This window comes from Pistacia vera, unplaced genomic scaffold (genome assembly GCF_008641045.1).
Source record: "Pistacia vera cultivar Batoury unplaced genomic scaffold, PisVer_v2 Contig196, whole genome shotgun sequence".
NCBI classification, from domain to species: Eukaryota; Viridiplantae; Streptophyta; class Magnoliopsida; order Sapindales; family Anacardiaceae; genus Pistacia; species Pistacia vera.
Window position 1 is genome coordinate 447452 of NW_022195997.1, and position 72089 is coordinate 519540.

General features: G+C 36.8%; 8 protein-coding genes and 1 pseudogene across 8 annotated transcripts; 3 read left to right on the forward strand and 6 right to left on the reverse strand.

Moving 5' to 3' along the window:
* Window positions 1–18432: 18432 nt before the first annotated feature.
* On the forward strand, window positions 18433–20071 carry LOC116128002 (UDP-glycosyltransferase 88A1-like). Its single transcript, XM_031413672.1, has one exon. The coding sequence runs from the start codon at window positions 18516–18518 to the stop codon at window positions 19950–19952; it is 1437 nt and encodes a 478-aa protein (XP_031269532.1). The 5' UTR covers window positions 18433–18515; the 3' UTR covers window positions 19953–20071.
* A 2834-nt stretch (window positions 20072–22905) lies between these two features.
* LOC116127958 (UDP-glycosyltransferase 88A1-like) lies at window positions 22906–24443 on the forward strand. Its single transcript, XM_031413617.1, has one exon. The coding sequence runs from the start codon at window positions 23007–23009 to the stop codon at window positions 24441–24443; it is 1437 nt and encodes a 478-aa protein (XP_031269477.1). The 5' UTR covers window positions 22906–23006.
* Window positions 24444–26437: 1994 nt separating this feature from the next.
* Window positions 26438–28053, forward strand: LOC116127936 (UDP-glycosyltransferase 88A1-like). Its single transcript, XM_031413587.1, has one exon. It carries the CDS (start codon window positions 26539–26541, stop codon window positions 27964–27966), a length of 1428 nt encoding a protein of 475 aa, XP_031269447.1. The 5' UTR covers window positions 26438–26538; the 3' UTR covers window positions 27967–28053.
* Window positions 28054–29448: 1395 nt separating this feature from the next.
* On the reverse strand, window positions 29449–38219 carry LOC116127868 (BAHD acyltransferase BIA1-like). Its single transcript, XM_031413531.1, has 2 exons — window positions 36724–38219; window positions 29449–29681 (listed from the first exon to the last, which is right to left on the reverse strand). The coding sequence occupies exons 1-2, from the start codon at window positions 38030–38032 to the stop codon at window positions 29449–29451; spliced, it is 1542 nt and encodes a 513-aa protein (XP_031269391.1). The 5' UTR covers window positions 38033–38219.
* A 1023-nt stretch (window positions 38220–39242) lies between these two features.
* On the reverse strand, window positions 39243–40923 carry LOC116127990 (UDP-glycosyltransferase 88B1-like). Its single transcript, XM_031413653.1, has one exon. The coding sequence runs from the start codon at window positions 40819–40821 to the stop codon at window positions 39394–39396; it is 1428 nt and encodes a 475-aa protein (XP_031269513.1). The 5' UTR covers window positions 40822–40923; the 3' UTR covers window positions 39243–39393.
* Window positions 40924–45040: 4117 nt separating this feature from the next.
* On the reverse strand, window positions 45041–46599 carry LOC116128049 (annotated as a pseudogene).
* A 6909-nt stretch (window positions 46600–53508) lies between these two features.
* Window positions 53509–55389, reverse strand: LOC116128025 (ABC transporter G family member 4-like). Its single transcript, XM_031413698.1, has one exon. It carries the CDS (start codon window positions 55387–55389, stop codon window positions 53593–53595), a length of 1797 nt encoding a protein of 598 aa, XP_031269558.1. The 3' UTR covers window positions 53509–53592.
* A 2190-nt stretch (window positions 55390–57579) lies between these two features.
* On the reverse strand, window positions 57580–58611 carry LOC116127946 (protein SRC2 homolog). The gene has a single exon (XM_031413604.1). The coding sequence runs from the start codon at window positions 58538–58540 to the stop codon at window positions 57719–57721; it is 822 nt and encodes a 273-aa protein (XP_031269464.1). The 5' UTR covers window positions 58541–58611; the 3' UTR covers window positions 57580–57718.
* A 4293-nt stretch (window positions 58612–62904) lies between these two features.
* LOC116127836 (protein SRC2 homolog) lies at window positions 62905–63819 on the reverse strand. Its single transcript, XM_031413494.1, has one exon. It carries the CDS (start codon window positions 63817–63819, stop codon window positions 63004–63006), a length of 816 nt encoding a protein of 271 aa, XP_031269354.1. The 3' UTR covers window positions 62905–63003.
* Between the last annotated feature and the right edge of the window lie 8270 nt (window positions 63820–72089).

Consider the following 72089-nt stretch of genomic DNA (forward strand, 5'->3'; position numbering starts at 1 on the left):
TGGCTGACCTCTTAGTTCTAGTGGATCTCCTTAATATTGTACCATTATCTTCATGAGAAGCTTGTGGTTCAACTGGATGTTCAGAAGGTTCTGGTAATTTCTGAACTACTTGATCCACTAGAACATTGTCAGCAGCTTGTGGAACTTTAATGATTGGCTGCTCAACACCGGTTTGTACTTGAGGGGTGCTGTGAACTATGACTAATGTATCACTAGAGGTGGAAGGTCGAGAATCTGAATGATCATGTTCAGGAACATTATTTCTAATTTGATCACTCCCATTAATCAAGTCATACTCAAGAAACTTGGCGTTTCTTGATTCCACAATCCTAGTGTTGTGAGATGGACAATAAAATATGTTCCCCTTAGACCTTTTAGCATATCCAATGAAATACCCACTAATGGTCCTTGGGTCTAACTTCTTCTCTTGTGGATTATAGATTCTCACCTCAGACGGGCATCCCCAAATGCACATATGTCACAAACTCGGTTTTCAACCTTTCAATAATTCAAATGGCGTCTTTGGGATAACCTTGGTTGGAACTCGGTTTAATATATACACATTCGTCTTAAGTGTTTCAATCCATAAGGATTTAGGAAGATTGGAGTTGCTAAGCATACTCCTCACCATGTCCAATAATGTTCGATTTCTTCTTTCCGCTATATCATTTTGGTTCGGTGAACCAGGCATGGTATATTGGGCAACTATCCCATGTTCTTGAAGAAACTTAGCGAATGGACCAGGTGCTTATCCACTCTCAATGTATCTACCATAATACTCACCACCACATTTGATCTCACTATCTTAATTTGCTTTTCGCATTGTTTCTCTACTTCAGCCTTAAAGGTTTTAAAAACATCTAATTATTCGTTCTTGTTATGAAGTAAAGATACATATATCGTGAGTAATCATCAATAAAGGTGATAAAGTATCTCTGACCATGTGAGTCCATGTCTGGATATGTCTGAACTCCTATTGGAACCTTTCTTAGATTTGTTGGTCTGCTTTCCCTTAATGCAGTCCACACATGTTTCAAAATCAATGAAATCTAGAGTACTAAGTACATCATCATTCACTAATCTTTTAATTCTATCTATGGAGATAAGTCCTAATCTCTGATGCTATAACATAGAAGAGTCCTCGTTAATAATACATCGCTTAGACCTAGTGTGAACATGCATTGACTTATAAGTGATATTGTCTTGTAAATTAATACGATGAAGACCATCAGACAAATTACCATTTCTAACACAATCAGAATTATAAAATAAATTGAATGATGCGTTTGAAAAATTAAAGGAATATCCCAAAAGTACAAGTTTGGAAACTGAAACCAAGTTTTGTGAAAAACTTGGAACATAGAAGGTCCTATCTAATTCTAATAAAAAACCATTACTTAAAGTTAAAACATATGTTCCTATGGCCTCCACATGTGAGCCCATCTTGTTTCCAGATAAGATGCTTTGCTCACTTCCCACAAGTTTCCTTAGATTTTGCATACCTAGCAAAGAGTTTGCGATATGGATTGTAGATCCAAAGTCAGTCCACCATGTGTTAATATTAACATTAACCGTATTAGATTCATAACAAACAAATGAGGTTGGATTACCTTTATCCTAAAGCCATTTTTAAAATTTGGGGCAATCTTTCTTCATATGTCCCTTCTTTTTACAAAAGAAACATTTGGCCTCTTTCTTGATATCAGCTTGGGGTAGTGTTTTATCTTTTCCCTTCTGATTGGCTTAAGGTTTGCCTTTCTGGCACGTTTTTGCCAGCATGGCACTTTCACCAAGCTCCATCACAAGCTTCCATTCTTCCTAAACACACATGGTCATTAATTCATTGATTGACCATTTGTCCTTATGTGTGTTGTATGAGATTTTGAATGGCCCGTACTCTTGTGGAAGGGTGTTCAGGATATAGTGCACCAGGAAGGATTCAGACATCTCAACCTCGAGTTTCTTAAGTTGAGCCGCAATGTCTCTCATATTCATGACGTGCTCATGTACATCTTTCACGCTAGTGAGTCTAATGGATGAAAACCTCGTGCTTAGGGTGCTTTTTGGTGCCTTATTTAAAAGTGATGAATTGATCATCAATGACTTTCAGCAAGTCTCGAACCTTTTCATGCTGATCGACGGAACCACGTATACCAGCAGAATTTTAGTCTTCATGAACATCACGCTGAGGCGATTAGATCGCTTTCATCGTTCATAAAGCGTGATGTCTGCTGGAGTGCTGGTATTAGTGATAGTTGGTGGTTCATCTTTGCTAATAGCATAGTCAATATCCATCCATCCTAAATGAAGGAGAATTCTCTCCTTCCATACCTTATAGTTATTACCTTTCAATTCACGAATATCGCAACGAATATCAGAGAAATTAGCAGGTTGTGAAGCTGCATTAATTAAAATTGCTTATGTCAAAAACCTGAGGTCTAACTAAATAAATTTCATATTTTACCAATGCAAAACATGTAAGAACTGAATCTAATGACATAAAATTTGCCTGGGGACTAAAATTTTAATTCAAGTAGATTCATGTATAGCTTATGATAGAATTATCAAATTATGTTCTTAATTCATAATTAGTGGGTATATTATGAGAAAAATTTGATTTTCTATCCTAATCTTTATGATAAAACTATCAAATTATGTTCATTCTCCTAATTCCTGTGGGTAAATTAAGAAATATAATTTGATATTCTACCCTAATTAATTATATAAATATAACAAAATATCTCGTGGGATAAAATTGATTATATTAAGTATAATTAATTACAATTAATTTCTATAATTCTTTACGTGATCCTAAACAATCATAATATATAAATTTATGTAATGATTTCTTTCTACTAGTATACTTTAGAACATATACAATAAAAACATACATACTTAGCATATGAAAAATAGTTGGGCCCAAATTTTTCTTTACTTATAAAAAATAATTATTTACATAAAATAACAAATACAAAAACTTTAGCAATGGTGGACAGTAATGCCAATTCTCTCCGCTTGTCGACTTCTTTCTGACCGCTGCTTACCTATTTCCTGCAAAACATGGAAAAACAACGGGGTGAGCACAAAAATGCTCAGTAAGTAAATCCCTTATCTCTTCTCATTCTTTGGTTCTTTCCTTACTTAATTCTCTTCTTCTTTCTTTCTCTTTTCTTTCTCTGTTTCTAATTCTTACTGTTATTTCTTTCTTCCTAATTCTCGCTGTTCTTTCCTTCTCTCTGTTCTTTCTTTCTATTCTTTCTAACCATGATGGAATTCATGGTAATATACATGAATGATATGCATATGCAATAATGCCTAAAAATGCATTTTTCTTTCTTCTTTCTATTTCTTTTCTTTTCTTTCTTGTCTTGCTTGCTCAAGCTTCTCTTTTCTTTCTTGTTTTTCTTTTCTTTTCTTTTCTTTGCTTGTTCAAGCTTTCTCATTCTTTCTTATTCCTTCTTTTCTTATTCTTATTCTTATTCTTATTCTTTCTTTTCTTATTCTTTGCCGATCAGACTCGGTTGATGCATGGATTCAGAACCTTGGCCATGTCAGTGAGTACAGTCCTCATCTACATGCACTCTTGTGGACTGTACAAATTCTTTCTTTCTTCTTAGGCCCACTCAATTAAGGTGGCGTGCATGTAGGAATTCTTCTTGGTACAACCCTCATCCACATACACTCTTACGGGTCGTACAATTCTTCTTCTTCTTTTGCGACTCAATTAAGATGGTGTGCATGTAGGAATTCTTCTTGGTACAACCCTCATCCACATACACTCTTACGGGTCGTACAATTCTTCTTCTTCTTTTGCGACTCAATTAAGGTGGCATGTATGTGGGAATTTCTTCTTAGCACTCACGGTTCCCCATCACAACAACCTATTCTTTTCTCTTCTTTAACACTTTTTCTTTCTTTAATTCTTTAGTGCTTTTTCCTTCTTTCTCTTTATTCTTAGAGTGTTTTATTCTTAAAATTCTTTATTCTTTCTTAAGTACTACATATATACAAATATATGCATATGGATGGCTCATGCTTAGAATTCTTACTTAAATGCACTCATGAAATGCAAATATGCAATGTTGCATAAAATTAAGGTTTCTACTCATACTCATGCTTCTCTTAGGCATTTCATCAAACAATAAATATGCATGTACAAACTCTACTTTAACTATAATTCTATTTGTTTCTTAAACCATCCAAAATGAGAGTAAAACTCTCTTGTATCATCACAATCCCTATCACGGCAAAACACTCCCAAAACTTTCTTAAACTCTTCCAATTTCAACCAAACTTCAATCTATCATCATACAATCAAAAACACTTCTCATACTCAAATATATCCAACAACATGCATAAATAATCACCAATCTCATCTCAATTTCCCAACAATCATAACATATACATGCTTAAAGAAATCTCTACTCCATTGATTTCTTAAACTTTAACATGAGTTGGATTTTTGAGTTGGATTTACTTACCTTATACTTGAGTAGTCTCCACTAAAGCTCTCTACTCTTGTTGGACTCAAAGTTCCCCTTAACCCTAAGCATAAACTTAATAAGAATTCAACTTCTACACAAGTAAATCTTATATATAGAGCAAGAATTATTTCCTCTTGTTGCCTAGGATCAAAACCTTGTCAAAATCCACTCAAAAGCCCTCAAAAATCCTTGGAAAATTGAGTGAAAAGTTGAGAGAAAATGGGGAAGGAAAGTGACAGTGGAAGAAGAGAAATAAGGGGGTTTGTAAGACTAAACCCTTAATATCTTATTTTATAAACATACTTTCCTATTTTACCCTTACACTTTCTTAGAAATTTCATCTTTGTCCCTTAATCAATTACCATAACGCCCTCATTTTTATTACATTCTCCATAAAATTCTATCTCTTTGCACTCCCCACAATTTCAACTAATTTTGAGTGAAAAGACCATTTTACTCTTAATACAAGTTTAAGGCATTTTCTTCACATTCTCTCAAAATAACTTTAACCAAAATCAACTAAGGGCTATAAAAACATAAATTAAATTACATACCTCCGTGTGGGCGTTACATTTTATTTAACTAAAGATGTTGTGGCTAATCCCTAATTAATTAAAATTATATGGATCACAAGACATTATAAATTTAAGTTTTATGAGAATATTTCTCCAGCATAAGAAAATTCAATATAAGAATAAATTGCATAATTCAATCTATAATTAATATGTTATTATTATGCATAAACTATTGCATAATTTGCATAACATTTAATTTCATGCTTTTATCCATATATACTCATTCAAAAATTGTATGTATTAATTTAGAAAAGATATAATCAGTTCATGAAAAATAAATATGAGCATAATTAATTTAGGATTTTGCACAGTTTAATTTATCCAAAAATGCATATAATTAAACAAAAATTAATATAATATGCATAATTAAAATGAGCAAAATTAGACATACTATAAAAGGCCTTTTACCAATCAAATGACAAAAATGTTAAGTCTTTGAACTGTCAGATTTAATATATATTTTTTTTTTTATTAACAAGTAAACGACATGTCGTTTTCAAGACTTAAGGAAAACTGACATGTCATTAATCTTGGGCTCCAGTCGTCTTCAACCTTTGATCGGGTCTGAAACAGGATACCCGACCCGAAAAAGACCTAGTAGTCGAACCCGGGTGGAAATCCACCATTTAAACGCCAAAATGATTGTTTCAAAGCCCAGAAATGTTAGAAATCCAATTTCCTAATGATTTTTAACATTTAGTTGCATTGAAAAACAACTAAAAAACAAACTTTGATTTTGAAAAAAAATTTCAAATAGCCATGAACAGAGAGCTTTAAAATTTCTTTTGCAAAACATCAGGGCAGAGGTATTGTATGCTCTGATACCAAATGTTAGATAATCTTTGATCCTATATGCGAAATTAATAAACTAAAATGATCAAAATAAATAAAGGAGAAACAAGAAACTTACCTCCAGCCATTGATGCTCTCAATCACTCACTCACTGTTCTCTCTCGTGTTTTGGCTCTTTGAAGCTCTTAGAACACTCAATATGATGGTGTATTTTGTTTTTTTTTTTTTTTTTCTTTTGGTTGAGTGAGTGAACCTAGGGACCAAACTCTAAATTTATAGCCAAGCTCCCATCAAGCTTTAATGGCCAATCTTAATGGCTGCCATAACTCCAGTTATAATGGTTGCAAAACGGATGAAACTAAAGCATAACGTGGAACGTTTGAAAAACTGAAGCAACAAATGTGGACCATTAACGTTACATAAGTAATGTTGGTGAGCATAAGTTTTACAGCTTCTTATTACCCCAGTTGAGCATCCCGCTACTCTTAAGCTCAGTCCAACAGTGCCCCTCCAATAAGACGTTCTCGTTTTCAAGAATCTCAATAGGCGATGATGAGAGTTCATGACCGGCTTCCTTTTCGTCCATCTTCGTCTTTAGCTCTTCTTCAATGTTACTGTTAGAGTGTTAGTCAAATGGTCAAGTACTCAAGTGTGTGTGTATGGGGATGGGGCGAGAGAGATGAATGTGATTTCACTTATTTGTGTTGGTACATATATAGTACTTGTCAGGATAAATGCATCATTTTTGCGGTGTCTTTTAAATAACATATTTTGCTACCTCCTATAAAACGTTGAGAATAAAAGTGCAGAGAATAAAATCAAATCGCATTATAATAATTATGTTAAAACTAGGGGTGAGCATGAAAATAGGTTCTACCCGAAACCGGCGAGTACCCGGGGCCCCGGTTTCAAGTAAGAACTGAAACTGGTCCTCACAGGGTAGGTTTCGATTCTAAAAAATAGGAATCGGGACCCCTCGGTTCCGGTTCCTTCATTCCAGGAATTGGGAACCGAAACCGGAATCGAAACCTGGCATAGGGTACCCTGCTAGGAACCGGTAACAAGGTACCCTGCAAGCAACTAGTAGCAGTGTACCCTGCAAGCAACCGGGAAAAGAACTGGGGTTTATACATAACTAGTATACAACATTGGGGGGTTTTAATAAATTTTACCCCTAGACTATATACATAACTAGTGAACATTTTGGATTTTGGATTTTGGAAATGAAGAAGCTATGAATAATTTTAATACATAGTCTTACACTATATATTAAAAGTAAGACTATATATTAAAATTATTTGAACTATTGAAATTAATTAATAAGGAAAAAGTTATATTGTTAGAGAATATTTAAACAAATGGGGGTGTATTTGTAAATTTTACATTTTTTTGTCATTTTGTAAAGTTAAAGGGACCAATGTAATTGTCCAGGGTACCAGGAATCGGAACTAGAACTAGAACCGGAATCGGAATCGGAACCTATGATTATCTAGGGTACCCAGGACCGAAACCGGAACCGAAACTGGAACCGAAACCTGTGATTATCTAGGGTACTCGGAACCAGAATTGGAACCGAAACTGGAACCGAAACCTGTGAAACAAGTTCCATTTCTAGCAATTGAGGAACTAGAATTGGTCAGTTCCAGTTCTGGTTCCTAATTTCAAGAAACAACCGGTTCTGATTCTGATTCCTCAAAAAATCTCAGGGTACTCGGACCCAATCACCCTAGTTAAAACAGAATCAAAAGGATATTGATTTGGGCTAAACAGAACAGAAGACGTGCTTGTAGCGCAGGTGAGCAGACATAGAAATATTGTATTTCAGTTTGTGGGGCCCTGTGCCTATTGTCTAGCCTCTAGGATGAATGCCCAAGACCCAAAAAAAAACTTACGCATGACTTGAGAGCCCAAGACTGAGTGACTGTGATTTCCACTAGTCAGGAAGAAAACTTTGAAGACATAGGCAAAAGCCATGATGTGACTTTTTCCCCTATCTCTTTGCTGTAAATGTATTTCAGTTATCATAGATATTCAATCATATTATATTTCCAACTACGAACACTCCAACATAAGGTGCCTATCTTGCTTTCTGTTAATGCTTGATTTTGACACCAACAACTCGCACGTGTAAAGGGCTAAGTAGACTTAAAAATTACACGTGATATGAAAATGTATAACGAGAGAATAAACAAGAGACAATTTTTAAAATGGTTCGGATGCTCAAAAGTGAATCCTATGTCCACTATATTTGCATTGATGGATGATTATGGTTAGGTCATGTACAGCGAGCTGAGTTACAATCTATAGAGAATTTAAATACAGAGAGAGAAATAGTCTACTTTTGAAAACTAAAAAATGAGCGGATTCTGTAAATGAGAGAGGAGCCCTCTATTTTAAGTCAAGGGATTCAAGGTAATAATTATGATTTTGCAGTCGGGCAAGTGTGGTACAATTCCTAACCTGCTTCCCATTGGCTGACTGCATAGGAGATATTCTTAAATCGCGTAGGGCTTGGGCATGTGGACAATTCCTAGCCACTCACACGCCAAGCTTTCACCTGTTCCATTGACGACAACCTTACCTCTTTCATCCTTGCACGACGTGGTAGCGTCTGGACAACACAAAACCTTCCTAAACTCTGATTGGCCCTTGCTAGCGTGAGCTTACGTCAACCTTGATTTTTTAGGCATAATAGAAGCCCCCATTTTAAGGTTTAAGGATTGAACCTTGAGAACTTCATGATTATGCCGTGACCTGACTTATCCTAGGCCTAGTTAGTAAAAACGGGTATGGGAAAAAAATGGTACGGGAATTTTACGGGTATGATACGGCAAATGGTGAAAAATACGTTTGTAAAAATTTGGCCATAGAATTTGGATACGGGAAAAATATGGTACAGGTATATACGGGTTTAATACGATACATTGTTAATAATATGTTTTTAGAAATACGGTAATATTAATCCTGATTTTAGCACTTTTCATGGATCACCTTGTTAAAATCAATATAGTATTTCAAATACAAAGTATTCAATTAACTAATAATATTAGACCTAATAATATAACACAAATACACTATATATAATTGTATCTATGCAATCTGATTTCTCAATCTCCTCTCCTATTGGGCCATAAATTTGGTCAGGTTAAAGTTTTGCAAGTGTTATTAGGAGCTCGCCCACCTAAATTTTAACTCATTAAATAATGTATTTCCTACAACTTTAAATACTATTGTGAATATTAACCAATTCCATGTTTTCCCTTATATCGAAAATTGCCACCCCCAGACCACTTTCAATACTCATAAATTTTTTGAGCTACCCAGTATGAGTAAATTTGTTAACTCTTCCGCAATTGTGTGGCCCTATGTCAGAGTATGTCCCACTCCAGCCATCAAATTTGTTGACTAATTAATGACACTAGCACTTGGGAATTAAAAAAAAAAAATGGCGTCTTTGTCCCTTCTTAAATAATGCTTTTTTGTTTTAAAAAATTCGGCCAAATTATACGAATTATACACAAATTATTCGCAATTTATACGATTGCGATATAAAATTCGCGTATTATTTGGTTACGTTGATAAAATATGATAATTCGTGTATAATACGTGAATTATTATGCGAATTATAGACTGAGCGTATAATTCGCGTTTTATACGCGAATTTACTAACTAGGATCCTAGGTGACGCCTGATTGAGCTGTATGAGATAAGCAGTTAAGATAGTGTGAAACTAGTGGTTCAACCCGACCAGCGAGCTGTAAGGAGGTCGCAACATAGGTCTCTAAGAATAGCACAAGTGACCTAAGGCGGCCTTCTCCCACTGGTTCAGTGACCTGGGTCGAACCCTGCTCAGTGCTATACCAATATGCTTTGAACTTCATCCGTCGCTCGCGACCTGAAAATACTTAGCACATTTTTTTTTAAAACAAGGGATCACGTCGTCTTGAAATTGATACATGGAGAAGAGTGTTTTACTCAAATGACCTCTTCAGATGTTATCCGTTACGCTTGACAGCTAGTCTGATCAATAAAATAAACTTTATTCTGACATACGTGTCTCTTGTGCAATAAGTGCCAACCATGCGCATTAAATGTAAGCTATGCTAAAACGACATTCCCTTTCAGAGCATTAAATGCGAATGAGGGCCCATTTAAGGTGGAAGAGGTAACCGCGCCGACGCTTGGTTACTCCAATGGAGGGAAACGTTGATTGGTATCCACGAAGTGTGAAGGTTACTCTTCACATGGATTAACGACACGTGGTAGTAAACAATGGCAAGAAACGTATCCCGCCCAAGCATCGCTCACTAGGGAAACCAATCGTCGTCTTTCCCCCTATAAAACCCCAGGTTCGCCTCAAGTTTTATCACATAACTCAAATTCTCAGAGAGAAAAACAAAACTCTTGCACTCACGAAATCAGTCTGTTCTTCTTCTAGTTGATGCGCACTCTTCGTTATGACAGGAAGTTCGTCCCCAGCAGTCAAGAGGTAAGGAGGATTTTTCCTTCGTTTTCCTCTTTTATTTCTGTTAAAGCTTGACTTTACGGTAATTGTGGGTATGAACTGCCTAGTAAGCTTACACGATGCATGTTTCTGGACAGTGGTAACAAGAGAACTTTTTTCTTTATAAAAAGGGCACGGATTCTTGAGAATTCATTCTCAAGAGTTTTTAAGGTTTTTCTAGGGGTCAAAGAAGGTAAATTGGGGTTTCTTTTGCTCTTCCATGTCATTGTACAGGACATCGTATGGAGACTGAGTCATCTCTACATGTCGTGCCTTTTTCAGACTTTAGGAGTAATGGGCACTTCAGCAACTAGAGCAGCCAAGGGGACGAGCTCACAAGCGCCGAGCACCCCAGCAGATCCCGTGTAAGAGACATTATCAGTGGCCACCCGGGACGAGATACAGAAAGCAGTGGACTAGTTCGTGCTTAGTGTAGATGTCTACTAGCATAGGACGTACACAGCTCGGAATCTCCTAGAGGGAATGACTGCGATCTCCGAGGCGATCTTTAAGTGTAGGGTGTTGATACCTTTTCACCCCTTCAATAGATCGACCCTCAACCACTTCGAGGTCGCGCCATTACAATTGACGCCTAATGCGTATATGATAGCGGTTGCTATGTATATCGCATGTGGCGAAAATATTCTTGGTGAGTTGACAGCGCTGGAGCTCGCATGCGCTTACTATTTGAAGAAGAGCAAAGATAAAGACTCTTATTACCTCTTGAAGCAATCTTTGATCGAGGGATGAATATTTGGCTACCCCAGTAATGTCGGGGCTTATGAGACAAAAATTTTCTTTTTTGCATACGATGGTGTTTGCCAATTTAAAGAGCCAAGTAGGTTTTCCTTTCCTTCAATTTGTGAACTGTCCTTTTTTCTTAGCTCCTCTTCTACAGGTGAAATTAACAAACTTTCTGTCTCTTTGCAGAAAATAAGACGACCAGGTTGATGGCTTTAACATACTTTAATCGAATTGTGACATTCGGTCGTCTACTCGAGCAGAGTCGTGACCCAAGATTGCTCGTGACTACTGCCAACTTATGAAAATATGGTTTTTTCAATTCGGAAGCATCATTAGAACCCTAGCCCGTAAGTATCTTCACACTTAGAACCAAGCCAGCAAAGGTGACCCTGACGATATCCCCGTAGGAAGGATACATATTGGCACCGAAAGGCGAACATCCACAGAGTGACATGGAGAAGCTTCTCGGCCCGTGGCTGCTCGAGCTGCGAAGCAAAAAACCATGGGCCAGAAGACCAAGAAGAGGAAGCAGAACTGCTTGAATTCCTCATTGTTGAACTTCTTTCAATTATCAGAGATGAGTGTATGGGGAATCCCGTAGCGGCACACTATATTCTTGGAGACGAAGTCTTTGAACCTTCTTGGTAGTGATTGCGGCCAAAGGCTCAGCCTCGACCCATTAGGTGAAGTAATCCACCGCGACCACAACATACTTGACGCCCCCTTTTCCGGTTGGCATGGGCCCGATGAGATCAATTCCTCACATAGAGAATGGCCAGGGGCTAGTCATTGTTGTCAACTGGTGGGAAGGAGCTCGCGGCATGTTCGCGAAACCGTTGGCACTTGTCACATTTTTTCACAAAGTTGAAAGTGTCTTCATGAAGTAGAGGCCAATTATATCCCCAGCGGACAATTTTATTGGTGAGGGATCGTGCGACGGTGTGATTACCACAGACCCCTTCATGTATCTCCCTTATAATGTAGTCTGCTTTTTCGTCGGTTACACGTCAGAGGAGAGGGGCGCTAAACCTCACTTGTATAGCTGATCTCTGACGAGCGTGTAACGAGCAGCTCTGGTGCGCGGGATTTTTGCCTCAGTCTTGTCATCGAGCAGAGTCTCATCTCGAAGATACTGAATGATTAGAGTCATCCAGGAGGTAGATTCTGTTGTAGCTACGGTCTACTCAGGCGAGTTGATACTAGGAATCTCTATGTACCGAACTGGAATACTTTTCGGAACATCGGAGTTTAGCAATGAGGCTATCCTTGCCAAGGCGTCCGTGACAGAGTTACTGTCTCTCAGGATTTGCTTGATCGTGAAGCACTTAAAAGGCTCGAGTGCGGCTTTAACTTTCTTTATATAGTTGATCATGTTTTCTTCCTTGGCTTGATATTCTCCAAAAATCTTATTAACAACCAACTGGGAGTTGCTGTGAATGTTGATCGCATCTGGTCCATTTCCCTTGCCAGTCACAGACCAGCAAGCAGTGCTTCATATTCGGCCTCATTGTTCGTAGCTTGGAACCCAAATCGAATAATTTCATGAATGCGAGTCCCTTCGGGACTGAGGAGTAGAAGACCTGCCTTGGCTCTTTTTTTGTTCAAGGAACCATCGACATAGAGGCTCCAAGTCGATAAGTTCTGAACGGTTTCCTAGATGACTTCGATGGCTGACTGCTAGGATTCTCTATTTGGCTAGTACAAGAATTCTAAAATAAAATCGGCAACAACCTGCCCTTTGATTGTTGCCTTCGGTTTGTAATGTAGGTCGAACTGACTCAATTCCATTACCTATCTGAGTAACTTACCCAAAGCTTTCGGTTTTTGAAGAACTTGCTTAAGCGAGTAGTTGGTCAAAAATGGATTGTGTAGGCATGGAAATAAGGTCACAACTTCCTGGAGGCGATCAGCAAGGCATAAGCTAATCGCTCCATCTCTGGATACCACATCTCGACGTCCAGTATTCGCTTGCTCACATAATATACTGGCCACTGAACTTTGCCTTCTTCTCGAATGAGAGCTGTGTTGACCGCATACTGAGAGATGGACAGGTAGAGAAATGGAATTTCCTTGAGAAAAGGCTTGGATAGAATATGCGGCTTTCCGAGATGTTCTTTTATACTCTGAAAAGCCTGCTCACACTCTGGAGTCCACTCGAACTTCTTGTTGGCCCTAAGTATATTAAAGAATGGCAAGCAACGATCTGTTGCCCTCGATATGAAGTGACTGAGAGCCGCTATCCTGCCATTTAGGCTCTGAACTTGTTTTCCGTTGGTCGGACTTTACATATCAAGGAGAGCTTAGATCTTCTTGGGGTTGATTTCGATTCCCCTTTGGTTAACCTTATATCCTAGAAACTTTCTTAAGGATACTCCGAATGAGCACTTAAAAGGGTTGAGCTTTATCCTGTACTTTCAGAGCACGAACATCTCAATGAGATAAGCTATGTGATTTGAAGCGACATGTGACTTGACCAGCTTGTCATCAACATAAACTTCCATCGACTTTCTGATCTACTCGAAAAACATACGGTTAACCAGCCGCTGGTAGGTTACCCCATCATTTTTTAGGTCGAAGGGCATGACCTTGTAACAGTACAATCCTCAATCTGTAATGAAAGAGGTATGCTCTTTGTCAGGTGCGTACATCGGGATTTGATTGTACTCCAAGTAGGCGTTCATAAAGCTCAACAGCTTGTGCCCGCAGGTGGCATCAACGAGCTGGTTGATCCTTGGCAAAGGAAAACTGTCCTTTGGATAGGCTTTGTTGAGGTCGGTGAAGTTCACCACTTTCTGTTCGGCTTCTTTATCAAGATTGGATTGGCAACCCAACTCGGGTAACGCGTCTCTCAAATAAACCCATTTGAAATAAGCTTATCTACCTCACTTTTCAAGGCAGCATAGCGCTCCGACTCCATGGCTCTTCTGTTCTGGCGAACCGGCTTGACTGCATTGTCAATGTCGAGTGCATGACATATCACATTCGGCCTGATCCCGATCATATTAGCATGAGTCCATGCAAAAACATCGACATTCTCTCTAAGAAAGCTCGTCAAGCTTTTGGCGAGTTAGGGGTTGAGATTACTCTCGATTCCCAACACTCGAGTCGGCTCATTTTGATCGACTGATATCTCAGATAGATCCTCAACTGGCCCACTATGAGGGCACTCCTGGATGCGAGGATCCATGTTATCCTCTATTGACCGGGTTGTGGCTCGATCTTGCTAATCGCCATAGCCTACTTGGGGATGCCTATTAGCATTCCTTTCCCTTACACGCCATCTGCACTGCTCTTATGTAGTAGCTACGAGATTCGCGTTGAGATCCTTTTACTTCCCCAATCCCCTTCGGAGTGGGAAACTTTATTTTTCAGATGATAGATGGAGGTGACGGCCTTAAAACTTCATAGTAGAGGTCGTCCCAGAATGTCATTAAAGGCAGATAGACAGTCTACTACCAAGAACTCCGTTATCTTGGTCACTTCGTTGGTCTTACCCAAAATGACAGGGAGTGTGATCATTCCCCTAGGAATCAGATGATCCCTAGTAAAATTGTAGAGAGGGATAGAGGCACGCTTAAAGTCTGCCTCGTCCAATTACATTTTTTTGAAAGCTCGCTGAAACAGGATATTCACAGCGCTTTCATTGTCCACCAACATTATGTAGACTTTGCACTGACCTATTTCAAGCTCGATGACGAGTGCATCCTCGTGGGGATGATGCAATCACACCATGTCTTGCTCTGAGAAAGTAATCTCTTCTTCCCTACGAACCTTAGCGGGTCGCGGCGCTGTGCTCATCACACTCATAGGGTCATGACAAGCTTCCCGAGCATACCTTTCCAGGACACCTCCAAAATTCCCCGCGAGGTGTGGTCCTCCAAAAATGATCCCTATACAGTAGAGACCCTTATGACCACGGTGCTTCTTCCCTTGTTCCTCTTGATCTTTTTCCCGAATGGGAGTCAGACCATCAACATACTTCTGGAAGTGCCCCTGCTTGATGAGGTCTTCAATTGCTTGCTTGAGAGCTCGACACTCATTGGTGTGCTGCCCATTATCCTGATGATAGAGGCAATACTTTTTACTGTTCCTAGCTCTAGGGGAGGGGGGGGGGGGGGGTTCTTTATGGGCTCTGGCTCTCCGAGCAGGCTGGCTTCCATTGACTTATCTAGAATGGTCGACACTGAGGCATTCAAAAGAGTATATTGGCTTTTGTCGCGATGGGGAACTTGGGCGTAAGATTTTTTGGGCTCAAATCGCTGTTTCTTTCCTTTTTGCTGATCGTTATTAGCCCATCTACGATCAACCCTTCTATTATTCTCTCCCTAGTCAGGGGCACTGGTTGAGGGACTGGGGTCATGGCGATTAAAAGTGGCCACAGAATTTTTGATTCGAAAATACTTCTCAGTAAGGTCGTAGAAGCGAGTGTGGGAAACATCATCCTCGGATTGCAATTCTTTCCACAAGTCAGTCTGCGGGCGAACCCCCGCAATAATGAGAGTCCGAACAGACTCTTCGGGAGTGTGAGCCACTTTGTAGAGTTCCTTGTGGAATTTGTCTATGTAAGACTGAAGTGATTCATTCCTCTCATTCCGTATGTTGCTTAGATAGATCAACGACATTGAGAACTTCTTATTCGCGTAGAAGTGCCTTAAGAATGACGAGCTCATTTGTTGCCATAAGCTGATAGATCCTTTCGACGGGAAATGAGCAGCTAACACTGTTGGAGAAAAGGGAGATGCCTCGGCGACTTTTCCACGCTCATTCTGTTGAGCTTTAAGCTGATCTAAAGCTCGCTATAATTCTTAAATCTGAGGTAGTGGAGCTACCTAAGGATCACTTTTCGCAATGTGGGTTCGACCCTCACGGTTGCGATTGAGGAAAGCCGCAAATCGGGCTCTTCCTCAACTTGGTCGGAAGCTTCGGCTATCCTTGACACACGTTGGCTGGGGTTGTGTGAAGGCATTGAATGGCTCGAGGAGTTTTCCCGACCTCTACAGTGGTTAGAACTGACCTGCGAACGACAAGGGTTTCCTGCATGATGACGGTTGAGATCATTATTTCGGTGATATTGGGAATCTTCATGCCTTGCACTTTTGTGGGAGTGCCCATGCGAAGTGACATGGGATGGCTCATGCTGCGACATGTCGCCAAATCGCAATGCCACGGGTATTCTACCTGTTGCACGACCGGTGTTCGCTAGTCCCTCAAAGCCCTTCAACCCACTGTTCACCACTTGCTTTCCCTAACTTTTATACACTGTATGGTGCGCGGTATGGGCTTTCACCCTTTTCCGCGCTTTTGCGCGACCTGCAGGCGTCTTTGGTAGTGGCACCGCCTTGTTGAACTCTGGTGGTACGACTCGATCCAAACACTCTAACCTTTGGCTAACCGTTTGGAGAGTATTGTTGAACATCTTCAGGTAATCCATCACGGCTAGGTCGAGTTGTGAGCTCAAAGGAATATCTGTCATGGTACTCTGCTGGACTGGAGGCACTTCGTGAGAAGTGTCATCCTGTACCCGGGGGGGTCTCCTCATTGTCGAGGTTGGTTCGTTTAGTTTCAAAACCATGAGCCATTTGCTGATGGATAGGATCGATCGGTCAGAGATTCCTGATGAAGAGCGGATTCTAAATCAAGCCCTCTTTTTCTAGCGCCAAACTATTGATGTTTGATTTTGACACCAACGACTCAAACGTGTAAAGTGCTAAGCAGACTTAGAAATTATACGTGATATGGAAATGTGTAACGAGAGAATAAACAAAAGACAATTTTTAAAGTGGTTCGGATGCTCAAAAGCGAATCCTATGTCCACTATATTTGAGTTGATGGATAGTTACGGTCAGATCGCGTACAACGAGCTGAGTTACAATCTAGAGAGAATTTAAATACAGAGAGAGAGAGTCTGCTTTTGAAAACTAAAAATTGAGCGGATCCCGTAAATGAGAGAGGAGCCCTCTATTTATAGTCGAGGGATTCAAGGTAATAATCATGATTTTGCAATCGGGCAGGTGTGATACAATTCCTAACCTTCTTTCCATTGGCTGACTGCATAGGAGATATCCTTAAATCGCATAGGGCTTGGGCAGGTCGACAATTCCTAGCTACTCATAAGCCAAACTTTCACCTACCCCACTAACGACAGCCTTACCTCTTTCATCCCTACGCGACGTGGCAGTGTTTGGACGGCACAAAACCTTCATGAATTCTGATTGACCCTTGCTATCATGAGTTTACGTTAGCCCTGATTTTTTAGGCATAACACTTTCGTTTCTTGTAAAAGTCTTCACCAAAATTGTTTCACGCTTTCACTACAAAGAGTTGTTCATTTCCCCATCTTGAAACGGGCTTTAAATTGTTTCACGAACAAAGCTCATAACCAGTCAGTCATTCTGACACATGAATATATTTTTTCATCCACCACCCAACCCTGTCTCTCGAGATGTTATCGCTCAGGTTTGTGGACCTTATAATTCTGGCTTTGCAAATCGTGGTCTTCCTCTTTATTTTTTCCTTTTTCTCTAATTTAAAGACCAAGAGAATGAAAAGTTGTTTAAAATGAAGAGAACCGATTTGTATTTCTTGTTCAATTGAACAATTACTAAATACCATTGATTTGTCAAATTTAACAGCTTATTACTAATGGTCGGGTGCCAGCGTTAGTTTCGAGAACTGCAGGGAAAAAACATTTTTGAGTCAAACCTTAGAGGGGACAGTGTTATTAACCTGTTTTTAAATGAGGGAGAGACCACAAAATTTCAGTATTATATATTTATATGGCTATTAATTTTCTCAAGTATCTATTGTAATTTGGTACATACTATTTTTAACGAAATATCATTAATTTGTATAACAGTAAAACAATGCAAAAGTTTGAGACGAAATTTAGAAATTTGAAATATATGATGTTATTCTTTTCGTATCTGATATGACATTTGTTATGTTATTAGTCATACGTTAATAATATTGCTGGGTCTGCTCTTCTCTCTCAAATCATTTATCTGTGTGCTACCTCATAAGGCTTTTTGGACACCTAAAGCACATGTTCATATCAATAATTGATAGATAGAGACAGTTGTGATTGCTTTGTATGTGTTAATTGTTTAATGCATCTCCTTCTCTTGGTCAATTTGTACACGGCATTGCATTGTATTCAAGGTAGTGCACCACCGCCAATACTTTAATTAATGCTAAACCCATGACCAGGACTCTATAATATAAATAGTTTGTTTCAAGGTTGTGCACAGCCACTTATACTTTAATAATATCAAATCTTATTTCTTTAATTTGATAGTATTGATCGCGATTTTAAAATCCCAGTTTCGTTAAGAGTTTATTATTTTCAAAATCACGACTTTGGTTTGTAAGGAAGAGTGTCTTTGTCTCTGCGATTACACGCAACACAAAGGAAGATCAATGGAGTCCATAGTTCTGTACCCATCACCAGCCATTGGTCACGTTATCTCCATGGTTGAGTTAGCTAAGCTCACCCTCAATCACAAACCTTCACTCTCCATCCATATCATCATCTTCGATGCACCCTTCAACGCCGGCTCCACCGCCCATTATATCAATAAAGTTTCAGCTACCATTCCTTCCATTATCTTCCACCAGCTTCCCACCATTACCCTCCCTCCATTAATCATCTCCTCCTCTCCCCACCATGAAACCCTCATCTTTGAAGTCCTGCACCTCAATAACCCTAATCTTCACCAAGCCCTCATTTCTATCTCCACAAATTACACCATTTCTGCTTTTGTTGCAGACTTCTTCTCCGCTTGTGCTCTCTCTGTCACTCATAAACTCAATATTCCTGCTTACCTCTTCTTCACTTCTGGTGCTAGCGTTCTGTCTACTTTCCTTTACCTTCCCACGATTCACAAAAATATGACAAAAAATTTTAAAGATGTCGATACCATTCTTCAAATCCCTGGCGTGCCGCCCGTACCCGCCAAAGACATGCCTAAACCGTTACTTAAACGTGATGATAAGGCCTACCAGTTCTTTCTAGATTGCTCGATTAACTGGTCAAGATCAGCAGCAGGAATTATAGTCAACACTTTTGAATATCTTGAACAAAGAGCTCTCAAAGCAATATCAGGCGGACTATGCGTGCTGGATGGCTCCACACCATCTGTTTACTGCATCGGACCGTTGACCGCAGCTGATGACCGGAAAAGTGGCTCCCGTGGAGATGAAAATCATAAAAGGCCTGAGTGTTTGACGTGGCTCGACTCACAGCCAAGCCGAAGCGTAGTTTTTCTGTGTTTTGGTAGTTTGGGGTTATTCTCTATGGAACAGTTGAAGGAAATTGCTATTGGGTTAGAGAAAAGCGGACAAAGGTTCTTATGGGTGGTGAGGAATCCACCTCCTAAGAACGAAGCACTAGCCGTTAAGAAACAAACAGAGCCGGATTTAGATATGATACTTCCGGAAGGGTTCTTGGAAAGAACCAATGAGAGGGGATTTGTTCAGAAGTCCTGGGCACCACAGGTGGATATATTGAGTCATGACTCGGTGGGTGGGTTCGTGACTCACTGCGGGTGGAACTCGGTGCTTGAAGCAGTGATTGCTGGTGTACCAATGGTGGCATGGCCTCTGTATGCTGAGCAAAGATTGAATAGGATATTTCTGGTGGAGGAAATGAAAATCGCTTTACCAATGGTGGAGTCTGAAGACGGGTTTGTGAGTTTAGGTGAGGTGGAGAAGCGAGTCAGAGAGTTGATGGAGTCGGAGGAAGGCAACTCAGTGAGGAAACAAACCTTTGTAATGAAAAACAATGCAAAAGCAGCACTGAGTGAGGGGGGCTCCTCTATAGTTGCTTTGTCTAATTTGGTTAAGACAAGGAAATAATTATTTCTTAAGATCTAAATTAGTGTTTTTATGGGGTTACCATAATATGAGCGTTTATTGAATGGCTTTTTGATTATGAGAGTGTAAAATAAATCGGGATTCTGTGAGATAGTGTAAACTTTGTTCAAAGGGTGTCTGTAATAGATGGAAAATAATTATGTTAATTAATTTGCATAGCTTTGTTTGGGAGAAATTCTACAAAGATTTGTTAGCATTTGTTAGTCATGACTCACTGCGTGTGGAACTCTTTGGTTGAAGCAGTGCGTGCTGGCATGACCTCTGTGCGCTGATCAATGTTACCAATTAATTATCATGTGATCCTACTGCTCACTGGCGATCCTCGGGCAATTTACTTATTATTTTTTTCTATACCAAAAGGAGTATTGGATCTTTAGAGATGGTCCGGTAATGTTATATACGTGGGAAACTATAGTAGCCGATCTATATGAAGATGACCGATAATATGGCGAAAGACTTATTTTGCTCCAGACTTTTCTCTTATCCCACAAACACACCTGTTAAAAATATCTAAGAAAAACCTAATTTTAAGGTTAATAAAGAAGTTTAAAGGCCTAAAGGAAATAGAAGGGAAAATTTTACAAACTTCAAACTAAAAAATGTAGTAGTTGTCTGATAATGGCAAGAATATTGAAGAGACCCCTATTGTTTATTGAGTTTTTCAAAATTAATTTCACTAGTTTTTCTTAGATTTTTTAGGAGGTGTTTTTGTGGTATAATAGGGGAGCCTTACTAAAATAAGCCTTTTGCCATGTTGATCAGCTATCTTTATATAAGTCGGCTATCATAGTTTCCATAGCCATAGGCATAACCTTCTAAGACCATCTCTAAAGACCCAATACCCCTTTTGGTATAATATTGATCAGCCTCATATTTTAAATTTGATATTATATGTAACGTTGAAACTCAAAATAAATTTGAGAAAACTACCTTAGATTTTAGTAAAAACCGAATAGTCAATCACATGACACTTGTTAGATTAAGAGTTAAATAAAAATATTATTTTACTCTTGATCTATTATGAAATAATTATTAGAACTTATTTGGTTGTCAAAAGAGCTTAAATAAAGTTATAAGTACTTTAAAAAATTTCAAGATTGTTTGATTACATTTCAAAAGTGTTTATAAAATTTAAAATAAGTTATTTACAGTTTACGATAGAAGCCTAAATTTTGAGCTTTTTCGATAATCTCTTTCCGGCTTATTCGGAGTATTGAATTTTCAAAAATATTTCTATTCAATTTTATAAATTTGGCTTGACCTATTCTTGTATATTAAAGACTTTTTTTTTTTGGGAAATTAACATTAGAAAGCTCTTTTGTGTTTTCCATAATTTTTACAAAAAAACTCTACTCATATAAGTTTTATTCTAATAAGCTTTTCTTTTGTAAGCTCTACTTAAAAGAAGTCATACCAAATGAACTTTTAGAATTTGTTTGTTTCGATTTTTCAATTGGCCAAAAGAACTTGTTTAAAGTAAGAAACACTTTTGAAGTTCTAAAAGTTAGACATCCATGTTTTTACTGACGTTAAGAAATGTTCTTTAATTTTTTTATTATTAAAATTTGAATATGTTTTGGAAAAAAAAAAAAAATGAAATTTATAAAATTAATTTTGTCTTCAAATGTCTATTTAGGAATTTTTATCATCCTCCTGTGATTATGGAAAGCCCCAGGGAATCCAATATTACTACGCAACAACTAATTGTGGAAATATCTTGACGTTTTTGTTAATCTCGTTTTATTAATCTTTGGATATATAAACTTTGGAATAAGATATATTGTATCTTAGTCTGTTAGTCAATATAGTTGGTTAAAGAGGTGGACTGATATTTCTGAAAGTCGTAACGTAAAGAAACTCTTAAAATAAATGTCGGAACCAAATATTGTGATCCAATTAATTTTCAGAGATTGAACATATCTAACTTCCTATATTATTAAGAGGGCGTTTAGTTCAGGAATGTTAGATTACTAGGAATGTTAGATTACTAGGAAGATAGATTACCTTAGAAGATTATTGGGAATTTTTAAAAAAATGTGTTTGGTTAGTTGGTGGATATGTTATATGAATATGTTTGGTTATGGGGAATAAATTGGTAGGTATGTTATTTAAATTACTAAATTATCCCCCTTTTAAATATTAATATAAGATTATTTTTATTATTAATTTTTGAATAATTTCTTTTAACTCCCAATATTTCAGATTTAGCTAAAACACCTCCGCTTATATAAAATTTTAATTTATGACGAAATCACCCCCACCTCCTGCCGCCACCGCAAACCACAGCCGAAAATCTCCGAAAGCACCCGTGAGTACCTCACCGTGATGAAGAGGCTTCGATATGGCCGTTTTCGGCCATTTCGATGGTCGAAAACGGCAATATCAAGCCAGATCTGGCCGGAAATGGCCAGAATAGATCTGGCCATTTTCGGCCATATCGATGCCTCCCGGAGCCTCCCACCGAAACTCGTTCTTTTTTAGGGACTCTGGCAAGTTTTCGGTGGTGGTCCGTGGTAGTTGGCCGCTGTCGACGGTGGTGGTAGTGGTGGTGGTGGCTGAGTGACAGTGGTCTATAAATTGTTTTAAGTACAAGGATATTATTGTCCAAAATTTTAGTTAAATAAGGGTAAAATTAAAATAGGATATTAATGTAAATTTATTTTAAAATGAGGGTATTATTGTCTAAAATTTTCATTAATAAGGGATAAAATTGTAATAAAAAATGATAACCCTGGTAATCTCAGAATACCTAAGAAAATAGAGGTAATCAGATTAACTCTAATATTATCAATAATAGTTACTATTGGTATTTGAAGATTATCAGAATCTTATATTACTTAACAACTAAACGTAGTAATCAAGTAATATAAGATGACATTATCCCAATAATATGAGATTACCGCCAACCAAACGCGCCTAAAGGTAAATAAAAAAGAATAGTATTCCCTCGGGTACAGAATTCCACCGGACTTCTAAAGAGTACATATATAAGTGCGTGTCTTATCCTCTCTCGGAACACACACACCACAAAGCCCCATGGACGCCATTGTTCTGTATCCATCACCTGCAATTGGTCACCTTATCTCCATGGTTGAGTTAGCTAAGCTCATCCTCAATTATAAACCTTCACTTTTCATCCACATTATAATTTTTTGTCCACCCTACAACGCCGGCTTCACCGCCCCTTATATTAATAAAGTTTCAGCTACTGTTCCTTCCATTATCTTCCACCACCTCCCCACTATTACCCTCCCTCCATCAATTACCTCCTCCTGTCGCCACCATGAAACCCTCACCTTTGAAGTCCTCCTCCTCAATAACCCTAATCTTCTCCAAACCCTCCTTTCTATCTCCAACAATTACACCCTCTGTGCTTTTATCGCTGACTTTTTCTGCTACGCTTCACTATCAGTCACTGCTAAACTCAATATTCCTAGTTATGTATTCTTTACTTCTGGTGCTGGTTGTCTCTCTTTCTTCCTTTACATTCCTACGATTCACAGAAACACCAACAAAAGCCTTAAAGATATGGATAACCTTCTTCATATCCCAGGCGTTCCGCCCATGCCTCCCAAAGACATGCCAAAACCATTACTCGAACGTGATGATAAGGCCTATCAGTTCTGTTTAGAAGCCTCAATTCAGTTGCCAAAATCAGCAGGAATTATACTAAACACGTTCCAGTCTCTTGAACCAAGAGCTGTCAAAGCAATGACAGACGGGCTATCGGTGACGGACGGCCCCACTCCACCCCTCTACTGCATCGGACCATTAATCGTATCGGATAATCGGAGAGGTGGCGGCGGTGGTGATAGTGATAGTAAGCCCGAGTGTTTGGCGTGGCTCGACATACAGCCGAGCCAAAGTGTTTGTTTTTTGTGCTTTGGTAGCCTAGGATTGTTCTCTGTGGAGCAGTTGAAGGAAATTGCTATGGGGCTGGAGAGAAGTGGCCAAAGGTTCTTATGGGTGGTGAAAAATCCACCTTCTAAAGTCAAAAGCATGGCCATTCCGGAAGAATTGGACCCCGATTTGGATTCGATACTTCCAGAAGGGTTCTTGGATCGAACCAAGGAAAGGGGATTCGTTCTCAATTCCTGGGCTCCACAGGTGACCATTTTGAATCATGACTCGGTGGGTGGATTTGTGACTCACTGCGGGTGGAACTCGGTGCTTGAAGCAGTGAGTGCTGGTGTACCAATGGTGGCATGGCCTCTCTATGCTGAGCAAAGATACAATAGGATTTTGCTAGTGGAAGAAATCAAGATCGCTTTACCTATGGTGGAGTCTGAAAACGGGTTTGTGTGTTCAACTGAAGTTGAGAAGCGAATTAGAGAGTTGATGGACTCGGAGGAAGGTAACTCGGTTAGGAAACAAACGTTAGCAATGAAAAAAGAGGCAAAAGAAGCACTGAGTGACGGCGGCTCGTCTTCTGTTGCACTATCCAAATTTGTTGAGTCATGGAAGATAAAATGAGTTGAGTTGAGTCTCACCAGGTTCACAACTCAGTATTGTAATATTGGGTTTTTATTAGAGTAATGCTAGTCTTACGCCTCTTTCTTACGCCTCTTTCTTACTCATTTCTTTTACTCACTTATGTGGTAGGTGGGTATAAAAATAAAGAAAAATGAGTAAAATGGGAGATTAATATGAGTGAGTAAGTGAAGCAAGTAAGGTTAGTATTATTCTTTTTATTATTAATCTTATCATTTTGTTCAATTATTTTTGGTAATTAATAACAAAAATTTTAAGTAAAATTGGCAATCTATCATTGTAGATTTTTATTTTTATTTTTTTGGTAATGATCAAGTTGTTCAACCAAACGGATCTCAATTAATCTTTCAAATCTTGATATCAGTTGTTAATAGCTCTAATGATTACTTTATTAGAAACTGAAGATTGGTGGTGGATTTGGTTTTCTTGGTATTCAATAATTGGCCCCAACATTATTGAAAAAAAGGGCAAGAGACAATTATCTTTTCGTATAAACAAAGTGGATGGAGTCTTACGTTATTGTTATGAATGATTACCAAAAAGCAAATTAAGTGGAAATTAAGCAATTAAATATTGGTCTAGTTATCTTATATTTAAGTGATTATACGTGTAAGGAGTGAGTCACTTTCCCTATATGAATATTTATTAGGTAGATGTCTTGACGTTTGATAGATGAGTCCAATAATAAAGTCCTCTGTTTAAATAATTGAGAGCATTAAAAGAAGCCACCCATCATAGATATGACCCATACGGCCATACTACTATTAGGGTAATTGGACCGAATTTGAAGGGCTATTTAAACCTCATTAAAGATTTAAAGTTCGTAGTTTTAGTTAATATATTAAATCTCGACAGTATTCTTATTTTCATCTAGAAGAAGCGTCATTCAATGAGTTTGTGTAGTTTGGTGATCTCACAAGTGATGTGTAAAATTGAGTAGTAAAACTTCATTAAGTTCGGGAATTTGGGGTTTTCTATATAACAAGTTAACTTCAAATGTCTTTGATCAAAAGCTCTGTCAGTAATTTTTAGAATATTAACTATCTCTGGATGATTAAATGATTTGATAGGGACTTTTGTATATATTACTCAAGAGGTTTTGAGTTCAAGTCTATCTTTAGTTACTAATAAAGGTAGTCACTAGAGTTCTTACCCGACTAATAATTTCAGAATCTCGAGAATTAATTGATGTGTACGTAAGATGGCTCGGACACCCATAATCATAATATATATATATATATATAAGTAAATAAATTAAGGCAATCAAATTCAAAAACCAAATCAAATAGGCGAAATTTGTGTTATAATAAAGTTGTTTCTTAGAGAACAGTAGAGGTCATCAACAAACAATAAAATGAAAGCCAAAATAAGAAAAGAAATGAAGATTTAAGTCACCATCAATGATAGAAAGTAGCCCGAGTGAGGCAGGTCCTGTTTTGTTGCCTTGTCCTATTATATATGTTCAGGCAAGGAAATAAACCTCGTATTGCATCAATATTTAAAGAATCATGAATGTTCCCAGCTGAGATTATCAGCAACAGTAAACAAGGAATGCGATCACATAAATAAGTGGCAGATGAGAATAAGATGAGTATTTCACATGGTCAGCATGTGTATTTGGACAACTCATTGCGCTTAGTGATTCTTTAGTCCAAACTTTAATATTAAAAAAATACGATAGTCTAATAAACAAACCTCGATGTTTTTGTTGAGCTCATTTCAATAATCATTGAACACATCAAGGTATATGAATATGACATCATTGCATACACAAGATTTCGAATAATAAATCCTATTATTGTAAACTTGATGCTGATATTAAATTTCACATGGTTAACGTTGGGCCTCGGTTAACACCAATTGGGTTAGCGTACATGTACAACTCATGGGAACGAGCTTGGGTCTAGAGGGTCAAAGGTTCGTGTATGCCAAGAACTACGTAAGACTTGCAAAAGGGAAGAAATGTTGGTCATTTGTGGTGTTTGCTGGTGCTCAAGTAGCCCTGCTACGATATATATATATATATACCCAAGTGTCTGATCATCTCTTCCTCAGAACACACACATCGCCAAGCTTCATGGACGCCATTGTTATGTACCCATCACCAGCAATTGGTCACTTAATCTCCATGGTTGAGTTAGCTAAACTCATCCTCAATCATCGGCCTTCACTTTCCATTCACATCATCGTTTTTGATCCACCTTACGACGCCGGCTCCACCGCCCCTTATATTAATAAAGTTTATGCTACAATTCCTTCCATAATCTTCCACCATCTCCCCACTATTACCCTCCTTCCATCAATCATCTCCTCTTGTCAAATCCCTGAAACCCTTACCTTTGAAGTCCTCCTCCTTAATAATCCTAATCTTCACCAAGCCCTCGTTTCTATCTCCAACAATTACACCATCTTTGCTTTCATCGCCGACTTTTTCTGCTACGCTGCTCAATCTGTCACTGCTAAATTCAATTTCCCTACTTATGAATTCTTCACTTCTGGTGCTGGTTGTCTCTCTCTCATGCTTTGCTTTCCCACGATTCACAAAAACACCACCAAAAGTTTTAAAGATATGGATAACCTTCTTCATATTCCTGGCGTCCCGCCCATGCCAGCCAAAGACATGCCACAACCATTCCTTGAACGTGATGATAACGTCTATCAGTACTTTTTAGATGCCACAATTCAGTTGCCAAGATCAGCCGGAATTATAGTGAACACTTTCGAGTCTCTTGAACCAAGAGCTGTAAAAGCAATGACAGACGGGCTAGGTGCGCCGGACGGTCCCCTTCCACCGCTTCCACCCCTCTACTGCATCGGACCATTAATTGCATCGGATAATCGGGGAGGTAGCAGCCATGGTGGCGGTGGTGGTGATAGTGATAGTAAGCCAGAGTATTTGGCGTGGCTCGACACGCAGCCGATCCAAAGTGTTGTTTTTTTGTGCTTTGGTAGCTTAGGACGGTTCTCTGCAGAACAGTTGAAAGAAATTGCTGTGGGGTTGGAGAGAAGTGGCCAAAGGTTTTTATGGGTGGTGAAGAATCCACCTCAATTAGACACGGACTTAGATTCGATATTTCCAGAAGGGTTCTTGGATCGAACTAGGGAAAGGGGGTTCGTTCTCAAGTCCTGGGCTCCACAAGTGGAAATTTTGAATCATGACTCGGTGGGTGGGTTCGTGACTCACTGCGGGTGGAACTCGGTGCTTGAAGCAGTGTGTGCTGGTGTTCCAATGTTGGCATGGCCTCTCTATGCTGAGCAAAGATGTAATAGGATATTACTGGTGCAAGAATTAAAAATCGCTTTACCAATGGTGGAGTCTGAGAATGGGTTTGTGAGTTCAACTGAAGTGGACAAGCGAGTTAGAGAGTTTATGAACTCGGAGGAAGGTGACTCCGTTAGGAGACAAACCAAGGCCATGAAAAATGAAGCAAAAGCAGCATTGAATAAGGGTGGATTCTCGTGTGTTGCGTTATTCAAATTGTTTGAGTCATGGAAGCTAAAATGAGTTGATTCTGACTCGGTACATAACGTATTCTGTAACGCTGATTTATAGTTTGAAATTCTATCGTTTCAGAATTTTAATTTGTTAATATTTTGGATGATTGAATTGTGTTGATTCTGTTAGGTTATTTTCTTTTGATTCCTTTATAGTAACATAATTTTTACCAAAATTGACCATCTTTTATGTAGAACTCTTGTTCAAATGAACCAGTTTTAAGAAAAAAAAATCATTTATTGGTATGAATTACATACCAAATTAAGCAATTAAATCTTCATCTAGATATCTTATATGGGGAGTGACCATATCATAGGTCATATATATATATATATATATAACTGATTTTAAATTTAAAAATAAACTTTCACCTAATTATTTTTGTCATATTATGAAAAATATTGTATATATAATATTATTTTTAGAATAAACCGACAACGAGATAATACTATATCATGGTGGTTGGTCCAAATATCAATGACTAACTAAATACGAGATAAAGAAATGAAAGGTGAAGTAAAATATGTAATTCAATGAGCTCACAACTTTGTAAGATTATTAAATCAAAACAATATAACTTTCACCCAAAAAAGAAAAAGCAAATTAACCTTAACACAATCAATATAGTATAAAATTAATATGATATATATGTACAGATGTGGGTGATATCACAATCTTGGCAGATATAACATACATGAATAAGCATAACAAATATGTGCTTAAAATTTCAATACTAATGCTTCCTATAATTTTGGGAGACTCTTGAGGTAGTTCATTGGTTATATCTCTTTATGAGTAAAGATTTCCTTAATATTTCCTGAATATTATGTAATCTCTTTAACTTTGTCAATTTTATAATAGCCATAATATTTTTGATATTTTATAATTATAATCTTCCAATTATATTGGTATATTATAATTAACATAATTACAAAATTTCGTAGATCGTATCTCGCCTATATAAAATCTATGAATTGAAATCCATTTTTCAATTAAACATGGTATAAAGCCTCTCTTTGACCTAAAACTTTGCTCATTCTAGAGCAACTGTCAGAAAATTCGCTGGCGAGTATCTATTCCCCCAGAAAACGACACCAACCGAACAACCTAAAACATCATTGCCATTTCCATCTCAATACCACCAGATTATCCCATCTGAAAAATCAACTCCAGCTAACTATCCAAGTCATCCAACCAATTCCAAAACCTCAACCACCAATTTGGCCGCTACCAAACCATACTCAGAAAAATCCAAAGCTCCAAACAAAGTTAGCAACAAGCCAACCAAAGAAAAAAAAAAAATCCCAATCAACATCAACCCAAAATCCCAAACAACTTCACATTGCCAGGCAACCCACTACCAATCTACCCAAGCAACTCACATCACCAAGTATCCCATAAAACCCAATTCTTCAAACAAACTTCCCAAAACCAAAGCCATCACCATCCAAAATCCTGAAGCCAAACACCAACGATCTAAAGCTGACAACATCAATCTGTAGCCGTTCCGTACCTTCGAAGATCAATTGCCACCGAGAAGAGAACCAAAGTTCCACACCGACAGAGCTGACACTGCGAACCAAGATCGACGCCACCGTTCCTTCCAAACAAATCGTGGAAATCCTCTTGTCGCTCAAATCCATCACTCAGTCGAAAAGCCGCCGCAAATCCCCAATCTGCTGGAGTGAACCACGCCGGCTGTCCAGTGCCAAGAAGAGACGCCCCTGTTTAAGGAAAAGAAAAAAAGGGGAAGTTTATGTTTAACAGTTAAAAAAAAAAAAAAAAAAAAAACAGTGAGTGTTTGTTCCAAAACCCGATTGTGTTTCAAAAGGTTTAGTTTAGTTTAGTTTTATTTTTTGCTTTATCTCTTAAAAAAAAAAGGTCGAAGAAAAAAAAAAGGAAAAAGAGTAAAAAAAATCAAAGAAAAAAAAGTCAAAATCAAAGTAAAAAAAAGGTCAAGTGAAAAAAAAAAAAAAGATGTGTGGAGAAACTCTACGGAAGAATATGGTTCTAAATTATATTGACACTTCGACAATGATAGCTCAAAGTGACAGTCAGCATGTGCTGATGAAATCTAGCAAGCCCAACAATTTCATCTAGCAAACCCAATAATAACAAGAAGAGAAGTTATATTGATGCTGTTGTGGAAAAGAAAGAAGATGTTAAACAGTCTTCATCATTTGTAGCTATTGTTAGAAATGATTGTAAGTCTTTGTATATGTGTATATATGTTTCTAATAGTGCATGGATAATTGATTTTGGTGCTATCGATCAAATGACATTTGATTCTAAGCATGTTTTTAACCTTAAAACATCCTCATAAAAATTTGTTTCTATTGTCAATGGTAAGTCCACCCGGGTCATTGGGAAGGGATCATTAACCCTTAAAAACACTTTACACTTATATTTTGTGTTAGTTGTTCCATTCTTGAGTTATAACTTGTTGTTAGTCTCCAAAATAACCAAAGTCTTATCGTGTGTGGTGATTTTTTGGCCTGAATTTTGTGAATTTAAAAACATTCAAACAAAGCAGACGATTTGTTATGGTATTAGACAGGGGCAGTTGTATTACTTGGATTTAGAGTCACAAAGTTCTGTCAGGTTCCAGCAGGATTTGACTGTAGATTACTCTAAAAGGGATAAATAGAAATATGATATCTGGTTATGGCATCGGTGCCTCAGACATGCTTCGGTTGGTTACTTAAAGAAACTTTTTTCAAGTTTGTTTGAAAAAAATGATATCGGTAACTTCAGCTATGATGTTTGTGAACTATTAAAAAGTCATCGAAGTCCCATTCCCATTAACATTAAACAAAAGTCCAAGTCCTTTTATGTTTATACATTCAGATGTCTTGGGGTCATCACAAGTTACTACTTTAGGTGGATCCCGTTGGTTTGTTACTTTTATTGATGACTATACAAGGATGACTTAAGTATGTCTAATGAAATCTAAAAGGGAGATTAATTTGCTCTTTCAGGGATTTCATAAAATGGTTCATATGCAGTATAATGCACAGGTCCAAGTCCTCCGAAATGACAATAGAGGAGAATATCAAAATTTGGCTCTTAAACAATACTTGGCAACACATGGCATCATTCATCAGACTACTTGTCTCAACACACCCCAACAAAATGGAGTTGCTGAGTGAAAAAATCGGCATTTATTGGAGGTCGTTTGTGCCTCATTAATAGAAGCTCACATGTTGTTATCTTTTTGGGAAGAAGCACTTACTTCTGTAGCTTACCTAATCAATCGAGTAATTCTACTTCTATTGGGTTCTAGACACCTTTTCAGGCCCTTGGTAAAGTAGTGAATGCTCCAACGGTCCCCAACTTACCACCTCATGTTTTTGGTTGTATCGCCTTTGTTCACCTTCATAAACATCAACACAACAAGTTGTCCCCTCGTGTATTGAAATATGTTTTCGTTGGGTATGGTGTTCATCAAAAGAGGTATCATTGTTATCATCCTCCAACTCAATAAACGTTTGTGATGATGAATGTTGTTTTCCATGAAGAATTGATGTATTTTTCTTCTGAGTCTGAACTTCAGGAAGAGTATTGTCAAAAAGAAATTCAGACTCTTGACTATGTTGTTCAGGATATGGGAGACTATGAGTCAGAAACTAGACCTCTTGATCGACAAGAAGATGAAGTATGACATGAATCATGATAAGATTTTCAGCATGTTGTCATTGATAAGATTTTCAACTTAGTCCGAGATTGAGTCTGCGACTTGGCCTTTAAGTATGACATTCATCCTCAGCTTAGAGCCATCTGGCACCTGCTAGACTGATTTTGCTTGGTTTGTTTTTTCTAGAGCATGTGTGCTCCTTAATAGAGGTGGAAAAGCAACCTGCCCGGCTCGACCCGCGGTGGGTTGCTTTTAGCGGCGGGTCGGTCCTGACTCGCCCAGCAACATTGGCAGGCCGGGTTAGGCCCGCTAATGTTGGGGAATTGGCTGGCCCAACCCGGACCACCAACCCTAACCCGCCGGGTTAGGCTGCGGGTTGGGCCGGGTTAACCCTCTTTTTTATTTTTTATTTTTTTTTATTTTGTTTAAGTTTAAATGTTTAATTAACTTTTCAAATGAATAATTAACAATTTATAAATGAATAAATGTAATTGCTTTTAGTTAATTGTTAATTTCTTTTCAAATATCAATAATTAAATTAAATTAAATTTTTTTTTGTTAACATTCCAAATATTAATTCAATTTTAATACATTAAAATTGTAATATAATAATAGTTAAATTTATTCTTTATTAAAAAATAAAATAGAAATTACAATAATTATTGCCTCGTTAAAAACCTCACAAAGAAAAACCCAATAGGACAAAAACTTGTAATGAAAAAAGAGTGCAATAATTGACAATTAATTTACAAGTTACAATTTACAAAACAACTAATTTTGAGGTTCACTAGGACCTCCCTCACCGTATCATCTATATTACAAAATTGAAATGATTCTATTAAAGTATCGTCGACAACCCGTAATGACCTTGATGGCGCGACCGTTCCCAATCTCGAAGACATGTGGGACTTCAATCATTTTTTGTGAAAGTTTAGTCCTCTTTTCATTAAAATTCTTCCACTTGCACTAAATGTTTGTTCGGATGAGACGGTTAGACAGGACAGCGAAAACACCAAGGCAATACTTGATAATACCGGAAAAATACATTTTCTGGCTCTCCAATAGTCTAAAGATCATGTTGGCTCTCTGTTGTGGATCTACTGGTAATATTCAGGGTTGTCAAATATTGTTGAAGCTCATTACTCTGTGACTGCATGGAAGACAGACTTAGTTGTTGTTGTTGGTGGGCTTTTGAAGAGAAGGTTATGCTTCGGATTCGGGTCCTCTTCGGCCTATTCAGTGCACCCCAAGAGTAGAAGTCTTCATTTGTTTCTCTGATGTAGCTTCCCTGAATGTTTCGCCTCTTTGCGGGTTCCCATACCTGTTTTCATATTGGAAATATACTTCGAAAAGTGTATTTTACCTCTCCTATTTGATTGACATATCTTCGGTTTGTAAATTTTCACATAAATTGTCAAAACCATTTTCTAAACCTACTAATTTAATTCTAGGATAATATAACACCTAAACAATAAAGAAAATGAATGGGTTTCCATATTTTTTAAAAAAAATTTCTATTGCCTTTATTGGTGCATTTAAAATTACATTGTCTTTGTTTTTTATAAATAACGGAAATTTTATAATTGTATGTATTACCAATGGACTAATATGATAATACACACCAGAAAGTTTGAAAGTGGATTGGTAAAAAGTTTTAAGAAAAAATGAATACTTTGCTATTTGCCAATCATTTTCTACCAATAATGAGGACCTTATTATTTGCTACAAAATAACTAATTATATTAGCATAAGGTAAACATGAATCAAACATTAAAAGTACTATTCCATCTAGCAGGCATGTCTAATGCAAAAGTTCTAGGAGACATATTTAATTTTATACAAACGTCTTGAAATTCAGCATTTCTTTTATTACTACTAGTAATCCAAGTTCACATCTCTAATTCTATTAATATTTTCTTTAGTTGTTTTCATACCACTTTTCACAATTAAATTAATAACATGACATGCACAACGTTGGTGAAAAAACTTCAAATTGTTATATAAAGGATAATTACTTTGAAAATAATCTATAGCTTTATTATTAGAACTTGTATTATCTAAGATTAAACTTACACTTTACTAACAATATCATAATCTTCTAAACTTCAAACAATTTTATTATAGATTTCTAAACCACTATGATCCACATCCATTAATCTAAATCCTAATAAAGATTTATTTAATTTAAATTCATTATCAAAATAATGACTAGTCACACAAATATAATCTTGTTTAGCTCTACCACTCCAAATATCGGCAGTTAGAGCCACACTAATATGACAAGTATGAAATTTATTTTTTAATTCTAATTTCATTTTTTTAAACAATTTTATTAAATCATTTCTAGTTGCAGTTTTAGAATAACTTTTAAATCCTGGAAAAAATGAATTTTGAACAAATCTTTCAAAATATTTATCTTCAGCCATATTAATAGGTTGATCAGTTGCAGCAATATATAAAGCTAACTGTTCCCTATATACATCAGAATTATAACGCCAATTAGTACCCATATTAGTTATTTGAGTTTGATTGCTTTCTCTATTTCCATGTTGATTAATATGTTTATTAGCATGCATTTTTAAAGTACTAGTACCATTACCTGAATCAACTTTATAAATATTTCCACAGTATTTGCATCTCGCTTTCTTGACTTGAACGCCATTTTTTATCTTGTAAAACTTGTCGAAATGCGCCCAAACGTATGATGTGTGTCTGTCTTCGCTTTCGACGGCAGTTGATGATCCCGCCTCAGCTTGAGATAAAGTTGGACGAGCACGACGATTACGAGGACGACTTCTAGAACCACCGGGAGCTGTTGGAATCGGGGGCATATTTTGAGGTGTATCGGATTCTGAGAATGGGAAAGCGGGACTATTTAAATCTCCTCCTACATTTATGTTAGTAAAATCAGCAGGACTAGGACTAGGATAGTAGTTTCCTTCATCATTGTAATTGATGGGAGAGAAATATCTATCCATTGTAGTTGAAAAAAACAATTGATGTAGAAGAAATAAAAATTAAAGAAAGAGAACTAGAATATGGAATTTGGAATTTGGAAAATTGGAAATATGAATTAAAAATTGCAAAAACTAATAAAAATTAAAATACGAGCAAATTGATAACAAAGAGATTAAAAGAATAAATGAATAATTGAGAGATTAGAGATTAGAGAATATGAGAGAATTTGAGTTGTGAGAAAAATGTGAAAGTTTAAGGCCAATTTCTAGAAAAAAAATGGGAAAGAAAAATGATGAAAAAGACCCCTCCAACAGCTATAAAGCGGCTATATTTCAAGGGTAAAGGGGTAATTTGGAAAAAAAAAAGTAATTAATTTTTTTTTTTTTTGGGCCAACCCGCCGGGTTGGCTGTTGCTAAACAGTCAAACAGCCAATCCGCTGAGTTGACAACAGCTAACCCGGCGGGTTGGCGGGTCTCTTTTAAAAGAGACAAAACAACAACCCGCCGGGTTGCGGGTTGCCATTTTGCAACCCGGCCCGCCCGGGGGTTGCTACCGGGTTGGGTTCAACTCGGACTGCCATATTGGAGGTCCGGGTTCAACCCGCTTCATTGCGGGCTGGGTTAGGGTTGACCTATCTAACTCGGCCCATTTGTTCCACCTTTACTCCTTAGGGCGCCTGTGCCCCTGCCTCTTTTATATAGAGCCTACACACTCCCTTAGAGCGCTTGTATTGTGTCCCCTCTCTCTTTTGTATAGAGCTTGCATGCTCCTTTTTTTGAGCGGTTGTGCCCATCTTTTTGTCTTGCATGTCGAAAAAGATAGGCACATCCATTTTGGTTAGTTTTGACATTCTCTTGGGGTATGCCCCTCTTATTTTGTATATTTTTTCTTTCTTTTTATACATATTTACCATTTTCAAGAAAAAGAAAAACCTAGCTCCGTAGTTGATTATCTCTCTAGTTCAATTTTATATTGGATGTCAAGGATTATTTCTAAGTAGTAACATATTTTTATCTTAATAAAAGAAATTAATCCATGAAATTGATGTATTGTTGACCAGTTGATATTTGGTAGGTTTTTGCACCATTTAAAATATTTAAAATAATTAAAAAGAGAAAAGTTAAAGAATTTATTAAAATAAAAAATCTCGTGATTTGTATTTAGGCCATTTGAAATAAAGTAATCAATCATATTTGTATTTTTGTAAACAAATGGAGGTGTATTGTATTTGTAATTTGCAAAGGTGTCTTGTCATCTTTTAAACTAATAGGGACCATCTTGTCATTGTCTGGGGTACCTGGAATAGAATACCAATTCCACCTATTTAGGAACTGAAACTGACTGATTCCGGTTTTGATTCCATGTTTCACGAACCAGTCAGTTCCGATTCCTCTAAAAGATACCCGGACCGATCATCCCTACTATTGACACCCTATTAATGGACTAAATAAACCCCGACTTTTTTAAGATACCCACTTCAAAGTTTAAAACTAATTTTTATTTTCTCATGGCATCCCATAGAGTTCATATTTATTTTTTTATATATTTTAAAAGAGTCAGCATTTCATTCCATTTACTTATGGTATATATCATCGTTATATCTAAAATAAAAGTTTAGATAATTAAATTGAAAGTTTAAGAAAATTAAAACTAAAAAAGATCCTCATAAATAATCCCAAGAACATAATGTAATTAAGCAACACAAAAAATAATATATATATTGATTAAAATAGCTATTATGATTTTTGAAAAACAAAATAACAATAAATTTAAATGTCAACCAATTAAAAACTTATAATTTTGTATTGCATATTCTTTGTTCTAAGAATTATTTGAAAAGCACATATATATACACAAAAGAATGTATAATATAAATAGATAATATCCATTTCAAAATCAAGGATATATTTCTGTAATATTGTTCTAAGAATTATTTGAATAGCACATATATGTATATATATATATGCAAAAGAATGTATAATATAAATAGATAATATCCATTTCAAAATCAAGGATATATTTCTGTAATATTGTTACAGACCTCAAAGCAAAAGATCAAAACATGAATCAGATGTGAAAAAATAAAATAAAATAAAATAAAATTACTAATCCATGTCAAGATCAACCAATAGCCGGAAAGAAATTGCTAATTTTTTCTTTCCTAATTAAAGACGTGAAACCAACCCTAGGTGACTCGGTGCTTCCAAGACACTTGGATTAAAATCTGCAAATGCAAGTAACTCTGGGTCACGTTCAAATAATGCCATGTCTTCTTCGCACAAAGTCACAAACGCTTCTAATCCTAGGCCATCTCTCGTGGACACGAACATAACTAAGTTATGCATATAATTAGGAATACTCACCCATATTGGTGTTCCCCATCCATAATCTGATTCGTATACCTGAAATCTACTCAGGTCTGAGAACATATAGAAATCTATATCTTCGTTTTCGACCGCGTTACATAACTCTTCAGGTTTCGTTAAACTCTTATTCGTTAGAAGAATTTTCAGACCATTTTTACAAAATTCTTCCTTACCTTTCCTTAATTTCGAAACCAAGTCCGGTAAATCTAGCTTCTTCTCTTTCGTCTCAGCTGGAAAGTCCCCTATAATATTACCTGCAGCGTAATCTGGCAATGGCGGCACAACCATCTTTCGTAAATTCATGGAGTGTACTGTTGAAGATACCCTTGGAAATCCTCGGTTCGACCTAGCGGCAGTGGTTACACATTTCCAAATGAGTGCTGTCACAGATTCTACACGGGTTGGTTTGGGGACGTTTGCACTAGAAGCTTTAGCCCTAAGCACAGCAATCTTTGATTCGTAAAGAGCAAACCTCTTGGTTACATAATTAGAACCAATCACATCCATGTAAGGAGCCAATGAATCATCTGGTGGGAAAAGGCCAGAAGTTGCAATGAATTTAGGAATCACTGCCTTATTAGACCCGAGAGAATTTGCAGCCCAGCTAGTGATGAACATGCCTGTTGTATTTCCATCTCCGATTTTGTGTGACAGGCAATATCCAAGTGCAACTCCGCCACATTTGAAAAATGTTGCTTGAACAAGAAGTAGTGGACCCGTGCCTGCTTTTGGAGATTCAATCTCAATCGGAAGGAATTTTCTTAGCAGCTTTTGATCAGGTTGATGAAGAATATCAGATAAATAACAATTGGCATAAGCTTCAATGTATACAACTCCATTGTCATTACATTCCACCAATTTATGGTCTTTAATTATCCCGGCATATGGATAAAAGCTCGAGAGAGTTTGCGATAATGAAGTCTTTAAACGTTGAGATTTTTTTGCAGCATTGGCGTCACCATTCCCCGTGTAGAAAAGAACTACAGCTGTATATTCCACAGGAACAATTTGATCAAGAAGGGAGAGGTTAAAGTTTCTTAGATGATCGGGAGTTGGAGAAGATGGTTTGATGATTTCTGTGGTGCCCATTATCTCCACCTCCAATGACTTACTCATGTTAATTAATCAATAGCTCTAGCCTTCTTTTGATTTGCAATGGTTCGGCCTTGTCAATAAGACCGGCCGAATATAAATCTTTGTTTGTAAAATCTGTTGGGACAAAGTGTGTATATATACATGATTTAAATTTGGGGCAACCCTTATAAATAGAGAGTTCTTAATTTCATCGGTTATTATCCTTATAAAAATTTGGACCTCTATCTCTCTTTGTAAAGAATTTGTTATTGAAAGCTAAAAATTAATCAAATTCTTTAATAATCTTAATTTGTTTACTAATTTTCACAAATTTTTAAATAAAGATTTTGCAAATAAAATTTAGACCTCATACGTCATAACTCTAAAAATAAACGCATAGAGAAAATACAAAATCAGTATAAGATTAAAATTTTTGATTGAATAGAAAAGTATTATTAAAAATTAATATTTTGTAAAATAAAATAATTGTAAATAAATTACGAAACATGAATAAATTAAAAGAGAGAGAGAAAGGTTTTTATATAAAGGATAATACTATGCGTACTAACGGATTTTACTAATCAATATACTAACCTAAAATATAATACATATATCATATATATATATATAGTATGAATACTATATATAATTTTAACAAATATTAGTATACTGGTTAGTAAAATCAGTATCCAAAATATTATTATTGTATAAAATAACACTGAAGTAGTGTTGACTTTTTAAAACAAAACAAGAAACAAAAACGAGTTCGTATATTGTTTGATCAAAAACTGATCATTTATGGTTAGCGCTAGAAACAAACAAGATTTCATTATTGTGATGGGATTGTGATATACCGTTCCCATTAATGTTTTTAAAATTATGTTCGATGAAGGATCTTAAAGCAGTGGTAGTGGTGGTGGGTTCGGATTTGACAGCATAAATGGAAGAGAACCTGGGTGGAGTTGGTATTACTTTTTAGAGTTTCAATTTCATTTGCTAGTGAACAACCGCTAAAAGTGGTGATGCATGATGATAATGAATTAGACGACTATGGAGCAGTTTATTAATAGAAACAGCTCAACTAATTTTCGCCCACCTTAACCAGGCCACATTGACCACTACAAATCAAGATTGACGGGGGTCCTTTCTATTGACCTACTGGTTTACGACAGTTCAGTCTGGTCATATCTGTCTTTGACTGTTAGCTCAGTCGATAAAAGCAAATGGAATAAACTATTAGATGAAAAATGCGTAACGAAAAAGTTTATTTCCTCAAATTAATAATTTATTTAATTTCTTTTCATCTTCCTCGGAATATCAAGTACATGTTATCCAGAATGAACCGATGGAATTTTCTGCTTTAAATGGAACTCAATCCAAGTGGGTACCACCACCAAGTTAACTCACTTATCATTGTTTAAATGACTCACCAACTTGGCTAAGGCGACACGAGATGACCCACCCTCCCTCGTGGCCGCCGCAGCTCCCTCTTTCATTGCTTTAACCTGCTGTCGCACCGCTTTACCATTATCCGACTCCATTAACTCAATGACTCGTTTCTCCAACTCGGTTGCACTCACCAATCCCTCCTCTGACGCATTCACTGGCAATGCTACCTTCATTTCCTCCACCAAGAACGTTTTATTCATCTTCTGCTCCGCATATAAAGGCCAAGCCAACATTGGCACGCTAGAATATACCGCTTCAAGAACTGAGTTCCAACCACAGTGAGTGACGAACCCGCCAACGGAGTTGTGACTCAGTACAGCCACCTGTGGGGCCCATGATTGCACCACGTATCCTCTATCTTTTGTCCTCTCCAAGAACCCTTCCGGCAAGAATGACTCTATACTTGGATCAGTTTCTGCTAACCTGCGCACTGTCTCATCGTTCGGTGGTGGAGTACGCACCACCCACAAAAATCTAACTCCACTTCTCTCTAGCCCATTTGCAATTTCTTTTAACTGTTCTGTATAAAACACCCCCATGCTTCCAAAACATAAAAACACTACGCTTTGACTCGGTTTAGAGTCGAGCCAACTCAGGCACTCGTGTTTTTCTTTACTACCTTCCTTCTTTTCACTCACCACTGGGCCTATGAAATGCACGGGTGGCATGGAGTCGCCTGGTGCACATTCTCCATTCGCTAGTGCTCTGCAAGCCCTTTCTTCAAGCAATTCAAACGAGTTTACGAGAAGCCCTGAAGATTTTGTCATGTTGAGGGCAGTGTCCACCAAGCACTGATACACATAAGTCGTACGATCAAACATGGATTCTGGCATGTCTTTTGCTCGAACGGACGGTGAGCCAGGGACATTTAATTTCATGTCTTCTAGGTCTTTCAAGTTCTTGGTTAAGCTTCTATGAATCTTGGGGTAGTAAATAAAATAAGAAAGGTTGTTTGCTCCAGAGGTGAAGTAATAGTAGGTTGGGATATTGAGACTTGACGAGACTTGAAATGCAGCGTTGCAAAAGAAATCAATAATAAATGCTTTGACTTCTGAGCGCTTGGAAATGGCCAAGAGGGTTTCAAGGAGATTAGGGTTATTGAGTTGACCAAGCTTGTAAACTAGGGTTGGGAAATCCTTTGCAATAGACAAAGCATTTTGAGGGAGAGCGACCGGTGGGAGATGGTAGAAGGTGATGGAGGGTATAGCTTTGGAGACGGCGGCTATATAGTCGTGAGTTGCAGCGGTTTCGAATGGAGCAGTGGGGATAATAACAGAGATTGAGAAAGAAGGATGGTTGGAAAGTATGAGTTTTCCTACCTCAACCATGGAGACTAGGTGACCACTTCCTGGACATGGATATAGAACAATAGCGCCCTCCATATCGTTGTAGTTTTTGAGTTGAAACTTGAAACAAAGGGATCAATTACAAGTAATCCCCTATTTCAAGAACAATACTACTCTGTTTATGTTGTGCACGTAATTCTTCCTCAACTCTGCTTACCCTTAAATAGAGTTTGTTGGACTTTCAAAAGCTTGTCTTATGTTTATGTTACGTAGTCAAATATTTTATAATATTATTATAAAGTATGTGTTCATTTTTTTCTGTGAAATCGATACACATTAAATAAAGATGATGCGGGCGGGCAGCTCGTTGAAGGGTTGATAACCATTTTTTTTATTTTTATTTTTTATTTTTGTGAAAGCCTCGGGTTCCTCTATATCCGAAGGTATAAGGATAATCCTGACTGGGTTGATGACATTCTAATACTTGAGAAATACGTTCATTTTTTGAGAAATGGGTGCATTGTAAATATGAAATATAAATACGTATAAAAAGGGATTTGTAGTAAAGCTTCTCATCAAAGTCCTTCAGTTGAGCGGTGGCATGGTACAGGTGCATTGTTAGGTGAAAGAAGAAGAAAAATTATAATTGCCTTTGAACTAGACATAACGTGGGTCCTGCTTCTAGTTCATTTATAATATGTCCAAGTAACTTCTAGAATGAGTTTTGTTAATTTTGTAGAAACGTATAATCTCTGACTATTAGATAACAAGATGACAACAAACCTTTAACCTATATATTTTTTGCTAGTAGTTGAAGCCATAACGTGGTTTGTTGTTGAAAATAATTTCTTCAATCAGAATCAATCTTACTCCCTTTCTTCTAGAACCTGGAATCGTCAGCGTGAAGGTAGGATTTTGGTACATCTTATTTAGTTTATGATTTATAAATGTTATATCAATGTATTAATTGAACCATAGATTATAATAAAACCCGTGAATGCAAGGTGTATTTGATTGTTGAAAAACGAAAACTGTAAGAGAATCTTTATTTCAATGTTGTCAGCCTTGATTGAAGAGCTCCGTGCATTTTAAAAGTGCACTATTTTTTAGGTTTTCAATATATAGAGATTTCAAATCATGAAAAATAATAATTAATAATTCCTTACACGTTTTCAAAACACAAATTTTCACATGAATCAATATTCAAAGCTAAATGCAATGGAAATCCCACAACAATCGGAAAAACGGAGATCAACCTTAACGTAGCAAAGGAAGAATGGCAATTCAAGAATGAAGACAAGATTGATATTTGGTTAAATGCATTTTCAATCCTTAATCCTGTAACCATCATTTGATTACCTCAAAGCATTCTTTTAAAGTCGCAATGGAATCATAATCAGTGGCGGCGGAGCCACATGCAGGCCACCCCACCCTTGCAAGGGGCTCCCTTAATTATTAAAGTGCTAAAAATTCTTTTCACACTAATGAAGAATTATGATTACAGCAAACATTAATCATTTCAGTATGATTAGAGATATATATATATATATATATACATATATATATATATATATATATATATTATAGAATATATATATATATATATATATATATGTGCTTGCTTGCTGTTAGGGTCAAAAATCATATTGGGCTTGACGAGGTCCAATAACGAAATAAACATGTCACGGTTCAAGGTCTCAACCCAATCTCGATTGGGTCTACGCTTAAAATCACCTTGCGACTTACCCACTCTATGAGTTGGGTTATCCTATAAATTAAGCTAAACTGGGTTTCAGCCCATTAGCCTGCAACAGTCATAAATAGGAAATCAGAATCCCATTCTATTTCCTCTTCTACTAAGATTTCAAATCTTACTCAAACTATTAAACTTGATCTGATAAGGTTAAGAAATCATATCTTTTTTATGATAGGGATTATCTCCCAAAAGAGGACTTAATGTCCTACTAGGATTTCAACCCCTTGGGTTCACTATAAAAACAGAGGCTCGCCCTCTCATTAGGGGGCAGTCTCCCATAGTCAATCTACACTACTCAAAACCATCTATTTGCTCCTAAGTTCTTGCTCCCAAGAACCCGACGCCTCCGCCATAGTCCTTGCCTCCGACAAGACTCCTGGTAATTCTTCTTCTCCTTAATTCTTATTAAATCTCTTTCAGTCTTGCTGACTTGAGCATCGGAGTGCCTACGGCAAACACCACCTCGGTGTTTTCCGAAAGCTTCACACTTGCCCTTTCATGTGTGCAGATCTAACGGATTGTCAGTGACCTCAACCTCACGGGATCACACCCTATTTTCATAACGGTAGATTTTTTGCATCTACACTTGCTTTGATATTTGCTTCAGTAGGTTTGGATTTTGAATAAGTTATTAGATTTTAAATTATTACATGTTTTGGCCACTCCAGAAGTAATATCGTTGCTCCGCCCTTATCTTAATCAAAAGTTATATATTAATGAAGGCTTAAGAGAATGATCAATTATTGTTGATTAGTTAATTAGGTTTTTCCTATTTCTTAATTTTTTATTTTTTTTAAATGCTCCATATTTGTCAATTGGGTCCAATTGTAATTCATTTATTTTCAATAATTGATCTAGGTTAAATGCATTGTCAATCAACTCTGTCCTGTAACCATCATGCATTGTCAAACATTGCTCTTTGCAAGATTGGTCAGCAGCATGTGGGTGACTGTGTTTCGGTATAAGCAACTTCACTGGAGAGCTATGGTGTATACAATTCTCCTAGCACAGTGGTGGTGAATGGGTGAATGCTTATGATTTGGAAAGGAATAAAGCCATTATTTACTCCTCAACAAATGGACACGCTAGCTTTACTCATCCTGGCAAGTGGCACCTACATTCAATGGTTTGCTCGTAGTAATTTATTTATTGATTCAAGCATCCATTATGAACTTGCTGCTGCACAGTATCTTGGAGATGGTGTTGTTACTAAGCCTTGTTGGCTGCAGTTTATTAGAGAATTGGGTCTAAAGATTGTTTAAGATTTATATAACCAAGCTAGATAAGATAATGTAATATTTTACCCATGAGACTTGGGTATTCGGTTGAAAGCATCTTTAATAAGCTCCACGTATAACTGTGTGGGAAGGAAGGTCCTACTGTTCCCAAGAAAAATAACTATTGGGTGGGCGACGAAAGAGGCTAGCTTCATGGCAGACTGCAGTTGGAAGAATTTGAAAGTCAAGCCTGTAATATTTGTATGACTTATAGAGAAATTCAAGATAAGTAGGGTAGAATTGCATTTGAAGCAAAAGATCTTATCAATACGATGAAGGGTTGTGCGGAATATGTATCCTGATCGAGTCATGTCTGCCCAAATTGGCGGCCCTAGGGTTTCAACCAAGAAGAAGAAAACCAGATCTCAAGGGCCTGCCTGCAGAATTTCAAAATTGCAGGGGATTGCGTTACAGGTTTCAAACCTATGGGGCTCACTAATCGAACACTAGGTCTTTTTTGTGATTTTCCCAGTTCATAAAAGTCACTAGGTAATAAGGATCCCTTTGTTTTGTTATTTTGGATAGGATTTTGAGAATAACATTGGGTAATTGAATAGGATGAGCATTACAAGGTAAAACTTAAAAATTCACAAAAAAAACCTCTTAGGTTTGCTAATTTAACTAAACACTACAATATATAAAATTTTTATAAAATGAGAAAAATACCCCCACTCATCCACAGTGTCAGATTCCGACCACCACCGCAGGAATCTGGCCAGAAAATGGCGTTACGATGCAGACCTGTCGGATCTGGTCAACCGTGCGTCAATATGGCATTTTCTGACCAGATCCACCATTGATCTGGTCGAAAAAGGCCAGATCTACGGCTAGATTTGGTCTTAGACGGCCGCAAAAGGCCAGATTTGGTCGTTGTTGACCGTCAACGACGGCCATTTCTTTGGTTGTTGCTGATGGCCAAATCCAATGTGGATCTGATCGAAAAAGGCCAGATCGACGAATTAATGACCATTGTTTTTGTTAATTTTTAAACTTTTTTTCTAAGAGGTGTTTAATTAAATTAATAAACTGAAAGGGTTTAAGAGTAATTAAAAAAATAGAATAGTATTTCTCAAATAATAAAATAAATAAGTATTCTGAGAATAGGATTATGAATATGAATAGGAATAACAAAACAAAGGTAGCCAAGATTATTTAATAGTTAATACTATTCATTTGACTTAAATTATGAAAATCAGAAAATATAAGATTTAAGAAGATGAAAAATAGTAAAATACATTAAAGAAAAAGTTTTTATTTATTTACTATTATTATTTTCCTCATCTTCCTCACCATATCAACTGCATGCTAGCCAGGAAATAATTAATACCTCACAAATGAATTAATGCTAATTTTAGCATTAAAATGGAAGTATTCCCACCAGTAATTTCCTCATCCTTGTTTAAATGACTCGGCCAACTTGGCTAAGGCGACATGAGATGTCCCACCCTCTGTCATGGCCGCCGCAGCTCCGTCTCTCATTGCCTTAACCTGCTGTCGCACCGGTCGACCCTTATCAGGGTCCAGCAATTCAGTCACTCGTTTCTCTAACTCGGTTGCACCCACCAGCCCCTCCTCTGAAGCGTTCACCGGCAAAGCTACCTTCATTTCCTCCACCAAGAATGTTTTGTTCATCTTTTGCTCTGCATAGAGGGGCCACGCCAACATTGGCACCCCAGCGCACACTGCTTCAAGAACTGAGTTCCAACCACAGTGAGTGACGAACCCGCCCACTGAGTTATGACTCAGTACAGCCACCTGTGGGGCCCATGTTTTCATCACGTATCCTCTATCTTTTGTCCTCTCCAAGAACCCTTCCGGCAAGAATGACTATGCCCGGATCAGCTACTGCTAACTTGCGCAGTGTCTCATCGTTCCGTGGTGGATTACGCACCACCCACAAAAACCTAACTCCACTTCTCTCTAACCCAATTGCAATTTCTTTTAACTGTTTTGTATAGAACATCCCGAGGCTTCCAAAACATAAAAACACTACGCTTTGACTCGGTTGAGAGTCGAGCCAACTCAGGCACTGGTGTTTTTCTTTACTACCTTCACTCTTTTCACTCACCACTGGGCCTATACAATATACAGGTGGCATGGTCACGCCTGGTGCACATTCTCCATTCACTAGAGCTCTGTAAGACCTTTCTTCCAATAATTCAAACGAGTTTACGATAAGCCCTGCACATTTTGTCATGTTGATGGCAGTGTCCATGAAGCACTGATACACAGTAGCCTCATGGTCAAGCATGGCTTCTGGCATGTCTTTTGCAGGGAAGGACGGCGAGCCTGGGACATGTAATTTCATGTCATCCATCTCTTTCAAGCTCTTTGTAGTGCTTTTATGAATAGTGGGGAAGTAAACAAAAACAGCAAGGCCGTTTGTGCCAGAGGTGAAGTAATAGTAGGTTGGGATATTGAGACTTGACGAGACTTGGAATGAAGCGTTGCAAAAGAAATCGATTATAAAGGCTTTGAGTTTTGAGTGCTTGGAGAGTTGCAAGAGGGTTTGGTGGAGACTAGTGTTATTGAGTGTAGCAAGCTGGTACATAAGGGCAGGGAAATCCTTTGGAGAAGAGAAAGCATTTTGAGGGAGAGCGACGGGTGGGAGGTGGTGGAAGCTGATGGAGGGTGTGGCCGTGGAGACGACGGCTATATAGTCGTCAGTGACGGCGGTTTCGAATGGTGCAGTGGGGATAATGATGAAGATTGAGAAACAAGGGTAGTTGGACAGAATGAGTTTGCCTAGCTCAACCATGGTCACTAGGTGACCCCTTCCAGGAGAGGGATATAGAACAATGGCGTCCTCCATTTAGATTTAGATTTTGAGTTGAAACTTGAAACTATTTGTGGGGATCAATCACAAGTGCTGCTGAATTTCAAGAACAATCCTCTAGTACTGTATATAGTACGCTAATTAATTGAGTGATGGGGGTCAGTTATTATGGTGGAAGAATTGACACACGAACCCATCAAGATCAAAGCTTTAATTATCAGAATTATGTAGTTTGTTATCATATAATAACTGGGTTAATATCGTTGTACTGTTCTTGTGTTAAAGATTAATAAACGATGATAGGAATATGAGATCCTAAATTCTCTTAAAAAATTTCTTAGAAACAACACAATTATGATCCACTTAGCTGTCTCTGTATCCAATGAGAAGCAGAAACTTCTCTCTTAATTGATGAGAAGAAGACTGGTGTAGGACTCAGAACCACAAACTGACGATATAGCCATACAGGCTTGGGGTTGGTTCGTTCAACTCATTAATGTTTCTTTTCATGGGTTTCCCTCGTGAAATGGCCCCAAAATTTGCTGTCTCATTAATGCCGCTTTTGTTTTCGTAATCATATGTCAGTCTAAAACTTTTTATTTTTATTTATTTTTATTATTATTTTTTTATAGAAATATAATATTAACAAAAAGGTATATTATTTTAAAAATGATTGAGAATGTTATATTAAATTTATTTGATTAAATTAAAATAAATTGGTCATATATTATATTGGTATATTTGGTTAAGTGAAATAAAATGGTAGATATATTATATAGATTCCTGAATTGTCATTCTTTGTAATATTATTATTTGGATTATTTCTTATCCCTTATATTTGAGATTTTGCTAAAACACTCTAATCATAATAAAAATTTAAATTATAATAAAAACACCTTCACTCACCCAAACCACTGTCGCCCATCGGTCGTGGCATGAATGGTCGGCTATACGCGGATCTAGCCGTTTAAGGCTAGATCTGGGGACGTAGCCAAAAATGAAATGTAGGGCAGTCAAAGTTGAAAGGACAATACAATTTTAATTAAAATAAGTACAAGTTTTGTATTTATAAAATTCTCATTAACTAATAAATTTATAATTGTTCTTAATAAGTTTTCATCTTTTGAAAATACTATATAATGACTTCATTATCAATATTATCAAATACATCTTTCCCTATATAGACAATTAAGCTATCATTCAACCATTGAACACTCATTTTATTTCGCAAACGATTCTTCACAAAAATTCATTTTTGATAATGGTCTCTCTACACTAGCAGTGGCAACGGGTGAAATCAATGCTAATTTCGTCAACAAATAAACTAATAAAAATACTTTAACAAAAAATAAATTAAAGTAATATAAATGAATTGAAATAGATCTTAATGTAATATTTAAAAAAAAAAAAAATAGATCTTACATTTTATACATTGACTAAAATTAAATTGATATGTGTAAAAAAATCTATTCAAATTACCAAATATTTGTATAATTAAATCCACATTTTCATAACACTTATAAAACAATTAAATTTAACTCCCATTTGAATCAAACATTTTTTTTATAACAAATATTAAAACAATGTAGTCCCAAGAAACCCATCTTCTCCGCTTAAAAAAGAAAAAACAAAAAAAAAACACAAAATCAACCAATTACATGACAAATTGAATAAAAAACAAGCTTATCGGCTTGATAGGTGAGAGAAAACTATATTTGTGTGGATAAAGAATTAGATATTTAAGAAAAAATTTGAAACTTAAGTTGTTGAATTAGTTATGGGCAATAGAGAAAGAACAAGTCTGGGAGGTAGGAAAAGAGAAGTTTAGTTTTGACAACCCAAAAGAAAAAAAGAGATTTTAACTTATTTTATGAATTGAATTTTTTTGTAATTTATTTTTCANTCATGGGTTTCCCTCGTGAAATGGCCCCAAAATTTGTTGTGTCATTAATGCAGCTTTTGTTTTCGTAATCATATGTCAGTCTACAACCCTTTTTTTTTTTTTTTTTTAATTATTATTATTATTTTTATGACAATGTAATATTAATAAAAAAATATATTATCTTAAAAATTATTAAAAATATTATATTAAATGTATTTAATTAGATTAAAATAAATTAGTGATATGTTATATTGATATGCTTGGTTAAGAGAAATAAAATGGTAGATATATTATATAGATTACTGAATTGTTATTCTTTATAATATTATTATTATTTTATTATTTGGATTATTTTTTATCCCCTTATATTTGAGATTTTGCTAGAACACCCTAATCACAGTAAAAGTTTAAATTGTAATAAAAACACTTCTACCCACCCAAACCACTGTCGCCCATTGGTCATGGTATGAATGGCCGGCTATATGTTGATCTAGCCATTTACGGTAAGATTTGGGGACATAACAAAAAATGAAATGTAGGGCGGTCAAAGTTAGAAGGACAATACAATTTTAAATTAAAATAAGTACAAGTTTTATATTTATAAAATTCTCATTAACTAATACATTTATAATTGTTCTTAATGAGTTTTCATCTTTTGAAAATACTATATAATGACTTCATTATCAATACTATCAAATACATCTTTCTCTATATAGATAACTAAGCTATCATTCAACCATTGAACACTCATTTTATTTCACAAACGATTCTTCACAAAAATTCATTTTTGATAATGGTCTCTCTACACTAGCAGTGGCAACGAGCGAAATCAATGCTAATTTCATCAACAAATAAACTAATGAAAATACTTTAACAAAAAAATAAATTAAAGTAATATAAATGAATTGAAATAGATCTTACTGTAATGTTTTTTTTTTAAAAATAGATCTTACATTTTATACATTGACTAAAATTGAATTGATATGTGTAAAAAAATCTATTCAAATTACCAAATATTTGTGCAATTAAATCCACATTTTCATAACACTTGTAAAACAATTAAAGTTAACTTCCATTTGAATCAAACATTTTTTTATAACAAATATTAAAATAGGTAAAACAATGTAGTCCCAAGAAACCCATCTTCTCCACTAAAAGAAAAAAAAAAAAACAAAATTGGCCAATTACATGACAAATTGAACAAAAAATGAGCTTATCGGCTTGATAGGTGAGAGAAAACTACATTTGTGTGGATAAAGAATTAGATATTTAAGAAAAAATTTGAAACCTCAGTTGTTGAATTAGTTATGGGCAATAGAGAAAGAACAAGTCTGGGAGGTAGAGAAAGAGGAGTTTAGTTTTGACAACCCAAAAGAAAAAATGAGAGTTTAACTTATTTTATGAATTGAATTTTTTTTGTAATTTATTTTTCATTTAGGGGTAAATTTGTAAAACTTGTTAAGAATTTTTAAAACTTAAGAAGGGTCAACTGGCCCTCCTTGAAACCCCATTCCATCTATCTCTAGCTAGATTGATGACCAGAAACAACCAAATGGCCTTAAATTTGGCAAAAAATAGCTAGATCTATGGTCGTTAATGGCCATGGATTTGGCCAAAAACAGCCAGATCCATGGCCATCTGGTCGTTTCCATCCATCGATAAGACTAGATTGGTGCACAATAGCCCAAATCCCACCAATCGTGCATCGTTCCGGCAACGACAACGACAACCGACGGCCAGCGTTGGTGGCCAAATCCAACCATCTATCTTGGGTAATTTGGTTCAAATTCAAGGGTAATAATGTCCTAAAAATTTTGTATATAAGGATAAAATAGTCAATGAATATTCTTGTAAATTGTGTCAAGAACAAAGGCATTATTGTCCAAATTTTTTATTAGTTAGGGGTAAAATTTTAACAAAATTAAGATCTTCAAGTAATCGTAAAATACCTAAGAAAATGGTTGTGTTCAAATTACTACCTATATAACTAACAGTGACTACTACTGATATTGGAGGATTACTAGAATTTTTTATTACTTGACAACCAAACATGATAATATCAATTAGTCTTTTTGGTACATTGTTTGAAATAATATTCTATTCTAATAGGATATGATTGATTTAATCAAATAGGATATGATTTTGAGAATGTGTTTGGTACATTTTTTGAAAACATTTTTGGAAAACATTTTTTGAAAATATTTAGATTATTGTTTAACCCTTATATTTGTTAATTTAGCTAAACATCCCCCAAAATAAAATTTATAAATTAACAAAAACACCCACAACAGACTGTCGAAAGCCAACCACCATCATCGAACAGTGGTCGACAGTTGCCAGAATGGCGCATGACTGGATAGATTTGACCAATCGTGCGTCGATCTGACCTTTTTCGACTAGATCAATCATGTATACAACCAGATCTATAGTCATAATCTAGCCATCATTAACAGCCAGATTGATTTGGCCATTAACAACCAAATCTTTAGTCGTAGATTTGGCCGTTAACAAAATAACTTGCATTTCTTTTAATAATTTCAACACCAAAATATATATTTCTAAAAGTTAAAAACTTATCCCATGTTACAACCTCTTCAATACAAATCTAGAACTTGGAAGAGAATAAGATAATAAGGCGGTGAGGTAGGCAAATGCTAATTGTTGAAGCAAAAGAGGAAATGTGGTAGGTCTACAAAGGGGAACGACTCTTTCAAAGCTGTAACCTGTAATTAAACCATTGATTGAAGAGCCAAGTGAAATGCATCGCTTTTAAGGAAGAAGAAAGAATTTGACAATTAAGCAGAAACTAAGTAGCAACTCTGCAACACATATTGGGTTAGGTGAGAATTGGGATTCACCCTTAATAGAAAAATAAATGTAGAGAAAACCAATATCATCTTAATCGATACATAAAATAATGGTCCGAACTACAGGTTTAATAGAATTGGATGACCCAACAACGTAACTCTACCGCACGTATATGTTCGGTGAGAATATGCAGTAGAATAATATTACACATACATCATTCTCATATAATATTTCTCATACAATATTATGTGGTAAGATGTGATTGGGTGAAAGTTTAATTTTAACTTTAAATTAGCCAATCATATCTTACTATATAATATTGTATGAAAAATATTATATAAAAATGATGTATATGTAATATTAATCTATACAGTATGGCTACTTATTTAACACCACCGAATTGTCAATAGAAATTCAATTATTATCTAGAAGCTTTGTAGATATGGTATAATCACAATGGCACAAGTTACTATGAGCCTACAAAAGAGGATCTCCGGGCTGAATTAATAAATGATCTCAAAATGGGCTTTTCCTTCGATAGAAAATCATGAATAAGGGCCACTACTTTGTTGAGCAAGCCCCATCTTCACGAAATTGATCATGAGGAGATGAGGGCTCAAGAAGATCAACGTTGAAAAGGAAGAATAGCCATTCAAGACTAGAAACATACATAGTGCCCTGCCCTGCCCTAGAAAGTCTAAATCTTAGAGATGACAATGAAAATCAATGATGTAGTTAACGAAATTGTCTCTTTTATTAATAAATTAATAAATAACCTTATAATGTGTAATTCTAAAACATTCTCATACAGGGGATAATAGTTTTATTAACTGCCTCTGAATAATTGAGTATTTTAATAGGGACTCTTAGGTGTATTACTCAACAGATTCTGAGTTCGAGTCTCTTTTTTGTTGCTAATAGGGATAATCACTAAAACTCTTACCCAATCGGTATCTAGGGTCCTGAAAGATTAATTGAAATGCGTGTAAGTTGGCTTAGACACCCCCGATCATCGAAAAAAAAAAAAAAAAAAGATAATAGTTTCATTTTTTTAATTGGATGGTACCATCACTATATTTGCAAAATTAATCAAGTGATGAAACTGTCTATACGTAATTTTGTGTCTTTCAACATATAGATGAGACTTATTTCAAGTTGCGTTTGGGCTTCCTTGTTTCCAACCCAATAACTCTAACCATATCCCATTGAAATTAGATTGAATAAAGTTGTCGTCTTCAGGATCCATAACAATAAGATTTTTAATGAACAATTACACTTAGAAATTTGTTTGATTATCCTATTTAATAACATCAACATGCATGGTTAATGAAGGAGAAAACAAAGAAGACACGAGAGAAGCGATTAGAGAGTTCACATGTGACTACAGAAAGAGGAACCCGTGAACATGCACTGATTTATAACGAAAGCAAACAAAGCACAGCATTTCGAGATCCGACAGCACTACATTACCCTATTTATGATGAGAACGACACTTTGGATTCTTCACTCATCCATCATCTTTTAATATCAATAGATTGAGACCCGTGACTTCTAATTATCAGAAAATGATGGGGTCACCAACCTTATGAACTTATCAAAGCTATCTTTTTCTAAATTATTTGGAGCCCACATTATTATTCTATGTATCTATTTTTGATATTCAGGGTGTTCGGGCCAGTTTGCATACACCTCAACTAATTCCTGAAGTCTATTGGACACTCTATAAGCCTAAAAGACCAGGTAAACTATAATATTATTGTGGTAGGTGGCCTCAAGGTTTAAATCTAAAAACTCAAGGAAGAGAGCAAACCTCCTTGACCGGTAGGCTAATCCCATCTCAACTAATCCCCCAAGTTCATTGAACACCCTATAAACCATAAGGATCAGGTAAGTTATAATATTATTATGGTAAGTGGCTCCAAAGTTTAAACCCAAGAACTCAAGAAATGGAGCAAACCTCTTTAATCGGTAGGCCAACCCCTTGGGGTTTATTATTCTGTGTTTAAGATGTTGAGGAGATGCGCAACATTCTTATACACATCTCAATTTCAAGTCTCTAAATCATAAACTCAGTAAAAAGTTATCTTTAATGCTAAATACTCATCTCTTGATTGGCATGCATCAATAGAAAGTTTTCTTTTAAAAAGACATATCAAAGTAATTGGAAAAATACATAGATATAAAAAGTATATAAGTGTGAATTGAACATGCTTTACTAGCATAGTAATTTGAATTTATTATTGATTTGAGAGAGATCAATAAAGACTCAGAATCCATAACGAAAGCTTCAAAGTTTTAGAAACAGATTCCCAAAAGCATGTTGAAAGAACACTAAATAAACTTGATAATGATCTCTGCACCGGCCTCTTCACTTCTTTGATTGTGAAACCCTTCTGATCAAAACCATGAAACAAAGCACCCGGTAAAGCACAAAGAATCCAATCAAGAAATAAATGTTTGTCCACCTCTGCCTCTCATGGAGTCCTCTCTTCTCCAACACATCTCCTCCTGTCACCATGCACGTGCTGTTCTCTTCGTACCAAATAAAGCACCTTGACGAAAGGCAAGAATACTCATTGATAAGGAGAGCGTCGAGGGCATATTTATACATTGAAAAGAAGTACATGAAGAGCCAATACTTGGGCAAACTGTCTTTTGAGATGAAGTAGCCAGAGAAGAGAAAGAAAGCACCGAGAAGTATTGTTACAAGTGAAGTTCCGGCGATGTAATTTGGTGCTAGAGAGCTCAAGAAGAGAACAAAAGAATTAGCCATTATAACTATCACCCAAATGACCAAAACAAAGTAAGCAAAAGCTTGCCATGAACCACAAAGCCCCACTAAGAAGTAGACCGAGAATGAGTATATGACTGCAACTGCAAGCAAGTATGGCAAAAAAACAAGAGTATTTGCAATGAGATAACTCGATAGCCGGTAAACCCCACTTGATGTTTCTCGCAGTAGAATTTGCCTTTCATTAATGAAGATCGGAAGAGTTTCAGTTGTTGAGGAGAGAAGGAAAGTGAGAGTGAAGGCAAAGAGACCAAACCTCTTCTCTATCCCTTGCTTATCATATCCCATATTGATGTAGATTGTTCCTAGAACAAGACCTACAATAAGAGCTTCTAATGTGTTTGTCAATAGCAGCTGTCTTGTTCTGTAAATAATCTTCCAAGACCTATTATATAGAGTGCAGATTTCTTGGATCCTTGAGCTTCTATATCTGATATTTTTCACTTCATGATCAAAAGAAACAGAATTAAAGGCAGAATCCTTAGGTGATGAAGGGAGAGGTGGTGGTGTAATAGATTTATAACTATCCTGGAGCTGGTTTAGTATTTCCATGGTATATTCAAGGGCGTTAAGTTGAGGGGGAACAGTAAAGCCATTGGAGAGTAAGAATGTTTGTAGGGAAGAAAGTGTGCCATGGTGCACAACACTCCCTTTTGATAGCATGAGAATTCTATCAATTGTAGAAAGGATCTTGAAACTTGGTTGATGTATGGATAAAACCACAGTGCGGTGGCGTGAAATAGCGATGGATTTGAGGATCTGCATCACGTTGCAAGCTGAGCTGCTATCGAGCCCTGAAGTCGGCTCATCAAGAAGCAAAACAGCAGGGTCATGGAGGAGACTGAGGCCTATGGAGACTCGTCTACGTTCTCCACCTGATAAACCATGAGCCAGCCGAGTATTGGCCAAGTGTGTTAACTTGAGCTCCGCGAGAAGAGTTGAAACAATGGTATCAATATGGGATGGATTAGGAACAAGAAGGCGGGCTGAAAAGGCAAAAGTTTCAGAGACAGTGAGCGAGGGGATGCATGCATCATGTTGAGGGACATAAGCGGAAAGCTTGCGGAACGAAGAAGGGTTGATAGGGGAAGAATTGAGAAGGAGAGTGCCATTAGTGGGTGAAATTCGAGCAGCTAAAATGTCAAGGAGAGTGGATTTTCCTGCTCCACTTGGACCAACAATGGCAAGGATTTGAGATGGATAGGCAGTGAGTGAGACCTCACGGAGAATGTAAGATGGAGGTGATGATGTGCAAGCTTTGTAAAGGAAGGAGGGAACAATGGAGGAACTTGATTTGATATAGGAGACTGAGGAAGCTGTTAATTTGTAAGTTTTGAGTGGAGATGCTAGTGGCGGTGGTGATTGGTCTTCCATGGAGGATGAAGAGAAAGTTGAAGAGAGAATAAACTTGGGATATAGAGAGAAAGATGAAGAGAGGTTTGTTGAAGAAATTTTCCATGAGTATAGTGTTGATGGAGGGATAAGAAGTAGAATTAAAAAGTTCTGGGGGTGCCATATTGGAGCTAATATTAAAAATTAATTAGTACATAGACATGCCAAAATAGAAATATTACTAAAGCAAATATTCGATATAGTTAAATAAAATTTAATTAAGAGAGAGAGAGAGAGAGAGAGAGGACAAAGAATGGTTTTAGATTAGTGAAGGTTAAGGGTTGATGAGAAATTGGGCAAAATAGATAGGGGTATTCAAAAGAACCGATTGGAACTAGAACTGACGGGTATCCGGCATTTAGTTTCGGTTTCTACCCATAACCGACTGTCAACGGGTAGGTTCTGGTTTCAAATTTTTGGAATCGTTACTGTACAGTTTCGATTCCGGTTCCTATAGTTAGGAACTGGAATCGGGATCCGAGACCAATTTAAAATAAAATTAAAGAATAGGGGGTTAATAAAATCTTTTATAGAAAAAGTAATGTGAATACATTTATATTTATACTTCATAACATTTAAAGTAATTAGTTTGACATTTGAGAATTTACCTTTACAAAGTAATGGAGTTTATAATTTGTAATTTTATTTTTGTTAACAAGTGCCAGGTGGGGGGATATTTGTAAAATTTTAAGGGTTTATTTGCCATTTTAAAAACTTTTGAGGGTAATTGAATTTTATAGGATACCCAGAATCGGAACCGGAACCATTGTTACAGGTTTTGGTTTTGGGTATCTATGGTTCTAGTTTTTTTGAAAAATACAGGATATCTGGAACCGAACACCCCTAAAAATAGAGGAATGGCGTCTGAGAATCATGTAATTATTAGAAGACAAAAGACATGATATACTTACTCACCAATCACACCATTCATTCACGAGCTCACAGTTCTCTCTGTGTCTCTGGAGATTTGGCTAGCCTATCTTAGAGTTGACGATGACTATCAGATGAGGTTTGCATTAAATAGTTGCCAGTCCGTGAATTCTTCAGCGCCATATACATACAAGAGCTAGCATCACCATCATGCATGAGAATGAGATCTCAACTTGGTAAGATAATTTACAAATTGAAATGCAACTAGATTAACTAGATTACTGCTGCACTACTACTATATAGTAACAAAAGCTAGCCAATTTTTCATAAGATAATGGATAAAAAGAAAATTAGAACAGAGAATTGAAACCTGGCTATATGTTGTAATCTATCTAGGAAGAAGAAAATTCAGTTGTATTTTTTTTATTTGAATAGTTCTCTGAATATTTACTTAATTAATGTGTAGTGATTATAGAGACATATGCTTTAGGAATGAAGTAATAGTGTTTTAAAAGAATCATCATTGCGTGGCTTGATAATAACATAACAAATGAAGTTCTAACATGATCTCTAAGTTTAACTCTTCTTAATGGTAAAAGAACAAGAGGAAGATCTAACATAGTCTCTTAAGTTCAAGTTCTCATGACCTCTAATAAGAATGATCTTTGGAGCTCTTACTCGATCGATAGTTTCAGGATCTTGAAAGATTAGTTGAGATGCAGACAAACTGATCCAAACAGCCCTGTCTTAAAACAAAAAAAATATATCGTTTTAAAAGGACTCTTATTCTCAAGCATAAATACAAACTTTTACCTATTGGTTAAATTATTATGAAATGGGTACACCTCAAAGAGAGAGGTTCGAGCAATATTTAGGTTCAAGATTCTAAAACTAGGCCTTGGTTTGGAGAGGCTCTCACTATCTATAGGCTGTGAAAATAGAGTATATTAAGTTGGGCCTAATCTAATGGTAGGCTACAGGCCCAAAAATTCAAAACCTTCCATAAAAGCGGGCCAAAAAGTCAAGCAGTGACAACTATGTTTGGTGCAACCAAACTCTAGAGCCTATCCAGTGGACCATATATCAGAAGACAGAAGTCATCATCCCTCTAACTCTTTAACCATTGGATACTACTTTTGTGGCTTAGAGAATAAAGAAAAAGAGAGAATTTGTTTTCAGAAAAGAAAAGGATAACAAGGCATTTGCCTTGATTCCAACTACTGAAACGACAGCGCATAGGCTTCACTTTTTTAATTCTGCTTTCTTAACCTCAATAAACTGAATCCATTTATAAATCATATGAAAATACATTGAAATTCGTATAAAATTATTAATCAATCATTTTAACGAAGAAACTTATAGATAAGTAGGGCCACAGATTCTTCTTCACGTTTTAAAAAAAGCAAAAACCACAAAGAGGGATGGCACCACCCACGACACTCTAGAACTCCTCATCATCATAACCAACATCATCATCATCATCTTCCACTTTCTCTGCCACGTCATCTGCGATATGATCCTCCAGCGCATCAGCACCCTCAGCCAAAGCTAGTCCACCAACAACTCCAGCCACTGCACCCACAGCCAATCCCGTCCCCATCCCACCAAATTTACTCTTTTTCTCCTCCTGTTGTCCATAATACCCTCCACTTGCCTGACCATACGTTGTTGGTGGAGCATTGTACCCGCCGTAGGGATAACCGCCTGGTGGTGGAGCAGTTGAATAGTATGGATTTGGTGGCGGTGGTGGTTGAGCGTAGGGGTAACCGTAGGACGGCGGAGCAGAGTAGTCTCTGGATCCTTGTGGGGGGACCCCATAAGGAGCTGCGTAATACGCATCTCGTGGAGCATAGCGGGGATCAATGATCGTTACCTTAACCTCAACTTTTCCGTGAGGCCTCCCAGATGGTCGCCTGAGAGTCAAAGTACGGGTAACACGCTCACCGGCGCCGGTTTCATCAAGAACTTCTTTGAGCTTGAGGCGAGCGGAGCCGATCAGCTTCTTGGTAGCCTCCTCGTCGCCAGCGTGGACTATGTCGATGAAGAGTGTGGTTTCACCGTCGACGGGGCCAGGTAAAGAGATGGTAAGTCTCTCGTCCCAGTGGGGACAGGTGTCACCCTCTTCGTCGACCTTGGTAGAGGACTTGTAATTAGGATCAACCCAAACGACAGCGTATGGCCTGATGGGGCCGTAGCGCCAGTTGACGTTCTTGAGGTCTTTGGCTGAGGAGATGATGACCTCTACTTGGTAGCGAGAAGCCATTGAAAAGGATAAAATGGGAATTGAAAGTTGAGAAGGAAGAAGTGCGTTGGGAATATTTAGGCTTGCTATTTTTGATTGGTATTTATAGGTTGCAATGGAGGGTAAAATAAGCTTAGAGAGTAAGCATTGTATCTTTAATTCGAAAAGTTAACTGACAAATGGCGGTTTTAACTAGGGAAGGGCTAACGAGAGAATTTGAAGTTACTTGAAATAGGCGTATTCTGTGCATGTGATGGACTTTAGCTTCTAGATGCCAAGCTACACGGGATGAACGCGGTTCTAATTTTATTTTTAGTTCTGGGACCGTTTAAATATCATCAGTCGTTAGTCCAAGTGCTATTTCTATCCAAAGTTCCAACTTCCAAACCCGTTACTCAGTTGACCGGTTGATGCACGGTTTCTTTTAGGCTCTAATTAATAATTATCAAAGACTGCTGTTACTATTTGTAGACATTATGACAATAATTTTACCAACAAAAACAACGTAAAAATGTGTTTCAAGGCATCAAATCATTTTTGGAAAACTCCGATTATCCTGAACCTTTTCAAACCAAATTAACTTTGACCTCGTACAAGAGTACCTAGAAGCAACCGTAATCCCTTTCGATCTAAACAGTGAGAGAAATATTATATTATATATATTTTGTTCGGATATAAATAATTAATATGTTTGATGAGGAATAAAAAAAATTTGGGAGACCCGTTTACTAAATTGCCCTTTTTTCAATATTATTTAGATTATTTTTTAACCCCCTAACATTTGAGAATTTTGCTAAAACACTCTAGCCATAATAAAAGTTTAAAATTTAACAAAATACCCCCAGTCACTCAAGCGATTGTCAGCCGGTGGTGGTCGAAAGTGGCTTGAACGGCACACAACCGACTGAATCTGGTCAATTGTGTGCCGATCTAGCCATTTCCTACTACATTGATGACCGAAAACGGCCAGAGCCAGAATAGATGTGGCTGTTAACGACCACAAATTTTTTGACCAGATCTGGCTGAATGTATGCCATTCTGGTGACTTTCGACGACGACCGACGATGGTAGTCGGCAGTCGACAGTCGTCTTAGGTGGCTAGGGGTATTTTGTTAAATTTTAAACTTTTATTGTAGCTGAAATGTTTTAACAAATTCTCAAACTTTTATGATAGATTACCAGAATAATCTTTTATTACCGCTAATCAAACGACCCCTAATGAGTGTCTCATTTGAGAAACTGTAAACGCTAAAATTTACAATTGAATTGAAGACATAATCTTGTGGGGCAAGTCACTGACAACCTTGATGGACCTGCAGGAGGTCTTCTTGCATCTATGAAGGAGCTTTAGCGATGCGAGGGAGTTGAGGTAGATGATTGGTTAGATAATACAAGAGCTAGAGCTTAGGGGCGATTTTTCCCAATACCTAATGAGAGGGTCAACCTCTGTTTATATAGTGAACCTAAGGGGTTCGAATCATAGTAGGACTTTAAGTCCTACTTGGTAGGGGGTTCTCTTTTTAGGAAGAGATCGAATTCTTTGCCTTTACCAGTCTAGACTTTCCTCTTTGAGTGAGATACGAGATCTTGTTAAAAGAGGAATTTGACTAGGATTCTGATCCTTGTTATAGACTGCAGTGAGCGAATGGGTCGGACCCAGTTCATCTTAACTTGGGAGATGACCCAACTCATAAAGCAAGCAGTTCCTAAGGTATTCTAAGCGTGGGCTCAACCGTGATTGGGCCAAGACTTTGGGTTGTCACATATTAACGATGTTATTGGACCTCATTAAGTCCAATACGAATTTTGGCCAATACAGAAACTAAAAAAGCTTTGGTTGTGACTATAAAAATTAAATTTTTGGGTCAACCAGATTAGTGCTCATGGACTTTTGTTAATTTAGAGTTTATAATTTTACTAGCTTTCGTGAAAGTTTTGTTTATATCCACGTCAATATTATTTGAAGATTATATAAAGGTTAGGCTGTAAAAGAGCAAGAAGGCAATGCTATCCGTGGAAGGCGAATTTGTAAAGCCAAAATCACACCACTTCACAAGCCAATATTCTGTTAAAAACAAAAGAAAAATGTTATCCTTACAAAGACCCATACAAAGAGGGTTACAAAGTTACATCATCCAGAAGAAAAAAATAAAGAAAAAACGGAAAAAGAAAAAGAGAAAGAGAAAGAAAGAAATCATGACATCACAGATAGTAATTATCTTTATATGTGTTATTGTAAAACTAGCATTGCTCCAACAATGATGTGCCCAAGTAAGAACGGCAAGTTACAAAGCTTATGAATGGTTAAATTTCAGTGGCCCATATTTGCCATTTCTTATGTTTGAGTAACTTTTTAGTCCCTATGTTTTGGATCCTTTAACTTGACTGTCGTTAGTGTAAACAACGGGCAAAAGGGTATACTAGAGATTTCATGTTATCTAAAACTTTTTAAGATGTAAACCGTCGTTAGGACTTGAGGTTGAGTTTTTTTTACTTTTATATAAAGTAATTTTCACTCTTACATAATTGGTTATAATATAAATAAATCCTTATTTTTTTTCATAGAAACTTCTTCTTCACGATCTCTTTCCTGCAAACCATCCCCTTCCCCACTACCGTCACGACTTCACAAACACACACCATTGAACAAAAACATATTCGAAACACTTAAAAAAAAAACAAAAAAAACAGAAAAAAAAAAAATCTTTTGTTTGGTAAAAATTATCTTCCTATCATAAGTACTAAATATGATTTAGTATATTTGATATATATTATCTTTTGTTTTTTTCCGATATTTCTCTACTCCTAATTGTTTACTTGATTTCTGCCTCTCTATCAGTCTATCCTAACTCTATTTTCATTTTCCTTTATATCTTTTTATTTCTTCAATAACCTTGTCAGCTCTTAGTTTAAAAGTCTAAGGTTAATTAATTATTATTAACTAACCAATGTTTTCTTATTAATTCACCAAACCTTCTAGGGTTTTCTATGCTAACACTTACTTAAGTCGATTTGATTGATGTGATGTTTCTATTAATTTTTTTTTTTTATTTATTTCTTTTTCATATTGCAAATCGGCAAGCCTATTATAAAGGTATGAGACATGCTTCCAGATAGGGTTGGTCAATTATTTCATACTGTCTCCAATTATAATATTCTTATTCGATTGTAATCTAAATAAGTTTTTACGATGAATGGTCATCCAATGTTGTGTTAAACTACATCCCACGCTTTGTATGTTTACAGGAGACGAATAGGTTGTCTCATATATATTTGCTTTTATTAATAGTCTCCAACAAGCGTTGGATAATTAGCATATTAAAAAGTTTATAATGTTAATTAATTAATAGTAGACTTATTAGATTTGGACAACTAACAAAGGATGGTGAACACCGTTACTTCCAATAGTTTAGTGTAAGAATTACGCATGGTATACAGATATCGATGACAATGATATATTGTTTGAGAGATCGTCGCTTTCAATCGGTTCTTTAAAATAATTATTTTAAATTTTTTTCAAATGAATTTGCCAATTAGAAACAAATAAAAAGGGGCATCTATGAAACCTCCTACGGAAACTTCAATGGAGATAATACCTGGGCTGGAAACAACAATTGAAACTAAGGGATTTAGACGTGGAACCTCTGTAATATATAATACTTTAAATCGAGAACAGATCAAACGTGAATGTCAATAACCTTGAAACCTTATTAACATGAAATTTCAAACCTTACACGTCAATAATATAGTTCTTCTGTTCTACCAAAAACACGTCATGTAATTTACATCGGGCAGGAAGGTTGAACTTTTTTCTCGCCCTATATTTTGTGAAACAACATTTTTCACCCCGATTTCAGAAACTTTCAATCTTACCCCTACTTTACTTTAAAGTTAATACTAAAAATGGAATTTGTATCGTTTTACCTAACATATTTAAAAATTTCTCTCAAATTCGAAAAAAGAAAAAAGTAAAAACATAAAGAAACCATCTCCTGGTTGACCGGCCGCCGGCTGCGATCAGGGACAAAGCCACGTGGCTTGCCCACATCTGACCTCGGCCGCACAACCGCAATCATCTTTTCCTCAACTGCGATCCTCCTCCCTCGGTCTCTGCTAATAGAAAAAGTTAAGGCAGCATAGGTTATTTCTATTGATCCCACGTCACCCCTCTTTATTTCTCATTTGGACAGTATGCCATTAAATTTCCTTTAAGTTTCACTTTTCACACTAACATTGTTTTTTGGAATAATTTGTAAAGAAAACAAGCATTTAATTTAATATACATATATAGAGTTACCATTTAATTAAATGTCATAATTGGAAATTCCAGATTGCAGCATTTTTCTTAAAATAAAAGCCATTTTCCATTTAGAAAAAATACCAAAACCTCACGACACGGCAGATTATTAACAAACAAGAAACAACATGAAGCATGCTGATAAGTGATAAGCATTAAGCTTTCTAGAAAGCAAAAACAATCCAGCCTAGAAGTCATCGGGATCATAACCAAGATCTTCTTCGACTTTCTCAGCGGCTTCATCAGCAATGTGGTCCTCCAGCGCATCAACACCCTCAGCCAACGCTAGTCCACCAAGGACTCCAGCCACCGCACCCACAGCCAATCCTGTCCCCATCCCACCAAACTTACTCTTCTTCTTCTCCTCTTGTTCACCATAATACCCTCCATTTCCCTGTCCGTACGGTGCCGGTGGTGCATTGTACGCATTGAAGGGATATCCACTTTGTGGTGGAGCCCTTGAATAGTACGGATCATGCGGTGGAGGTGGTGGAGCGTATGGGTTTCCGTAGGGTGGCGGCGCGTGATAGTCTCTGGAACCTTGAGGTGGAATACCATAAGGAGGTGCGTAATACGCACTAGGCGGAGCATAACGGGGCTCTAAGATGGTAACCTTAACTTCAACTTTTCCTTGAGGCCTACCGGAAGGTCGCTTGAGGGTCAATGTACGCTTGACACATTCACCGGTGCCAACGACATCGAGAACATCTCTCAGCTTGAGCCGAGCCGATCCGATCAACTTTTTGGTCCCCTCTTCATTGCCAGCGTGGACTACGTCGATGTATAGAGTGGAGTCTCCATCGAGGGTTCCCGGCAAAGGGATGACAAGTCTCTTGTCCCAGAAAGGGCACGTGTCGCCCTCCTCATCAACCTTGGTGGAGCACTTGTTGTTAGGATCAACCCAAACGACAGCGTATGGCCTGGTCGGGCCATAACGCCAGTTGACGTTCTTGAGGTCCTTGGCTGAGGAAATGGTGACTTCAACTTCATAGCGAGAAGCCATAATGGAAATGTTGTTAAAGAAAAAATGGGAGTTGTGTACATTAGTGGGTCTGGTTGCTTAGCATTTATAAGATGGAAGGGAAGAAGAAAGCAAATTTAGGGAGTAAGCAGTGTTTGACTGACAGATGGCAAATTTTAATCGGAAGGATAAGTGTTTAAGACAATGGAGTAAGTTTAAGTGAATTTGGACAGCCAGTAAGCTGTTCTTATTGTGTTGACGTCATGAAAATGTAACTGAGGAAGTGCGTAGTTGGTACAGGTTTTTATTTGGAAGTCATAATAAATGTGTACATGCATCCAAATATGTGCCAAATTAAATTAGCTTCTATTTAAGGATAAATATTAATTTTTATCTTACCATTTAAAGATTTTTAATTTTTTTTCTTCTCAAAACATAGAAGTTGTAAATTATTATTATAATTAAACTCTATCGAATAAATACATGTGTTATAATTCTTTTTTATAAAAGAAATAATAATTTGAGGATTATAAATTCAATAAATGAAATACATTTATAAAAGAGATAAAAATTGTTTATCCTGTCTTTTTATATAATTTGGAAAGACCGCGTTACGAAAAGTCGAAAGCTAATTATAAAAATAAAAAAATGAAACTTTGCTTATACGGAGGTTTGGAGAACTCTCTGTTAAAAATTATGATTTTTGTGAAATTAAAGGTGGGAGGACGAGGAGGAACCGTGATAAGGTTAAAATATAATATTTCATTTTTAATGTAAGAATAAATAAATAAATTAACCTATGAGGTTTAGTGAATGCCCAAAAGACTCACAGGTTTCATAATGAAATATTTATATTCTTATAATTAACAAATATTTTGTTTGAAGTTATTTAAATACAAAATCTCGGTATGATAAGTAATACTCCGTTTTTATATAAAAGATGTTTTAAGCTTGGACATAAGTTTTAATAAAAAAAATTATCTCTCTCACCTAACTTTTTCCTCTTATTTTGTAGGTGAAAAAAGATTTTACAGGTGAGAACTTTTTTTATTATATATTTAAATAATTAATATTTTTATCTTATTCTATTTCCTTTATTTTGTTCTTCGTCTTTTTCTTTTATTTTAATAAGAAGCGATTTTTATTTTAAAAAAGTAAAACACTTATTATTTAAAAACAAAGCGAGTATAATTTTATTTTATCTTTTCTCCTACGACAAAAGGAAACTAATATCTGATATTTGCTTCTCACAGACATCATTCCATTACAAGTGTACAAGTGTTCTATTTTGAAACCCGTGCGTGATTAGAGCTGTCCATCAAAATACATGGTGAACAAGTTGTTCGGTTCACCCAAATGACGGGTATGGGCCTTGCCACCAGTTGACATTCTGCAGGCTGTTGTCCAGAGCTAGACCTGCTAACGGGTGGGCCGGATAATTATGAGTAACGGGTAAAACAAGCACGGATTCACGGGTAAAAATTTTTCACGGATAGAAAAACGTATGATTAATACCCGTTCATACAGATATGGGTCGACCCGCGGGTCATCTAAAATTTTTTTTTTTTGAGTTTTTCATTTAGTTTACTGCCTTTACCATTACCAACGGCATCTTGAGCCCTTAAAGTCTTCTTTTTCTTTCCTTTTTTTTTTTTTTCTATCACCAAAACAGAGGAGACACGCAAAAGCATAAAAGATTTTGAAGAAAAAATGTCAAACAAGTCTCCTATTTTTCCATTGTCTGGCCTCAACACTTCAATGACTATGGCTTTGACCCTCAAATCGATTACTTTTATGTCTCATTTACTTGTTGTCTTGGTCTTTGTCTTTTTCTTATTTGTCGCACAAGCTTTGTAGTGTAGTGTTATTGACTCATTTGTTGAAAACAAGGGGTTAGAAGAAGCGAGGAAGCAGAAGAAAGTCATCAAGATCCGTAGACAAGAGTCATCAAGATCCGTAGACTGGTTGCCCTTCAAGCTTTAGAAACCCATTTCAAAAGATGAGTCCAAGGTCAAGAAGACCCTCCACAACAACGTTGGTGGCGAAATGTTGCGTGATAGCGTGAGGTTGCTGCAGACTGCAACCTGCTGTTCGGCAAAGGTGAGAGAGTGAGAGTTGAGTGAGTTAGTTTTTTACTTTTTAAATTTTCTATTTTTCAGCTTTTTTTTTTTTAAGTGCGGGTACCTGCGGGCACTCGTGGGTATTGTTCGATCCACCTGATTTTTCACGAGTGGGTCGGATACGGGTAATTTTCAGACGGGTAATTGATGGTGTTACCTGTGGATACGGGCAACACTTTGTCAGGTCTATCCAGAACACTAGAAATAAGCATTTTCTTGCCATGCCCAAGCTTTTGTTAATTAAAACCTGAGTAAACGACTTTTTTTTCACCCAAATAATGGCTTAATGACACTTCTCCACTCACATATTTTTAAAATACCACTTTACTATTCAAATTTGTATTTTATTTCTGATTCCAGCATTGTTGTGTCTCAAACCACTACCATTCTCTTCCTCAATCATCACTCACCAAAACCCCTTAAACCATACTCTCGTTGACCCTGCCAATCACCGGCAATCGAGCGATTAGAATTTACGCAGTCATTCCTTCCAAGTCAAATTTCGATCAATCTCAACCACCAAAATCCAACATTCTACCATCAAAAGACTCATCAACTTTTCCATTTCAAAAACCCTAACAGCTTAGACCGAGTTTGCTTTTTGTTCGCTGTCAGAATATAAATTTAAGTAGTAAAATGATATTTTAATAGTCTGTAGGTGGAAAAGTGTCATTAAGTCATTATTTGGGTAGGAAAAAGTCGTTAACTCATTAAAAACCTCAAGTTTCAGAAACTAATACCAGTACCCCTAAGGCCTAAACCATCCAAGAAATACCATACCATAGATCAAAAGTAACATAAAGGGTTATTTTTTAACCTTTTTTGTCATAAATACAGATTCTATTTTAGGAAGTTATTTAAAATCTAAATTCACATTTGATGATATTTATAAATTGTTTATTGACATCACTTAGTAAGATTTGTCTTCTAAAAATGTAAACTTTTGCAATATATATATATATATTCAAACCCTATAAAATTTTAAAACTCAACCACTCAAACCAAAGTCCCAAACTCAACTCAAATTAAAGAACAAAGTTGGGAGTGTTGTTAGAATAACAAATAGAGACTTATCGGTATACTCACTTAGGGCAACCTCCTTTGTTGTCAAAGCCCATCCTAGGTGAGCTTCTATTGCTATACTTAACGGTATCTAAGTCCGTGATAAGCGCGACTTTGGTACGCGAAGAAAGGGGAGTATAGTGGCCAATGTACTATGTGAGCAAGCAGTTTCTCGGTGCCGAGATAAGGTATCCCGCGATGGAGAAGCTCATCTATGCACTCATCATAGCTGCTCGGAAGTTGCGACTCTATTTTCAGGCACACTCCATACATGCCCTATCAAATTTTCCACTAAAAAAGATAATGCAGAAGCCCGAGGCGTTGGGTAGGTTAATTAAGTGGATTATGGAAATGAGTCAGCACGGCATCAAGTATATCACAAGAACCACAATCAAGGGACATGCTTTGGCTGATTTCATCTCATAATTCTCCTACCAGCCCAGGGGGCAAATAAGCCTGCCAAAAGCGAGCACCTCGGAAGAAAACAAGCCAGTACAGCCAAAGCTCGACAATCTATGGCAATGGACTCTGTATATGGATGGGTCCTTGAATGAGAAGGGGGCGGGAGCCGGGTTCCTGTTCGAAAGTTCTAAAGGCAAAAGAGGACATAATGGTGTCCTATATCTGGAAGGTAAAATTCGAACTTGAGCAATTCAAGATTTATGCAGTTCTATAGATTCCAAGGGAGAAGAATTCAGTGGTCGATGCTCTAGCTCGCCTAGCTTCATCAATGAGCAAAGAAGCAACTGATTCCATTCCTATTAAGTTTCTCCTAAGTCCAAGCATCCTCGCATCGCAAGAATCAGTTTTGGTGATAGGGCAAAAATATAGCTGGATGGATTTAATAACCGCGTACCTGAGAAATAGGATAGTGCTCGAGGGAAGAAACAAGGCCAAAACCCTTCGAACAAAATTAGCTCGGTATACATTTATCAACAACAAGTTGTATAAGTGAGGCTATAATTCCTTGCTCTTTCGATGTTTTGATCACGAAGATGCAGAGTATATCCTAAAGGAAATCCATGAAGGTATTTGTGGGAATCACGTCGGAGGCAAATCTTTGGCATACAAAGTACTTTGCCAGGGATACTATTGCTGACAATCTTTGATGATGCGACCGACTGCGTTCGCAAGTGTGACAAATGTCAGAGGTTCACATATATTCAACAAGCTCCACCTCAAGAGTTGATCACTTTGACAAGTCCATGGCTATTCACGATCTAAGGGATCGATTTGATAGGCCTAGTGCCTCAAGGAAAATGAGGTATCAAATTCGCGGTGGTCGTAGTTGATTACTTCACCAAGTGGGCAGAAGTCGAGCCTTTAGCCACCATCACTTCAAACAAGCCTAAGGATTTCGTCTACAAGAACATTATTTGTAGATTCGGAATCCCTCATACCATCATAACCGACAATGGAAAATAGGTCGATTGCGAAGACTTCCAATCATTCTGTGAAAGGCTCGGAATCAAGAAAAACTTCTTTGATGTCTAACGACCCCAAGCCAACAGTCAAGTAAAAACTGTTAATAAAGTAATCAAGCATACCATCAAGAAGAAGCTCGACTCTCTTAAAGGAAGATGGGTAGACAAACTTCTTGAGACCTTATGGTCCTATAGAACAATCGCCAAAAGCTCGACAGGAGAAACCACATTTTCGCTTTCTTATGGATGCGAGGCAATGACCTCAGTAGAAGTGTGGATTAGTTCATTTTGGAGAGAGGTCTTCAATGAAGAAACAAACAAAGATCTTCTTTGTCTAAGGTTGGATCTAATTGAAGAACACCGGGCTAAGTCTCAACTAAGGGTTGCTTCCTATCAACAAAGAGCCAAAAGATACTTCAACTCTAAGGTCAAAAACCAAGACTTCGAGGTGGGTAACCTAATTCTAGGAAAGGTTGTCCTGAGTACACATAACTCGAACTTGAGGGCACTTGGGCCCAAATGGGAATGTCCTTTTAGGATATTCGAAAAACGCACACCATAAATTTTTCACCTGGAGCACCTCAATGGTGAAGCTCTATTACGAGTATGGAATACGAAGCATCTGAGAAGGTTCTACCAATAAGCAGCTCGGGTTTCAATTTTGTTCTATCTCCTCTCCTTTCTCTTAATTAATGTAAGGTCTCTTATGGCCAAATTTCGTTTATCAATAAAGAGATATTATTCATAACTTTTATCTTTGTTTTTTATTATTTATCTATTGTTTCAAAATCGCGACCTAAGCAATCAATTCTGAAAAACTCGGAGTCAAGAGTTCGAAAAAAGGCAGCTTAGCTTTGTAAGCCATGCCAAAATTCAACTCATCAAGGGAGAAATTCCCCGACCTGATGAAGTTAAAACTTGAGAAATGCTCAAGTAAAACACGTCGAAAGAAATTCGATCATAAATCGGTGACCAAAATGCGAGACGAGCAACTATTCTAAACTCGACGTTGTCGTAATAAATATTTTCTTGTCTGATTCGAGAAGTTCCTAAAGAAGCAAGTTACGCATAACTTGGAGCAAATTTGAATATTTTACGCTAAGTTTGATTATAACAATTAAAATGACTTAACATAAATAAAAGTAATGCTTGACAAAAATGAGAAACCAAATTTCCATTGATTAATGAGAGTTTAGTTACAAACTAAACTTAAAAAGCAAAAAAGAAAAAAAGACTAAACAACAGGGGCTGTAACATCTTCGACGGCAAGAGCTTGAGCAACATCTTCGAGAGCAGGAGCTGGGGGATCTTTTGGTGGCTCGACCGGGGGGAGGCTATCGACATTAGCTGGGAGCGAGGCTAGCAAGGTCGGGTCTTCGACCTCTTGTTTGATGGTGACCTCTTTCTCTTCATCACCTCCTTCCTCATCCTCGCTCTTGTCGAGTTGGAGTTGTCTGAGTAAACAAACTCCAAGCCTTCCGCCTTAGCTTTCATTCTCTATATTTCCTTCTGGTGGACCGCAAGAAGGAAGGAGAAGTCTAGCGAAGGGTGGGCTTGCCAATGCTGCTAGACCAAGTAGATCGATGTCTCCCAAGCGTGACTCTTGGCTTCCAACTTTAGCTCTTTAACATCTATTTTGAGCCAGATGGCCATTGACTTGGCCTCCTTGCGATCTTCCCTTTCTTGGAAGATTTGGCCCAAAGCCTCCACATACTTGGCTTCCTAGTTAAACGCAACATTTTGAGCCACTGCAAGCTCAGAGTTCAGCTTGTTGTTGGCACCTCACTGATGTTCTAGATCATTCTCAGCCTTGGTAAGGTCCACCTTAGCCTTCTTCTGAGCAGCCTCGCTTGTTGAGAGTTTATAGAGGAACTCCCTCTCCTTGATCTCGAAAGCCTTAGCCTGCTTTTTTAGTCACTCAAGGTTGGCCCGCAATGACTCCCTTTCCTTCTCTGCCACAGTGTCCCTCACCAAGGCATCCTCATTCACCTTCTCTGCCTTTTGCCATTTCATGTGATTTGATAAGAGTGTAATTTATATATTTTTATTCCTTCCATATTATGTTTTTTGTTTTGTTTTATGCCTAGTTGAGTTGATTAGATTTTATTTTGTAAGTTTGACATATTTGGATAAACTTTATGAAATAATTGAGAAAAGATTAGGAAATTCCAGATTTTTTGTTATTTTGACCAGTGTTGCGTTTTTCAGGTTTTTCATGGAGTCAGATTTCTTGATTGCAAACGTGTTCTTCAGAAAAATTAAAGTAGACGAATCAAGCCTTCCAGGAAGGTATTATGGGCGAGAATCCGAGTTTGTTTGGGCCCTCATTAGTTGTTGCAAAACCGGACCTGGAATCCTATTCGCGGAAGGATTTCCTGGCTGAGTATTGAGTCTTCGAATGGGCCTAACTGGAGCTTCAGATATTGAAAGTAGGTGATTCAGAAGCCCAAATTCATCTACACCTCCAGGACTACAACTTTTATGAGGTAACCAAGCCCATAAAAGTTCTTTTACATTGTGAGAATCCTGGTGCAAGCTGGATTACGAATTCTATTTTCCATATCTGATAAGGATTGACGGTTTTGGAAGTCTATCGTTTAGGAAAGGTCTAGGAAAGTAATTTCTGTTTTTCCTAAGGCAGAATTGAGGAAAAACACGTTATTTATTTATGAGTTGTTAGGTTAAACGGGGGAGAGGATGGCAGTGGATGTTTTTCTTTGAGTTTTTTACTTTCTACATCAATATGTGCGACTGATCTTTCTTCTTCAGTTCAAGGGGATTTTGAAGCCTGAATTCATGTCATTGGTGTAACTTAACTTCAATAACATTGTTCTTAATCTCGTTCTTATTGGAATTGTTTATGTTATTTTGTTTTAATTGTTTATGATTTTTGTTTGGGTGATTTAGTAATGGCCTGCTAAATTGTTTAATCGGAATTTCATATGTTAAAATTAGGAATTATGATACGTAATTGTCCTTTTACTATTCAATGAGTAACACGTGATGATAGATGATTACGAACAAGTTCTCAATCTGTCACCTTGAATAACATAACCTAAGTTTAATAATCCGATCTTGAGTGATTGTTGTTTGGATTGAACTATTTTCCTAATTCTTAAGGCTGCCATTGAATTAAGCTTAGAGAGCTTATTCTAGGTTGTTCAAGGGTTAGGATCTAATTGAAGAGCTTATTTCAGTAGTGACAATTAAGGGAAAATTCGGGTAATAGAGCTTGTTGTTTCCTAGGGTCAATCATTCCATAATAACGAGATAGAATAATTTTACGATTAGTTCATGTCCAATGCATGTTTAGGTGGATCTTGAATCGAGAACTAGTTGTTTTTAATATGATATTTTCTACCATTGGAGATTTATTCATTTCACTTTAGATTGCATTGTCTACAACCCCTTTCATTATTTTGTTGTCATGTTTACTGTTTAAGATCTTATTTTATTTTATTTTTCTTTTGTTTTCGTTGTGGTTATTGGTTAGAATATAGGATTTAATCGAATCATTCCCTATGGGATCGACCCTTGCTCACCCTATATGCAATTTAGTAGTTAGGTTAGTAAGGTTATTAATTTGGCGCATTTGGCACGCTACCATGATTACCCACTACGGTGAGATAGCTCACATCAAGAAGGAGCTTAGTTGTTGCGCAAGCCTGAAAAAGAAGAAGCAATTAGCAAAAAGTAAATGAGAAAG

Excerpts from the sequence above, each read along its gene's own strand:
- LOC116128002 (XM_031413672.1), top strand. The coding sequence starts at position 18,516 with ATGGAGTCCATAGTTCTGTACCCATCACCAGCCATTGGTCACGTTATC.
- LOC116127958 (XM_031413617.1), top strand. The coding sequence starts at position 23,007 with ATGGACGCCATTGTTCTGTATCCATCACCTGCAATTGGTCACCTTATC.
- LOC116127936 (XM_031413587.1), top strand. The coding sequence starts at position 26,539 with ATGGACGCCATTGTTATGTACCCATCACCAGCAATTGGTCACTTAATC.
- LOC116127868 (XM_031413531.1), bottom strand. The coding sequence starts at position 38,032 with ATGAGTAAGTCATTGGAGGTGGAGATAATGGGCACCACAGAAATCATC. Across the intron at positions 29,682-36,723 it reads TCACCTAGGGTTGGTTTCAC|GGGCGTCTCTTCTTGGCACT; the intron begins GTCTTTAATTAG and ends TTCCTTAAACAG.
- LOC116127990 (XM_031413653.1), bottom strand. The coding sequence starts at position 40,821 with ATGGAGGGCGCTATTGTTCTATATCCATGTCCAGGAAGTGGTCACCTA.
- LOC116128025 (XM_031413698.1), bottom strand. The coding sequence starts at position 55,389 with ATGGAAGACCAATCACCACCGCCACTAGCATCTCCACTCAAAACTTAC.
- LOC116127946 (XM_031413604.1), bottom strand. The coding sequence starts at position 58,540 with ATGGCTTCTCGCTACCAAGTAGAGGTCATCATCTCCTCAGCCAAAGAC.
- LOC116127836 (XM_031413494.1), bottom strand. The coding sequence starts at position 63,819 with ATGGCTTCTCGCTATGAAGTTGAAGTCACCATTTCCTCAGCCAAGGAC.